Source organism: Cherax quadricarinatus, unplaced genomic scaffold, assembly GCF_038502225.1.
Source record: "Cherax quadricarinatus isolate ZL_2023a unplaced genomic scaffold, ASM3850222v1 Contig589, whole genome shotgun sequence".
NCBI lineage: Eukaryota > Metazoa > Arthropoda > Malacostraca > Decapoda > Parastacidae > Cherax > Cherax quadricarinatus.
Window position 1 is genome coordinate 47,291 of NW_027195615.1, and position 72,089 is coordinate 119,379.

A 72,089-nucleotide genomic window follows, 5' to 3' on the forward strand; every position below is an offset into this window, starting at 1 on the left:
TTACCTGGAGAGAGTTCCGGGGGTCAACGCCCCCGCGGCCCGGTCTGTGACCAGGCCTCCTGGTGGATCAGAGCCTGATCAACCAGGCTGTTGCTGCTGGCTGCACGCAAACCAACGTACGAGCCACAGCCCGGCTGATCCGGAACCGACTTTAGGTGCTTGTCCAGTGCCAGCTTGAAGACTGCCAGGGGTCTGTTGGTAATCCCCCTTATGTGTGCTGGGAGGCAGTTGAACAGTCTCGGGCCCCTGACACTTATTGTATGGTCTCTTAACGTGCTAGTGACACCCCTGCTTTTCATTGGGGGGATGGTGCTTCGTCTGCCAAGTCTTTTGCTTTCGTAGTGACTGATTCTCGTGTGCAAGTTCGGTACTAGTCCCTCTAGGATTTTCCAGGTGTATATAATCATGTATCTCTCCCTCCTGCGTTCCAGGGAATACAGGTTTAGGAACCTCAAGCGCTCCCAATAATTGAGGTGTTTTATCTCCGTTATACAACAATATTTGCTACATTCCTCCATTTTAGGTGCCTTACCTGGAGTTTACCTGGAGAGAGTTCCGGGGGTCAAAGCCCCCGCGGCCCGGTCTGTGACCAGGCCTCATGGTGGATCAGCGCCTGATCAACCAGGCTGTTACTGCTGGCTGCACGCAATCCAACGTACGAGCCACAGCCCGGCTGGTCAGGTACCGACTTTAGGTGCTTGTCCAGTGCCAGCTTGAAGACAGCCAGGGGTCTATTGGTAATCCCCCTTATGTATGCTGGGAGGCAGTTGAACAGTCTCGGGCCCCTGACACTTATTGCATTGTCTCTTAACGTGCTAGTGACACCCCTGCTTTTCATTTCGGGATGTTGCATCGTCTGCCGAGTCTTTTGCTTTCGTTGTGAGTGATTTTCGTGTGCAAGTTTGGTACTAGTCCCTCTAGGATTTTCCAAGTGTATATAATCTTGTATCTCTCCCGCCTGCGTTCCATGGAGTACAGGTTTAGGAACCTCAAGCGCTTCCAGTAATTGAGGTGTTTTATCTCAGTTATGCGTGCCATGAAGGTTCTCTGTACATTTTCTAGGTCAGAAATTTCACCTGCCTTGAAAGGTGCTGTTAGTGTGCAGCAATATTCCAGCCTAGATAGAACGAGTGACCTGAAGTGTCATCATAGGCTTGGCATCCCTAGTTTTGAAGGTTTTCATTATCCATCCTGTCATTTTTCAAGCAGATGCGATTGATACAATGTTAGGGTCCTTGAAGGTGAGATCCTCCGACATGATCACTCCCAGGTCTTTGACGTTGGTTTTTCGCTCTATTTTGTGGCCAGAATTTGTTTTGTACTCTGATGAAGTTTTAATTTCCTGATGTTTACCATATCGGAGTAATTGAAATTTCTCATCGTTGAACTTCATATTGTTTTCTGCAGCCCACTAAAAGATTTTGTTGATGTCCGCCTGGAGTCTTGCAGTGTCTGCAATGGAATACACTGTCATGCAGATTCGGGTGTCACCTGCAAAGGAAGACACGGTGCTGTGGCTGACATCCTTGTCTGTGTCAGAAATGAGGATGAGAAACAAAATGGGAGCGTGTACTGTGCCTCAGACTTTACTCCGTTGACTACTACACTTTGTGCTCTGTTTGTGAGGAAATTATTGATTCATCTACCAACTTTTCCTGTTATTCCTTTAGCACGCATTTTGTGCGCTATTACGCCATGGTCACACTTGTCGAAGTCTTTTGCAAAGTCTGTATATATTACATCTGCATTCTTTTTGTCTTCTAGTGCATCTAGGACCTTGTCGTAGTGAACCAGTAGTTGTGACAGACAGGAACGATCTGCTCTAAACCCATGTTGCCCTGTGTTGTGTAATTGACGGAGTTTCATGAGTCTGACCCTGGGGCAGAATGCAAGGGCATGTCATTTATCGCCAGTTCATCTGTCATCTGTGTAGAACCCATCTTGCTTAAGTAGGGGCCCAGTACTGGATGTTGTTCTCGACTTTCATTTGGCATAAGAAAAGAAATACTTTGGGTTTCTTTCGATTTCATTTATGGCTTTTAGTTCTTTCCTATAAGATTCCTTTAGCTTAAGTTCGATGTTTGCTATTTCTCTGACCGGTGTCACCCTACGCATTTCAGATATATTGGCCTCGTTTAGCCGTTCTGCTATTCTTTTCCGTCGCCAGTAAAGGGAGCCCCTGTCTCTTTCTCTTTTACATCTACTCCTCCTTTTTCTTCAAGGAATAAGCCTTGAGCATACTTCGAGTGCCACCGAGTTAATCTGTTCTAGGCATAAGTTTGAGTCTCTGTTGCTTAGTCTATCTTCCCAGCTTATATCGTTTGGTTTACTTGGTCCCACTTTGTTCTTGTTATTCAAGTTGAATTTGGTGAAGGCTCCCTTGTGACTAATATTTTGTCGGTCTGGGGCTCCGCGCATTCATGTCTGAACCTCGATTATGTTGTGATCTGAGTATATTGTTTTTGATATTGTGACATTTCGTATCAGATCATCATTGTTAGTGAAGATGAGGTCTAGTGTATTCTCCAGTCTAGTAGGCTCTATTATTTGCTGGTTTAAGATGAATTTTGTGCAGTGATTTAAAAGCTCGTGTGTGTGTGAGTTCTCGTCTGAGCTGCCTCCTGGTGTTATCACTGAAACAATATTATTTACTATATTCCTCCATTTTAGGTGCATCAAGTTGAAATCCCCCAGAAGCAAGATGTTGGGGGCAAGAGCTGGAAGATTTTCCAGACAGTGGTCAATTTTTAACAGCTGTTCCTGGAATTGCTGGGACGTTGCATCCGGAGGCTTGTAGACTACCACAATGGTTTTGGTTCTCGATCTTTACTGCTAAAACTTCCACTACATCATTTGAAGCATTAAGCAGTTCTGTGCAAATAAGTGACTCTGCGATATATAGGCCAACCCCCTCCTTTTGCCTGTTCACTCTGTCGCATCTGTATAGGTTGTAACCTGGGATCCATATTTCGTTGTCCAAGTGATCTTTTATGTGGGGTCTCTGTAAAAGCCGCGAGCATTGTGTTTGCCTCTGCAAGCAGTCCGTGGATGAAAGGTATTTTGTTGTTCGTTGCTGGCTTTAGACCCTGTATATTTGCAAAGAAGAATGTCATCGGACTGGTGGTATTGGTGGCACTGGGGGGGACTTTTTTCCGGCACTAGTATCTGTATCTGTTGGTTTGGAGTGGAGGCTATCGACTGTGGTTCCACTCAAGAAATGACTGGATTTGACGTACGATTTCTGCCATTTCTTACCAGTTTTTTTCTTCCTGACACTAAAAAACCTCTCCCTCTTGAGTGGCTGTGGCTACCCAGGTTTTTCCATGGCCTGGATGTTTTGTATCTTTTTGTCCCCTTTAGATGGTGTGCCTGGCAATTTAAGTTATAGCACAGTCTTTCCTGTACTGAAGAGGAACACATTTCAGGGTGAAAAAGCTTACAGGAAGGGAGTTTGCATTTTCCTGTTGTCATATGGGCACGACATTTTCTAGGGTGGTCACAGTTGCACGTCCTATCTGTTTTTCCAGATTTCCCATGCCTGCAGATACCAAGTGCATAGTATGTGCACAGGCTTGGTTTCCGTTTGCCTTGGGTTTTTGTGACAGTATTCCCTTATGTGCCTTAGGAGCAAGATGTTAAGGGAAAAGAGCTAGAAGCTTTTCCATACAGTGGTCAATTTTCAAAAGCTGTAAACCGATGTACAAACCACAGCCTGGCTGGTCAGGTACTGACTTTAGGTGCCTGTCCAGCACTTTCTTGAAGACAACCAGGGGTCTATTGGAATTCCCCCTTATGTATGCTGGGAGGCAGTTGAACAGTCTTTGGCCCCTAACATTTAATGTGTTGTCTCTTATCGATGCAAAGCCCATGATGACACTCTTCAGGTCACTTGTTCTATCTAGGCTGGAATTTTGCTGCACACTAACAGCACCTTTCAAGGCAGGTGAAAATGCTGACCTAGAAAATGTACAGAGAATCTTCACGGCGCGCACAACGGAGATAAAATACCTCAATTACTGGGAGCGCTTGAAGTTCCTGAACCTGTACTCCCTGGAACTCAGGCGGGAGAGATACATGATTATATACACATGGAAAATCCTAGAGGGACTAGTACCGAACTTGAACACGAAAATCACTCACTACGAAAGCAAAAGACTTGGCAGACGATGCAACATCCCCCCAATGAAAAGCAGGGGTGTCACTAGCACGTTAAGAGACCATACAATAAGTGTCAGGGGCCCGAGACTGTTCAACTGCCTCCCAGCATACATAAGGGGGGTTACCAACAGACCCCTGGCAGTCTTCAAGCTGGCACGTGTGTGTGTGTGTCAACGTGCCTCGTTGTGCTCCGGGTTTTCTCGTGTTTTCACGGTCGCTCTTACGTGCTAGAACTTTAATTTGTGTCATCAATCCTATACGATACATCCCTCTAGCGCCTGGAACCAATCTTGGGCGGAAAACATTATATACTGAGTAAAAGAAGGAGAATTAGTCTGCACTACCTAGCAGAGTTTACTACCAGAGGGGAATCATAGGCCTGGGTGCCGTGTGAAAAAAAAAATAATAATTGAACTTTTTTTGTCAGAGGAAAGAAAGTCTCCCTGATAGCATTGTGTATACATAGTGTTATAGTGTATACTACAGTGGCTCCCTAGTATATAGATGATAAAGGCTAAAGTATCATTTGAAAACAGGTGAATTTGTAAATGAAGTGATAAGCCTATAGAGGCAGGTGCCAGAAGTCGCCAGAAACTTACCACAGGTCAGCTGTTTTTAATAATCTTCCTGGCCTGCTAGTGTACTCGCATATAATCTAGTGATACCAGTGAATAGCAGAATACAGTGCTGTAGTAGCAACTAACCAGTATTATAATGGTACTTAGTGGAGTGGAGTGACTTTCATTAGTTTCTTTTTCTTGAAATACCAGACGTTACTGTGAATTTCATATAACCTGTAGTTACCAGCGGTCGCAATATACACAAGGAGAAGCAATTATTACTACAGAAAAAGCGTCCCTCCTCCAAAATTTCCACCAGTCAACTATAGTGATAATATAGCATTTATTGTGGTGGAGGCCAAAAAGAAAAACTAGAAAAGCTAGATACAGCGATTGATAAACAAGGGTTGAGGCTCGACCGTTCGTCACTGTAGGAGTTTCCAGCAGTCACCGGTTTCTTCAACACGCAAGTTATACTTTTGTATCAATCAAATAACATATTACTCGGGTAGAATTTTCCAGTAGATCCTTCATGTGTTAGCCCAAATCACCGACCAGTATGTTTTAAATAAGTGACCCACTGATCAGATCAGACTGGCTACGAACCCTCGACTGGTCGAACCCTTGGCCGGTTTCAAACGGATTCGTTGAACAATAAAGCAGACTGTAAACGGATGGGGTTGTAGGCGCCCTTATAAACACAAACAATAAATATAAAACAAACTCCAGGAGCGTACTCCGGTAAGCTGTCCTGATATAAAAGTACAGTTAGAAATAGAAATACAGATAGCTAGAGCTTTACTTAAAGAGGTTGTTAATAGAGTATTCAAGAGGTTGCTAGTAGAATTACAGTAAATCAACCATTCAAATCATTATGAAGCTGTGTGTAGTCTGCAATAAATCGAACAAACGGGCTTCCACATGGATAAATTGTCATTTTTTGTGGAAATTGGTGTCACGCCCCCTTGTGCAGATATCCAAGAACTAGCTACAAAGCAGTATTAAAACAGGGAAGTGTTTTTGGGTATGCCCAGAGGAGATAAATCTGTGGACTAAAATCACAAGGGTATTAAAAAGAGGATAACATCAAAGCTGCTTTCATAGACAACCTGGAAGCTTCCTACAACAGATGGGAACATAAAAAGTCTGGGCTGAATGGTACTGCCCTTGATACTGGCCATGTAGTCAGAAAACTTTAAGGCTGGAGGTGATGTCCTGGTAGTCAGTAAATGTGGGGCTGATAGCGCTGTCCTGGGAGACAGTAATGGTGAAGCTGGAGGGGATGTCCTGGGAGACAGTAATGGTGAAGCTGGAGGTGTTTTTGGTCCGGGGGAGACAGAAATGGTGAAGTTGGGGGTGGTCCTGGGAGAAGGTAATGGTGGGGGGATGCTGCCCTGGGAGACAGAAAGAAACGAGTGTCCTGGGAGACAGAAATTGGGGTTTGGAGGTGCTGCCCTTTGGGAGACAGTAAGGGGAAGGGAGATTTTGTCCGGGTTTGGGGGGAATTAAAAGCAGGAAGGAAGGGTATAAATGACCTAAGGGGACGGGACCCGAGGGGAAAAAAGTAAAAAAACAAGATAAAACCAATTTTGGGAAAAACAAGAAATAAAAAGGAAATAGCAAACAAGAGGCCCAAATTAGCAATAGGGGGATATTTTACCAAAAACAACTGGGGGGAGCTCCATTTTTGGGGTTGGGGAAGTTAGGAAAAAGCTTAAAAATGCAAAAAAACAGCCCAAAAAAAGGGAAAAAAACCAATTTTTGTTTATGAAATTTAAAATCTGCGGGAACGGGGAAATTGGAAAAGGGGGGATGAACCATCCCCCCCCCTTAAAAAATTCCCAAAAAATATGAAACGGGAAAATGAAAACCCTTCCTGTGCTTTTTTTACCCTGAAATGGAAATTCTTCAGTACAGGAAAGACGTTATAACTTAAATTCCCAGGACACCATCTAAAGGGGAAAAAAAGATACAAAAATCCAGGCCAGGGAAAAAACCGGGGAGCTACAGCCCCCCAAGAGGGAGAGGTTTTTAGTGCCGGGAAAGGGAAAAAAAAACTGGCAGGAAATGGCAGAAATTGTAAAACCAAATAAAATTATTCCGGAGGGGAAACCCCACAGTCGAGGCCTAACCCCAAACCAACAGATACAGATACTAATCCCAAAAAAAAAATCCCCTCAGTCCCCAACAATCCCCACCAGTCCGATGACATTCTTTTTTTGCAAATATACAGGCCCAAACCCAAAGCAAAAAAACCAAAAAAAAATACCTTTCACCCGGGTGGCCAGGCAGAGGCAAAGGCAATGTTCGGGGCTTTCACTGAGACCCACATAAAGGATCATTTGGGAAAAAACGAAATATGGACCCCCCAGGTTACAACCAACAGAGGTAACAGAGTGAACAGGAAAAGGGGGGGGGATGTTGGCCTGACATTGCGGGAGTCACTTGTTTCAGAACTGTTTAATGCCTCAAATGATGTAGTGGGTTTTAGCAGAAAAGGTCGAGAACCAAAACCTAGTCTTTGGGTGGTTTTCACAAGCCCCCGGGACAACATCCCAGCAATTCCGGGAAAACAGCTTTTAAAAAAATTGACCCCCGTCGGGAAAATCTTCCGCCCTGCACCCAACATCTTGCTCCTGGGATTTCAACCCAAAGGGGGAAATAAAAGGGAGGAATATAGCAACAATATTGTTGCAGTAAAACACCGGGAGGAAAGTTGATAAAAACTCAAACTCACAAGAGCTTTTAAATCTCTGCACAAAATTCAATTTAAACCAGCAAATAATAGGCCCCAGGGCTGGAGAATACACTAGGGCCCATCTTCACTAACAATGATGATCTGATAAGAAAAATCACCATATCAAAAAAAAATACTAGATCACAACATAATTGAGGTCTGTGACATGGGGCACAGAGCCCCGAACCGGGGCAAAATGTGATTAGTCACGAGGAGCATTCACCAAATTCAACTTCAATAAAAACATTTAAAATGGGACCAAGTAAACCAAGTCCCAACCGATAAAGGGTGGGGAAAATATTTTACAAAAAGGGCCCCAACTTATGCCTAGAACAGATTTAAATTGGGGGCACCCGATGTATGCACAAGACTTATTCTCTAAGAAAAAAGGGGGAGTAGATGTAAAATAGAAAGAGAAGGGTTCTTCTTTACAGGCGACAGAAAAAAACAGAGCGGGGTAAAAAGGGGGGCAATATATCTGAAATGCGTAGGGAGAAAACCCGGTGGGGGAAATACAAGCATCGAACTTGGGTAAAAAGCCTTTTTGAGTCAGGAATCTGGGAAGAACTAAAAGCCTAAATGAAATCGAAAGAAAACCCCAAAATATTTTTCTCCTATGCCAAATCAAAAAACGAGAACAACCCTTCCCGATTTCCCCTACTTTAAAAAAGATGGGTCCTAAAAGATGACAAAAAAGGAAATGAGTGAGCTTTTTAAGTCCCAATATGACTAAATTTTTGCAAGCCCCAACCAGACTGAGAGTCGAAGATCAAAATGAATTTTTTGGGAGAGGACTAAAAATTTGATTTTAAACAAGCCTATCCGATGTTATCCTGACGCCAAATGACTTTCGAACAAGGGGTAAATGACATGCCTAGCACTCCGCCCCGGCCCGACTCATGGAACCCAGGTTTATCAAGAACTGCAAGAAGCCCTATCACGAGCCTTTTCCATCCTAATGGAGGGGAGATGACACTGTCCCCCCAAAATTACTTTAAAAAAAGAAAGCCCCACCCCCACAAAAAAGGGGGTAAAAAAAACAACAAAAAAACCAGACCAAACACCAAATCCCATATCAAAAAATCTTTTAAAGGGGCCTAAGAAGCAAGATCACCACCCATCTAGAAACCCATCAGTTACATAAAACCCCGGGCAACATGGGTTTAGGGAAAAGGTGCTCCTGTTTGTCTCAACTATTGGGTCAAGGGCAAGGTCCTAAAAAGCACTAGAAGCCAAAAAAAATGCAGATGTAATATATACAGACTTTGCAAAAGCCTTTTGACAAGGTGACCATGGGTAATAGCGCACAAAAATTTCTTTAAAAGGAAAAAGGAAAAATCGGTCGAGGATCTATAATTTCCTTTACTAAAGAAACAGAGAGAATTCCCAAAAGAGAAAAATCCGAGGGAGTTTTGGTGAAAAATTTTCCCCCCAAAAGGGACAGTATCGTTTCCCCTCTTGTTCCTCATCCCAATATTTGGAAAATAGACAAAGGGGTGTCAAAACCAAGCACTGAAAAACCCTTTTTAGATGAACCGAACTGCCCTGACAGTGTCTTCCCTTGCAGAAAACTAAAGCTTCCCGGTGACATCAACCAAATTTTTAGGGGTTTTCAGAAAAAAATATAAAATTCAACGATGAGAAATTTCAATTACTTTAGATATTGGAAAAATGAGGGAAAATTTAAAACTTCATCGAACCCAAAAAAAACCCGGGCCCCAAAATAGAAGGGGAAACAACCCAAAAACAAAGACCTGGGAGTGATCATGTCGGAGGATCTCACCTTCAAGGACCAAAATTGGGGGAAAACCTTTAATTTTGCCCGAAAAGGGGGCAGGGTGGATAAAAGGAAAACCCCCCAAAAAAGGAGGCCAACCAAAGACACTTTTTAGGTCACTTGTTCTATTTAGGCAATATTACACACCAACAGCACCCTTTAAGGAGAAATTTCCACCCCGAAATGACAGAAAAACCGGGCGCAAACCCAGAAAAACACCCTTTTTCCGGGGGCGCTTGGGGGTTCCCAAACCGATTCCTGGGAAAGCAGGGGGGGGAAAAAACTTTTTTACATATACCCTGGGAAAAACCCAGAGGGGCTAGTACCGAACTCTAAGAAAAACAATCCCCTACGAAAGGAAAAAAATTTTTGGAGAGACAAAAAACCCCGAAGAAAAGCAGGGGGGCACAAGGGTTTAAAAGACCCAAAAAAGTGGGGGCCTGAGACTGTTCAACTGCCTCCCCGCAAAATTAGGGGATTACCAACAGGGCCCCCCGGAGCCTTTTGCTGGCACCGGACAAGCAATTTCCCAAAATCAGTTTTTTTGATCGCCGGCTGTGGTTCCCCCGTTTGGGTTTTCGTGCAGCCCAGTCGCCCCGGGTGATCCCGGCCTGATCCACCGGGAGGCCTGGTCACAGAAGGGGCCGGGGCGGGACCCCGAACCCTCCCCCAGGGAAACCCAGGCACCCAAAGTCGGGGACCCGACCTGTCCGTGGCCTTTGACGTTTTTGGCGCCCGCCCGTAACAGCCTGGTTGATCCCGGCCTGATTCCCCCAGGGGGCCTGGTCATAGATGGGCCGGCGGTTTCCCCGGGAACCCCTCCAGGGGAAACTCGGGGACCAGTGGCACCTTTCCTTTTTAGTGGGGGATGTTACATCCGGGGCTGAGCCTTTTTTCTTTCTAGGCAGAGATTTTCGGGCCAAATTTGGGAAAATCCCCCTTCCCGGGTTTTCCAAGGGATATAATCACATTCTCCTGGGCCCGCATTCTAGGGGGTAAAAAATGAGGAACTTCAAGCTTCCCGTAATTTTGGTGTTTTATTCCGGCGCGCCGTGAAGGTTCTTTACATTTTCTAGGTCAGCAGTTTTACCGTTTTGAAAGTTGCTTTAAAGGGAAAGCAAATTCCAGCTTTTTGAAAAAAAGTGACCTTTAAGAGGTCACCTGGGCTTTCATCCCTTTGGTTTTTGAAGGTTCAATTTCCCTCCTTTTTATTTTCAAGCAGATGGGTTCATACAATGTTGTGATTCTGCAAGTGGGTCCCGGGCATCACTCCCAGTTCCCTTCACATTAGTTTTTGGCTCTATTGTGTGGTTGAAATTTGTTTTATACTCCGATGTAGTTTCAATTTCTCACGTTTTCCATATTGGAGTACTGAATTTTTCACCATTGAAATTCGCATTTTCTGGGCCTATTTAAAGATTTGTTGATGTCCACCTGAGTCTTGCAGTGTCTTCAAATGCAAATTCTGGTGTCATCTGCAAGGAAGACGGTATTGTAGCTACATCCCTGTCTATATGTCAAGTATGAGGATGAGGAACAGGATGTGGAGAGAGCTGTGCCTGTGGAACAGAGCTTTTCACTGTAGCCAGCTCTGACTTTACTCTGTACTCACCAATTGTACTCACTTCATTGTAGGTTGCAGGTGCGAGATTCAGCCCTGGCCCTGCCTCTTCACTCGAACGCCACTAGGTCCTCTCTCTCCTGCTCCATGAGCTTTATCATACCTCGTCTTAAAGCTATGTATGGTTCCTGCCTCACTACATCACTCGCCAGACTGTTCCACTTCCTGACCACTCTATGACTAAAGAAATACTTCCTAACATCCCTGTGACTCATCTGAGTCTTCAACTTCCAATTGTGACCCCTTGTTTCTGTGTCCCATCTCTGGAACATCCTGTCTCTGTCCACCTTGTCTATTCCAAGCAGTATTTTGTACGTCGTTATCATGTCTCCCTGACCCTCCTCTTCTCCAGTGTCGTCAGGCTGATTTCCTTAACCTTTCTTCGTACGACTTTCCCCTTAGCTTGGGAACTAACCTTGTTTCAAACCTTGCTTTTTCTCTAATTTCTTAACGTGCTTGACCAGGTATGGGTTCCAAACTAGTGCTGCATACCCAGTATAGCCTGACGTACACGGTGAAAATATCTTAAAAGATTTCTTACTTAGGTATCGGAACGCTAATCTCAGGTTTGCCAGGCGCCCATTTGCCGCAGCAGTTATCTGGTTGATATGTGCTTCCGGAGACGTGCTCGGTGTTATACTCACCCCAAGATCTTTCTCCTGAGCGAGGTTTGCAGTCTTTGGCCACCTAGCCTATACTCTGTTTGCAGTCTGCTTTGCCCTTCTCCGATCTTTCATAACTTTGCATTTGGCGGGGTTAAACTCGAGAAGCCAGTTGCTGACCAAGTGTCCAGCCTGTCCAGGTCTCTTGAAGTCCTGCCTGATTCTCATCTGATTTAATTCTCCTCATTAACTTCATCATCTGCGAACAGGGACACTTCTGAGTCTAACCTTCCATCATGTCATTCACATATACCAAAAATAGCACTGGCCCCTAGGACTGACCCCTGGGGGATCCTGCTCGTCACAGGTGCCCAATGTGATACCTCATCACGGACCCTGACTCGTTGTTGCCCCCCTGTCAGGTATTCTCAATCCATTGCAGTGCCCTTTCCTGTTAAAGCACCTGATCCTCTAGCTCCTGCACTAATCTCTGTGAGGAACTGTGTCGAAGGCCTTCTTGCAGTCCAAGAAAATGCAACCAACCCACCACTCTCTCTCGTTTTTTATTTCTGTTGTTTTATCATAAAACTTATTGTCATTTATACTTTTTTCCGTCCAGGTGCCCACCACCCCCTCCTGAAACTTCTCAAGACTTTGCATACTTAAAGCAGGACAGGTCATAGTTTATGCCTCAGCCTTTTTTTAAAAATGGGAACTACATTTCAGTCTTCTGTGCTATACTCTTTTTTTTCTATTTGTTGGGGAAATTAGATCCATCTTCCAACTTCTTCAACATTTTGTGCGCAACACACTACACCATATTGTCGAAGCAAAATAGCACTGTATATACATCTGCATTTTTTTTTTCTTCGGGGCCCGGAGGGGTTTCCCGGGGGTCAACCCCCCCGCGCCCGGTTGGACCGGGCCCTTTGGGGACGACCCTGACAACCAGGTGTTCTCGGCTCACGCAACCAATTTAAAGAGCCACAGCCCGGCTGGTCAGGTACCGACTTTAGGTGTTTGCCCAGGCCAGCTTGAACACAGCCGGGGTTTTTTCCCCTTTATGTATGCTGGGGGGCGAAGGGCCCCCCTGACACTTAACGGCGGACACCCCGTTTTCATTGGGGGATGGCATCGCGCCAAGTCTTTTGTTTTCATTGTGAGTGATTATCGTGTAAGTTCGGATGTTCCACTAGGTTTTTCCCAGGTTATAATCTGTATTTTCCCGCCTGCGTTCCGGGGAGCAGGTTCGGGATCTTCAAGCGCTCCCATTTGAGGTGTTTTTTTCTGTTATGTGTGCAGTGGGTTCTTTACTTTTTCTAGGCAGTTTCATCCCTTGAAAGGTGCTGTTAGTGTGCAGCAATATTCCACCTAGATAGAACAAGCGGCCTGAAGAGGTTTTTGGGGCTTGGCACCCCTAGTTTTAAGGGTCCTAATTATCCATCCGTCTTTTTTCTATCAGAGCACCCTGCCCTTGTCATAGTGGCCCAATAGGGAAGGCAGGACACCTGCTCAAACCAATGTTGTTCTGGGTTGTGTAACTGATGGGTATCTAGGGGGTGAATATCTTCTTTTTAGAACCCTTTCAAACATTTATATGATAGGGATGTTAGTGCACCGGTATGTAGTTCTTTGCTATTGCTTTTTTCCCCCTTTGTGGGGGGTTATGTCTGTTGTTTTAGCACCTACTGTCAAGTGTTAAATCTTAAAAAAAAACTTTCTGAGTTACCAGAAAGGTTGAAGGGGATCTCATTCACCCGACATTTCCCCCATTAATTTAGGGACTCCCTGAGAACTCAAATGTCGCTGGGGAACCCATGGGAAAGAAAAGATTCAAAAAAGGCCTTCTACAGCCAACCAAAATGTATTATGTGAAACCAAGCATCGGCATATTTTTTTGAAAATGGTGTAAGCTTCCCGAGCAACGGGGAACAAATTTCAAGATCAAAAAACAGAATCAAAACCCTACCAAAAACCGGGGTTTCAGGTATCTTGGGTCCTTTTTTTGATGAAATTTAAGAACTTGTGCAACATCGGGTTTCCCTTTTTTATTGGAGTTTCGCCATCCAGTGGTTTTATAAACAGATTTTGGACATAAAAAAAAACAGAAGAACTATATACAAAAGATGAGGTAATCTGCCCCTCGCCTTGGAGGTGGTGTTTAGAGCATGGGTAGAGATTCTGAAGCAGGAGAGGATCGCTTTATTGGCTCAGTAAAAGGGGACGTGTAGCAGACGAGAGCCATGGGGGGTTTCCCCCAGAAAGGACCACCGTTTTCCCCTTTTGTTATTTTTTGGTTATGTGAACGACCTGGCTATCGGGAAAAAACAATTTTTACTGTACATAGATGATAATGTTTGTTAGTATGAAAAATGCCAGCTAACGTATTCCTAGAGCGAGTCCAGAAATAATAAAAAACATCAAACTATCACTACCCCCAAAACAAAAATAAATTGGGGAAAAAATTTCTTTCGTTGTAAGGGGAACCTATTTTAAAGTAAATTCAGTGAAATATCTCAGAATCCCTCCCCCCAGCATGTGGAGAACAATAGGGAACGGTAAAGAAAGCGAATGTTAGACTAAAGTTCCTCCAGATAGGCACAGTGTCCCACGAGGCTCGGGACCCTGCCTACTTCTCTATAATGATTATAGGGGTATACCCTTTTAGGACTCCCCCTTTAAAAAAAAACTGAAAGATAGGCTACAAATCACCCAGAACAAAGGGAGATTCATTCTGAACCTTGGTCCCAAAAGACCATGGAGGCCAGAAGAATTTTCCCAAATGGAATGCAAAATTGAAGACTGGGTAAATTAACAAACAAAAAATTTTTATAAAATTGCTCACAACCAAAGGGTCCCCCAAAATCTTAGTGCCAATTTTTTTGGGGGAGAACCAACGCAATTACAAACTAGGGGGAACAACTTTTCAGTACCTAGAGTCAGTGGGTTATATCATGAATTTTCTATTGAATAAAGCCTGTCATAGCCTGAACCAGTTCAAGGAGAGCCAAAAAAGCCTGTAAGGTACAGAAAGGGGGGAAGGATTTCGTTTAAAAAATTTTTTTCCTCTCCCCAGAATACCTTCTTTTTCTGTATGTGTTTTCAATTTAAGATACCTGTTTTAACTTTTAAATGTAAATAAAATTATCACAACGACCCCCCTGAAAATAAGTCACACTGGGTTACCGAGTTTCCAGAGGGGGGTCACGCCCCCGGGGCCCGGTCTGGGGCCAGGCCTTGGTTCAGAGCCTGATCAACCAGGCGTTGCGCTTGCACGCAAAAAAAACTACGAGCCACAGCCCGGCTGATCCCGGGAAATGACAGGTGCTTGTCCAGTGCCAGCTTAAAACTGCCAGGGGTCTGTGGTAATCCCCATTACGGGGGGCGGAACAGTCTCGGGCCCCGACACTTTTTGTATGGTCTCTTTGGGTAGTACACCCTGCTTTTCATTGGGGGATGTTGCACGTCTCCCAAACTTTTTCTTTCGAGTGAGGGTTTTCGTGTGCAAGTTCGGACAGTCCTCTAGGATTTTCCCGAAATTTGTATCTCCCTCCTGCGTTCCAGGGGAAAACAGGTTTAGGAACCTCAAGGCCCCAAAAATTTGGGGGGTTTTATCTCCGGGAAGGTTTTCTGACTTTTAGGTGGGAATTTACCCCGAAAGGTTAGGGCAAAAAATTCCCGTAGATAGAACAAGGACCGAAAAGTGTCATCTGTGTTGGCCTCCCAGTTTTAAGGGGGTTTTCATTATCCATCCTGTCATTTTTCTAGAGATGTTGATACAATTTTGGTCCTTGAAGGTGAGATCCTCCGACATGATCACCCCGGTCTTTGACGTTGGTGTTTCACTTTATTTTGTGGGGAATTTGTTTGTCTCTTTTAAATTTAATTTCTCACTTTAACCAAATTTTTTTCGCAGCCCACGAAAAAATTTTGGGGTGTCCGCTGAGCTTTTCAGTGTCGCAATGGGACATTTTATGGGTTCGGGGGTCACCTGCAAAGGAAAACACGGTGCTGTGGCTGACATCCTTGTCTATGTCGGATTGAGGATGAGGAAAAATGGGAGCATTGGCCCAAAGAGCTTTTTACCGAGCTGCCCCGGGCTTTACTCGTTTACGACACTCTCTGTGTTCTGTTAGTGAGGAAATTATAGATCCATCGACCGACTTTTCCTGTTATTCCTTTAGCACGCATTTTGTGCGCTATTACGCCATGGTCACACTTGTCGAAGGCTTTTGCAAAGTCTGTATATATTACATCTGCATTCTTTTGTCTTCTAGTGCATTTAGGACCTTGTCGTAGTGATCCAATAGTTGAGACAGACAGGAGCGACTTGTTCTAAAACCCATGTTGCCCTGGGTTGTGTAACTGATGGGTTTCTAGATGGGTGGTGATCTTGCTTCTTAGGACCCTTTCAAAGATTTTTATGATATGGGATGTTAGTGCTATTGGTCTGTAGTTCTTTGTTGTTGTTTACTGCCCCTTTGTGGAGTGGGGCTATGTCTGTGTTTTAGTAACTGTGGACGACCCCGTGTCCATGCTCCTCTCCATAGGATGGAAAAGGCTCGTGATAGGGGCTTCTTGCAGTTCTTGATGAACACAGAGTTCCATGAGTCTGGCCCTGGGGCAGAGTGCATGGGCATGTCATTTATCGCCTTTTCGAAGTCATTTGGCGTCAGGATAACATCGGATAGGCTTGTGTTAATCAAATTTGTGGCTCTCTCATAAAAAATTCTTTTTGATCTTCGACTCTCAGTCTGGTTAGCGGCTTGCTAAAAACTGAGTCATATTGGGACTTGAGTAGCTCACTCATTTCCTTGCTGTCATCTGTGTAGGACCCATCTTGTTTAAGTAGGGGCCCAATACTGACGTTGTTCTCGATTTTGATTTGCATGGGAGAAGAAATACTTTGGGTTTCTTTCGATTTCATTTATGGCTTTAGTTCTTCCCACGATTCCTGACTCCTAAAGGATTCTTTTAGCTTAAGTTCGATGCGCTATTTCTCTGACCAGTGTCTCCTACGCATTTCAGATATATTGCCCTCTTTTAGCCGCTCTGTTATTTTTTTCCGTCGCCTGTAAAGGAGCGCCTGTCTCTTTCTATTTACATCTACTCCTTCTTTTCTTAGAGGAATAAGCCTTGTGCATACATGAGTGCCACCGAGTTAATCTGTTCTAGGCATAAGTTGGGGTCTGTGTTGCTTAGTATATCTTCCCAGTTTATATCGGTTAGGACTTGGTTTATGGTCCCACTTTATGTTTTTGTTATTGAAGTTGAATTTGGTGAATGCTCCTCGTGACTAATCTCATTATGTCGGTATGGGGCTCTGTGCATACTGACTGAACCTCAATTATGTTGTGATCTGAGTATATTTTTTTTGATATGGTGACATTTCTTATCAGATCATCATTGTTAGTGAAGATGAGGTCTAGTGTATTCTCCAGTCTAGTAGGCTCTATTATTTGCTGGTTTAAATTGAATTTTGTGCAGAGATTTAAAAGCTCGTGAGTGTGAGTTCATCAGAGCGCTCCTGGTGTTATTTCTGCAACAATATTATTTGCTATATTCCTCCATTTTAGGTGCCTTAGTTGAAATCCCCAGGAGCAAGATGTTGGGTGCAGGAGCTGAAGATTTTCCAGACAGTGGCCAATTTTTAACAGCTGTTCCTGGAATTGCTGGGATGTTGCATCCAGAGGCTTGTAGACTACCACAATGACTAGGGTTTTGGTTCTCGACCTTTACTGCTAAAACTTCCACTACATCATTTGAGGCATTTAGCAGTTCTGTGCAAACAAGTGACTCTGCAATGTACAGGCCAACCACCCTTTTGCCTGTTCACTCTGTCACATCTGTATGGGTTATCCTAAGTTCCTACTCATATGCTGTCATGTATGATAGTCAATGTAATTGTATTGGGGTACCTGAATAAATGAGTGAGTTACTCAAGTCCCGGTATGACTTAGTTTTTAGCGAGCTGCTAACAGACTAAGATTCGAAAACTCAGAATTTGGTAGATTCAAACTTAACTGATATTATCCTAAGACCTGGGAGTGATCATGTCGGAGGATCTCACCTTCAAGGACCATAACATTGTATCAATCGCATCTGCTAGAAAAATAACAGGATGGATAATGAGAACCTTCAAAACTAGGGATGCCAAGCCCATGATGACACACTTCAGGTCACTTGTTCTATCTAGGCTGGAATATTGCTGCACACTAACAGCACCTTTCAAGGCAGGTGAAATTGCTGACCTAGAAAATGTACAGAGAACCTTCACGGCGCGCATAATGGAGATAAAACACCTCAATTACTGGGAGCGCTTGAGGTTCCTAAACCTGTGTTCCCTGGAACGCAGGCGGGAGAGATACATGATTATATACACCTGGAAAATCCTAGAGGGACTAGTACCGAACTTGCACACGAAAATCACTCACTACGAAAGCAAAAGACTTGGCAGACGATGCAACATCCCCCCAATGAAAAGCAGGGGTGTCACTAGCACGTTAAGAGACCATACAATAAGTGTCAGGGGGCCCAAGACTGTTCAACTGCCTCCCAGCATACATAAGGGGGATTACCAACAGACCCCTGGCAATCTTCAAGCTGGCACTGGACAAGCACCTAAAGTCGGTTCCTGACCAGCCGGGCTGTGGCTCGTACGTTGGTTTGCGTGCAGCCAGCAGTAACAGCCTAGTTGATCAGGCTCTGATCCACCAGGAGGCCTGGTCACAGACCGGGCCGCGGGGGCGTTCACCCCCGGAACTCTCTCCAGGTTAACTCCAGGTAAACACCACATGACTTCGAAAAGGCGATAAATGACATGCCCATGCACTCTGCCTCAGGCCCAGACTCGTGAAACTCCGTGTTCATCAAGAACTGCAGGAAGACCCTATCATGCACTTTTAACATTCTATGGACAGGGAGCATGGACACAGGGGGTCGTTGCACAGCTGCTAAAAGCAACAGATATAACCCCATTCCACGAAGGGGGCAGCAAAGCAATAGCAAAGAACTACAGACTGATAGCGCTAACATCCCGTATCTTAAAAATCTTTGAAAGGGTCCTAAGAAGCAAGATCGTCACTCATCTAGATATCAGTCATTTACACAACCCAGGGCAACACGGGTTTAGAGCAGGTCGCTCCTGTCTGTCTCAGCTACTGGACAACTATGACAAGATCCTGGATGCTCTAGAAGACAAACAAAACGCATATCTAGTATTCAGATTTTGCGAAAGCCTTTGTCAAGTGTGACCATGGTGTAATAGCGCACAAAATGCGTGATAAAGGAATAACAGGAAAAGTTGGTAGATGGATCTAGAATTTCCAAAGTAAACAAAGAGTAGTAGTAAACAAAGTAAAGTGAAAAGTGAAAAGTGAAAAGCTCTGTTCCACAAGACACAGTACTCGCCCCCTGTTCCTCATCCTCATATTTAATATAGACAAGGATGTAAGCCACAGCACCATGTCTTCCTCTGCAGATGACATCCGAATTTTCATGACAGTGTCCTCCACTGAAGACACTACAAGACTCCAGGCAGACATCAACCAAATCTTTAAACAGGCCGCAGAAAACAATATGAAGTTCAATGATGAGAATTTCAATTACTTCGATATGGAAAACGTAAGGAAATTAAAACTATACCGGAGTATAAAACAAATTTCAACCATGCAATAGAGCGAAAAGCTAATGTAAAAGACCTGGGAGTGAAAATGTCAAAGGATCTCACTCTCAGAGACCATAACATTGTATCTATCTCATCTACTAGGAAAATAACAGGATGGATAATGAGAACCTTCAAAATGCTAAACCCATGAAACTCTTCAAGTCACTTGTTCTGTCTAGGCTGGAATATTGCTGCACACTAACAGCACCTTTCAAGGCTCATGAAATTGCTGACCTGGAAAATGTGCTATCTTCACGCCACACATAAGCGTGATAAAACACCTGAATTACTGGGAACGTTTGAAGCTCTTCAACCTGTACTCCCTAGAACGCAGGCGGGAGAGATACATGATTATATACACTTGGAAAATCCTAGAGAGATTAATACCAAACTTACGCACGAAAATCACTCCCCGTGAAAGCAAAAGACTCGGCAGACGATGCAACATCCCCCAATGAAAAGCAAGGGTGTCACTAGCAGGATATGAGACAACTCAGTGAGTATCAATGGCCCAAGATTGCTCAGTTGCCTCCCAGCATACATAAGGGGGATTACCAATAGACCCCTGGCTGTCTTCAAGAAGGCTTTGGACAGGCACCTGCAGTCAGTACCTGACCAACCGGGCTGTGGTTCATACATCGGATTGCGTGCAGTGAACAGTAACAGCCTGGTTGATCAGGCCATGATCCACCACGAGGCCTGGTCTCAGACCGGTCAGCGGGGGCGTTGACCCCCGAAACCACGTATAGTTACTGACAGTGTAAAGGTTGAGACGGCCCCGAGGCCGGGTAGCCCTTCAACCCAACAATAACAACAACAACGCAAGCGTCATCAGTGGCAGCTGCCGCCATCACCAGCATATTTCTTATAAAAACTCTGGGTTAGTCCACCATTCACCCTCAAGAAGAGTATTTACACTATAAATAATACTTAGTCAATAAGATATTACAATACTTTCAAGTGTCATGGCCAGAATGTATGTTTTGGACTGCAGAAATGGTCTGTAGTGTTGGTTTTGGATGCATTTAAATGCCTGGAAATATATTTCCCTGTCTATTTCCATCTCTGTTACCATCTCTATTCCATCTATTATCTGTAAGTTATTCAGGATATCATCATGGCCAAGCCACGGGTCACACAACACACTTCTAATGCTGGAGTAAAAATGACCCATATGGGTTTAGCGATTAACATGTATCAAATAATGTATATAATGAAAGTAAATAGAATTTTGTAAGATACACCTGTTATCTTGTATGTTATACCTGTTATCTTGCATGTCTGTTATACCTGTTGTCTTGTATGTTATACCTGTTATCTTGCATGTCTGTTATACCTGTTGTCTTGCATGTCTGTTATACCTGTTGTCTTGTATGTTATACCTGTTATCTTGCATGTCTGTTATACCTGTTGTCTTGCATGTCTGTTATACCTGTTGTCTTGTATGTTATACCTGTTATCTTGCATGTCTGTTATACCTGTTGTCTTGCATGTTTGTTATACCTGTTGTCTTGTATGTTATACCTGTTATCTTGTTTGTTATACCTGTTATCTTGCATGTCTGTTATACCTGTTATCTCGTTTGTTATACCTGTTGTCTTGCATGTCTGTTATACCTGTTATCTTGTATGTCTGTTATACCTGTTATCTTGTTTGTTATACCTGTTATCTTGCATGTCTGTTATACCTGTTATATTGTATGTCTGTTATACCTATTATCTTGTTTGTTATACCTGTTATCTTGCATGTCTGTTATACCTGTTATCTTGTATGTCTGTTATACCTGTTATCTTGTTTGTTATACCTGTTGTCTTGCATGTCTGATATACCTGTTGTCTTGTATGTCTGTTATACCTGTTATCTTGTATGTCTGTTATACCTGTTATCTTGTTTGTTATACCTGTTGTCTTGCATGTCTGTTATACCTGTTGTCTTGTATGTTATACCTGTTATCTTGTATGTTATACCTGTTATCTTGCATGTCTGTTATACCTGTTATCTTGTATGTCTGTTATACCTGTTATCTTGTATGTTATACTTGTTATCTTGCATGTCTGTTATACCTGTTGTCTTGTATGTTATACCTGTTATCTTGTATGTCTGTTATACCTGTTATCTTGTTTGTTATACCTGTTATCTTGCATGTCTGTTATACCTGTTATCTTGTATGTTATACCTGTTATCTTGTATGTCTGTTATACCTGTTATCTTGTATGTTATACTTGTTATCTTGCATGTCTGTTATACCTGTTATCTTGCATGTCTTATACCTGTTATCTTGTATGTTATACCTGTTATCTTGTATGTCTGTTATACCTGTTATCTTGTATGTTAAACCTGTTATCTTGCATGTCTGTTATACCTGTTATCTTGTATGTTATACCTGTTATCTTGTATGTTATACCTATTATCTTGTATGTTATACCTGTTATCTTGTATGTTATACCTGTTATATTGCATATCTGTTATAATATACCTCTTATCATGTGTGCCTGTTATACCTGTTATCTTGCATGTCTGTTATAATATACCTCTTATCATGCGTGTCTATTATACCTGTTATCTTGCATGTCTGTTGTACCTGTTATCTTGCATGTCTGTTATGCCTGTTATCTTGCCTGTCTGTTATATCTGTTATCTTGCATGTCTGTTATACTTGTTATCTTGCATGTCTGTTATACCTGTTATCTTGCATGTCTGTTATACCTGTTATCTTGCATGTCCGTTATACCTGTTATCTTGCATGTCCATTATACTTGTTATCTTGCATGTCTGTTATACGTGTTATCTTGCATGTCTGTTATACCTGTTATCTTGCACGCCTGTTATACCTGTTATCTTGCATGTCCGTTATACCTGTTATCTTGCATGTCCATTATACCTGTTATCTTGCATGTCTGTTATACGTGTTATCTTGCATGTCTGTTATACCTGTTATCTTGCATGCCTGTTATAACTGTTATCTTGCATGCCTGTTATACCTGTTATCTTGCATGTCCGTTATACCTGTTATCTTGCATGTCCATTATACCTGTTATCTTGCATGTCTTATCATGCGTGTCTATTATACCTGTTATCTTGCATGTCTGTTATACCTGTTATCTTGCATGCCTGTTATACCTGTTATCTTGCATGTCCGTTATACCTGTTATCTTGCATGTCCATTATACCTGTTATCTTGCATGTCTGTTATACCTGTTATCTTGCATGCCTGTTATACCTGTTATCTTGCATGCCTGTTATACCTGTTATCTTGCATGTCCGTTATACCTGTTATCTTGCATGTCCATTATACCTGTTATCTTGCATGTCTGTTATACGTGTTATCTTGCCTGTCTGTTATATCTGTTACCTTGCATGTCTGTTATACCTGTTATCTTGCATGTCTGTTATACCTGTTATCTTGCATGTCTGTTATACCTGTTATCTTGCATGTCCGTTATACCTGTTATCTTGCATGTCCATTATACCTGTTATCTTGCATGTCTGTTATACGTGTTATCTTGCATGTCTGTTATACCTGTTATCTTGCATGTCTGTTATATACGTGTGATGGGTTTTGTGAGTTCTCTTACTCACGCAGGATTTTTAACCCTGGGGAGTGTTAGCCACCCAAGATAACCCTGGGGAGTGTTAGCCACCCAAGATAACCCTGGGGAGTGTTAGCCACCCAGGATAACCCTGGGAAGTGTTAGCCACCCAGGATAACCCTGGGAAGTGTTAGCCACCCAAGATAACCCTGGGGAGTGTTAGCCACCCAGGAAAACCCTAGGAAGTGTTAGCCACCCAAGATAACCCTGGGGAGTGTTAGCCACCCAGGATAACCCTGGGGAGTGTTAGCCACCCAGGATAACCCTGGGGAGTGTTAGCCACCCAGGATAACCCTGGGGAGTGTTAGCCACCCAGGATAACCCTGGGGAGTGTTAGCCACCCAGGATAACCCTGGGGAGTGTTAGCCACCCAAGATAACCCTGGGGAGTGTTATCCACCCAGGATAACCCTGGGGAGTGTTAGCCACCCAGGATAACCCTGTGGAGTTTTAGCCACCCAGGATAACCCTGGGGAGTGTTAGCCACCCAGGAATACCCTGGGGAGTGTTAGCCACCCAGGATAACCCTGGGGAGTGTTAGTCACCCAGGATAACCCTGGGGAGTGTTAGCCACCCAAGATAACCCTGGCGAGTGTTAGCCACCCAGGATAACCCTGGGGAGTGTTATCCACCCAGGGTAACCCTGGGGAGTGTTAGCCACCCAGGATAACCCTGGGGAGTGTTAGCCACCCAGGATAACCCTGGGGAGTGTTAGCCACCCAGGATAACCCTGGGGAGTGTTAGCCACCCAAGATAACCCTGGGGAGTGTTATCCACCCAGGATAACCCTGGGGAGTGTTAGCCACCCAGGATAACCCTGTGGAGTTTTAGCCACCCAGGATAACCCTGGGGAGTGTTAGCCACCCAGGAATACCCTGGGGAGTGTTAGCCACCCAGGATAACCCTGGGGAGTGTTAGCCACCCAAGATAACCCTGGCGAGTGTTAGCCACCCAGGATAACCCTGGGGAGTGTTAGCCACCCAGGATAACCCTGGGGAGTGTTAGCCACCCAGGATAACCCTGGGAGTGTTAGCCACCCAAGATAACCCTGGGGAGTGTTAGCCACCCAGGAATACCCTGGGGAGTGTTAGCCACCCAGGATAACCCTGGAGAGTGTTAGCCACCCAAGATAACCCTGGGAAGTGTTAGCCACCCAAGATAACCCTGGGGAGTGTTAGCCACCTAGGATAACCCAAGGGAATGTTAGCCACCTAGGGGAGCCCAGGGGAGTGTTAGCCACTTAGGAGAACCCTTGGGAGTGTTAACCACCTAGGAGAACCCAGGGGAGTGTTAGCACCTAGGAGAATCCAGGGGAGTGTTAGCCACCCAGGAGAACCCAGGGGAGTGTTAGCCACCCAGGAGAACCCAGGGGAGTGTTAGCCACCCAGGAGAACCCAGGGGAGTGTTAGCCACCCAGGAGAACCCTGTACTGTAAAAAAACCATGAGTTTACTGTTTTCCTGTTGATAATCATATGTACTTTAATGAGTTTCTTAATAATTTTTCCTGTAATAATGAAGAACATGTGATTGAGCACTTCAGTAGGCCTATTGGCCCACGCTCGGAAGGTTCAACTCATACCGAATTATATGCTCATCCAACTTGTATTGAAAGGTACCCAAAATTCTCACTTCAGTGACTATCTTGGAGTTTGTTTCATTTATTTGCAACTCTCTTGCCATACCACTACTTTACTGTATTTTTTGAAATCTAAATTTTTCCAACTTGAACCCATTGCTCTGAGTCTTGTCTTGCTTAGGGACATTTAGCATGTTATCTATAGCCATTTTATTTATTCATGTTTTGCATTTATACACTGTTATACTCCCCTACCCTTGTTTCCAAAATTTTTTGAAAAACTAATACACAAGAGATTGTAGTCCTTTATAACATCACAAAATACCCTCATCCTCTGCCACTTGGTTTCAGGCTAAACAAAAGCACAAATGATGCAGTCATAAAAATGCTAGACTTCTTTTTCCCAGCTCTTAAAAATAATGAATATCCATTAGGCCTCTTTGTTGACATTAGAAAAACTTTCACTACCACAGCATTCTACACCTCAGGCTAGATCTGTACAGTATCAGAGGTCATGCACTTGCACATATAAAGTCTTACTAACATCTTGATCCAGGGTACAACTTCTACAGCAAGTACCATGGACATTGGCATTCCACACGGGACTGTCCTTGGCCCTCTGCTTTTTCTCTTATACATCAACAATCTTCTAAATGTATCACAGCAACTTAGACCTGCTTTCTTTGCTGATGACACTTCCTTTAACAACATAGTTAATGAAGAGCTTTTAAAAATATCATCCTGAATGACTACCAATAAATGCACAGTTAACATTGACAAGACCTTCTACATAATGTTTGGAAGCAGAGCAGGTAATGTCCAACTAAACATTTTGATTAACAATATTCCTATTGCTTAACCCTTAAACTGTCGAAACATAGATCTACGTTCATGTGCGTAGCGCTCCGACCTTGATTTTCCCCATTTGAAAGCATGTAAAAAAACATAGATTTACGTTCATGTGCATAGCACTCCGACCTTGATTTTCCCCATTTGAAAGCATGCAAAAAAAGTAGATATATGTTCGGAGCCCCCCGCACATGGACGTAGATCTACGTTTGGACAGTTTAAGGGTTAACATAATGAAGGAAAATTTCTGGGTCTGTTCATTGACAGCAACTTAAAATTCAACACCCACATCCAACACTTTATATAAAAAAGTGTCCAAAACAGTTGGCATCTCTTCAAGATACATTATGTATCTTAAACAGCACCTCTTACAGTATACACACTGATCTACCCATACCTCACCTATGCTATTTGTGCCTGGGTATCCACAACAGCAAATCACCTCAAGCCAGAAATACCTCAGAAAGTTACAGTATGAATAATCCTTCAGTCTACTGCCAGACAACACACACCCACACTTTTCAGAGACCTAAATCTACTTTCTATACAAAACACATAACCCGCACATAGAAGAAAGGAGCTTACTATGACATTTCGGGCCGACTTGGACCATTTACTAAGTCACACTAACAGAAAGGAGAGGAGGAGGGAGTATATATAGGCCAGCAGACATTAACAGAAGCAAGAGAGGTAGTAGTGGAGGCAGTAGTAGTAGTAGTAATGGAGTCGGTCAAATACTACTACTACCCACAGAGGGTAGGAGTAAGAACACAGAGGGGGAAAAAATAATATAATAGTAAAACAACAAATACCCAAGGCAGAAGAAAGAAAACCCAAAGGAAAAAGAGGAAAAGGGAAGAGGGAGAAGGGGAAAAAAGAATCAGGTTAAGTCACGGGTGTTCTGAAGTTTGGTGCATTTTACAATGAAATGGGAAAGGAATTCATCTACAGAGACAAAGCCACGACTAAGATTCATACAAGGAAAGTTGTGTATGAGGGAGGATTCAACCAAATGGTGACTGAAAGTTAGAAGTAGGGTAGACAATTTTAGCAAAAGACCAGTCATTAGGATGATTGTGATCTCTGACATGACAGAAAAGAGCGTTGTTGGTGTCGACAAGCCTAACACTACCTCCATTACTACCTTTCTTGCTCGCATCAGTGTCTGCTGGCCTATATATACTCCCTCCTCCTCTCCTTTCTGTTAGTGTGACTTTGATAAATATGATAAATGTGTTAATATGTTAAAGAGTTCTCCCAACCACAAACATGTGAAAAATCATATGTTCATATTCTCATTGCCTGTAATCCTAACAGCAATTAAATATGATAAATGTGTTAAAAAAGTGTTAATATGCTAAATAATTCTCTCAGCCACAAACTTGTTAAAAACCATATATTCTTATTCAAATTACCTGAAAACATAATCCAACCTTAAGTTATACTTGTCTGCCTGTTTGTTCTCCTTATAATTCTTTAATTTATTGTTTATGTACTCTTAATGTTCTTATATACAGGTTAAACCTCACTCCCCTGGCATTCTCTGATCTGGCAGCTTCGATGGTTTGGGAAGTGATTTGAATCTTATGGTGACTAGTTTGTATGACCTCCGCTTGGGCAGCTGCCACCCCATATTGTTTATGTCTGCCACAGCTGACTTACAGTGGTTGATGCTGCTATACTACCTTGGATAACTGAAATTTTACCCTTAATTGCAGAGCTTCAGCAAAGAAATTGTATATCTGAGCAACAATTGATAAGTTTGTATAAGATAAGAGACACTCTTGTCAAAGAAAAACCTAATTATGTGAAGCAACTAACACTACAAGACATGTTTCAGAGGATTACCTACAAGAATGCCCAGCAGCACTGTAGTACCATCCAGAATCCTCTTTCCAGCACCTCCTCAGCTCCAGACATCACAGTTGATGATCCAAATGTCCCACAAGATAGCTCCAGATAGTCTTTAAAGTTCTTCAAGATGGCGTGCCATTTTCACAAGTTGATTGTGTTGGGCGAGAATAAGACATCCTTCATATGTCGAAGATCAAGCTTAACAACATCGAAAATTGCATATAGAAACATGAATACATTTTGCAAGTGGATTTGCAGTAATACAGTACAGTATACAAATTATTTTGCCTTTTTTTACTGTAAACTTAACTGGTTCAGAAACTCCGCTGCTCCAGCACCTGTCTGGTCCCAGGCTTGCTGGACTAGTGAGATTCAACCTGTATCAGCAGTTGATCAGTTATTGCCATTGTAGTCTTAAGTTAGGCATAAGTTTGCCCAAAATGCTCTGTATAACTATGGGCTTTCTACATACACAACTAAATGTTACCCATCTCTGTACAATATACGTACAGCCCCTCCTCACTTAGCGGCGAACTTGTTTACCGACCACTCAGACTTACAACCAACTATCTAACCAGTATGCAAACCTAAGTAATGTATATTAGTGCTGATTTCCTCTATTCTGTTTATTACACTATAAAGTACACTACTGGATAAACATTTAAAAATACAGTGGACCCCCGCATAACGATTACCTCCGAATGCGACCAATTATGTAAGTGCGTTTGTACGTGTATGTTTGGGGGTCTGAAATGGACTAATCTACTTCACAATATTTCTTATGGGAACAAATTCAGTCAGTACTGGCACCTGAACATACTTCTGGAGTGAAAAAATATCGTTAACCGGGGGTCCACTGTATACTAAAAAAGTTATAAATGGTGCAAAGGTGAAATTAAAAAAATATCTAAAGATGGCATGCATGAGCGTGTTAGATAGGAGTGAATGGAGACGAATGGTACTTGGGACCTGACGATCTGTTGGAGTGTGAGCAGGGTAATATTTAGTGAAGGGATTCAGGGAAACCGGTTATTTTCATATAGTCGGACTTGAGTCCTGGAAATGGGAAGTACAATGCCTGCACTTTAAAGCAGGGGTTTGGGATATTGGCAGTTTGGAGGGATATGTTGTGTATCTTTATATGTGTATGCTTCTAAACTGGTGTATTCTGAGCACCTCTGCAAAACCAGTGATAATGTGTGAGTGTGGTGAAAGTGTTGAATGATGATGAAAGTATTTTCTTTTTGGGGATTTTCTTTCTTTTTTGGGTCACCCTGCCTCGGTGGGAGACGGCCGACTTGTTGAAAAAAAAAAAAAAAAATCTAAGGATGGTTGACACAAACCCACTACCATTATAGTATGCTCCTCACTTAATGATCAGTTCATTTACTGACCTACTCTTAGGAACGGAACCCTGTCATTAACCCTTTCAGGGTCCGTCCCGTAGATCTACGGCTTTACGTTCAGGGTCCAAACCGTAGATCTACGTCATGAGCTCAGCTCACTCTGATAAACTGTGAGTGGTACATTTGGGCCTAGATATGAGAGAATTCATCTATATGGTATGTGTGCACCACATAAAACAGATCCTGCAGCACACTGTGTATAATAAGAGAAAAAAAACTGAAATCATGATTTTCCGATTAAAACAGCGACTTTGCAGTGTTTTTTCGTATGTTTTTTATAGTTGTATTTGTGATTTCTTGGTCTCATTTGATAGAATGGAAGACATATTACAGAAATAGAGATGATTTTGATTGGTTTTAGCACTGGAAATGGTTTGAAACTGAGCTCAAAGTAGCAGAAATGTTAAATTTTTGCCGATATTCAAGAGTAAACAAACGACCTCACACGTCTAATACACACCAGCTGGTGGGTCTAATATGCATTCACAAATATGGTGATGATATTTATACAATTATTACAGTATTGCATAACAGTAAATCTTCTATTTTTTGGTGTGAATAAAAATTCATTATGTGAATAAAAAATCAAAATGAAATTTATTTGTAAAGCCTCAAAACGTAACTAATGAGCAGAGGAAATGTTAGTTTAGTTCCAGGAATACCTACATTGTTTATTCTGGACCCTATTTTGAAATTGGAATATTTTGAACTTTGTGTTAAATTGGCCAAATTAACAATTTCCGATCACTTTAATTTGTAGTTGAAACAGTTGACTTGGCGAATTTTTGTGCTCAATCGATAGAATAGAAGTAATACTAGTGAAATAGCTAAGAATTTGGTCGACTGGAATAATATAATTGGCCTAAAATGGGAGTCAAAGTCGGCAAAATAGCTGATTTGTAAATATCACTGACACATCAAAATTCGCGAGAGCATAATTTCGTCAATTTTCCATCAAATTTTGTACTTTTTGTTTTATTACCTTCACAAAAAGATTCTCTACCATTTCATAAGAAAAAATAAAAAATTTTTTTTTTGAAAATTCTTGGACACTTCAGATTTGGGCCTTGGACCCTGAAAGGGTTAAGGATCAGTTCACTTACTGACCTACTCTTAGGAACGGAACCCTGTCATTAAGTGAGGAGAGGTTGTAGTGTAAATCAGTAAAGTATGCTAATGCAGTGCTTCCCTAATCACCAATGGGTTATCATTTCAGTGAAATATTATATTTAAATCTGGAGACCATTCGTGACTGCCTTAAAATTTGTCCAGAAAATTTACAGTTCAGTTGCTCATGTATAGATATGCCTTAAACTCATTCTGAAACACACACATTGTAATTTTGTCATTCCATTTAAATTTTTTATGATTTTTGCAGTGAACATTTGTTAAGGTGAACTTTCTATGCACTTTGTCTTAAGGAAGTTTTTCACTACCATCCTGTATTATATATTTGTATATAGTAACTTTAAAGTGCATTGGAAAATAAAAATGCCCTTTCAGTTAGTTTGAACAATGATTCAAAGATATTTTAACCCTTTGACTGTTTTGGTCGTATATATATGTCTTACGACCCAGTGTTTCAAACGTATTAATACGCATAAATTCTAGTGGCTTCAAATCAAGAAGGAGAAAGCTGGTAGGCCCACATGTGAGAGAATGGGTCTGTGTGGTCAGTGTGCACCACATAAAAAAATCCTGCAGCATGCAGTGCATAATGAGAAAAAAAAACTAACCGCTTTTTTGGATTAAAACGTCGACTTTGAGGTGTATTTTCGTATAGTATTTATCATTGTATTCTCGTTTTCATGGTCTCACATGATAAAATGGGATTAGTTTCACGACGAAAACGGTCTTGAAATTGAGCTCAAAGTGTGTTGTTAGGTAAGACACATATGCAACAGTTAGGTATCTTTATTATGAAACGTTTCGCCTACACAGTAGGCTTCTTCAGTCGAGTACAGAAAAGTTGATAGAAGCAGAAGATACTTGAAGACGATGTAATCAGTCCATCACCCTTAAAGTTTTGAGGTGGTCAGTCCCTCAGTCTGGAGAAGAGCATTGTTCCATAGTATGAAACAATATGGAGATGAAGTGACAGGATGGAGCTTATATAGCGCCAAGAGGTGAGACGTAGGCCACTAGGAGAGGTAAGAACTCAGATGTTGAGAGGTCAGGTCCCTCTCAAATCCAGCCGCTCTCACTAGTGGAAGTTGTCGAAGTTGATTACAGGTCTGTACCAAGATACCCTTGTGTTGCAGTGTCTGACAGATTGAACATTAAAATGGTATAAAATACCGACAGGTTGTTAGGTAAGACACATATGCAACAGTTAGGTATCTTTATTATGAAACGTTTCGCCTACACAGTAGGCTTCTTCAGTCGAGTACAGAAAAGTTGATAGAAGCAGAAGATACTTGAAGACGATGTAATCAGTCCATCACCCTTAAAGTTTTGAGGTGGTCAGTCCCTCAGTCTGGAGAAGAGCATTGTTCCATAGTATGAAACAATATGGAGATGAAGTGACAGGATGGAGCTTATATAGCGCCAAGAGGTGAGACGTAGGCCACTAGGAGAGGTAAGAACTCAGATGTTGAGAGGTCAGGTCCCTCTCAAATCCAGCCGCTCTCACTAGTGGAAGTTGTCGAAGTTGATTACAGGTCTGTACCAAGATACCCTTGTGTTGCAGTGTCTGACAGATTGAACATTAAAATGGTATAAAATACCGACAGGTTGTTAGGTAAGACACATATGCAACAGTTAGGTATCTTTATTATGAAACGTTTCGCCTACACAGTAGGCTTCTTCAGTCGAGTACAGAAAAGTTGATAGAAGCAGAAGATACTTGAAGACGATGTAATCAGTCCATCACCCTTAAAGTTTTGAGGTGGTCAGTCCCTCAGTCTGGAGAAGAGCATTGTTCCATAGTATGAAACAATATGGAGATGAAGTGACAGGATGGAGCTTATATAGCGCCAAGAGGTGAGACGTAGGCCACTAGGAGAGGTAAGAACTCAGATGTTGAGAGGTCAGGTCCCTCTCAAATCCAGCCGCTCTCACTAGTGGAAATTGTCGAAGTTGTTGCAGTGTCTGACAGATTGAACATTAAAATGGTATAAAATACCGACAGGTTCTTAGGTAAGACACATATGCAACAGTTAGGTATCTTTATTATGAAATGTTTCGCCTACACAGTAGGCTTCTTCAGTCGAGTACAGAAAAGTTGATAGAAGCTTTGATATAGCGCAGTCAAGAGGCATTGATAGTACAATATGGAGATAGTGACAGGATGGAGCTTACTAGGTAGAGGAGAGGTAAGAACTCAGATGTTGAGAGGTCAGGTCCCTCTCAAATCCAGCCGCTCTCACTAGTGGAAGTTGTCGAAGTTGATTACAGGTCTGTACCAAGATACCCTTGTGTTGCAGTGTCTGACAGATTGAACATTAAAATGGTATAAAATACCGACAGGTTGTTAGGTAAGACACATATGCAACAGTTAGGTATCTTTATTATGAAACGTTTCGCCTACACAGTAGGCTTCTTCAGTCGAGTACAGAAAAGTTGATAGAAGCAGAAGATACTTGAAGACGATGTAATCAGTCCATCACCCTTAAAGTTTTGAGGTGGTCAGTCCCTCAGTCTGGAGAAGAGCATTGTTCCATAGTATGAAACAATATGGAGATGAAGTGACAGGATGGAGCTTATATACCGCCGCCTACTAGGGGGTGCGTGGGTTGATTAAGTCAAATACTTTGTGTTGAGTTTTCGACAGATTGAAATTAAAGGGAAAAAATATTAGGTTAAAAATCAATAAAGTTGTATTTTAAAAAATTTTCCCAAAGGGGTTTTTCTTTTGAGACAGAAAGTGATAGCAGAAGATACGAAACCAAAATTCACCTTTGGGGTGTTGGGGGTCCAGCCTGTTGTTCGAAACAAAGTTAAGGAAGAAGGGCCTTAAAACCGGAGGGACGGGTAGGGAGGGCGGCCTTTCACCCGCCGTCATGGGTTGCAAGATGGTCGTACACAACCGGTAAAACCGAAAAAATTTGGAAAAACCGAAAAAGGGAAAAACATGCAAAGGGATCTTTTTTGAACGCGGCCACACGGCTCAGCCAAAAAAGGATAAAGCAGAAATATAATTTCCATTTCACACTCAAAAAGTTGAGGGGTGCCCTCATTGGAGAAGAAATGTCTCGAAACTGAAAGTGAATGTGTCTTACCTAACAATCTGTCGGTATTTTATACCATTTTAATGTTCATTCTGTCAGACACTGCAACACAAGGGTATCTTGGTACAGACCATCTACTTCGACAACCTCTACTAGTGAGAACGGCTGGGTTTGAGAAGGACCTGCCCTCCCAAATCAACCTACGTCTCACCTCCTGGCACTATATAAGGCCCGATTCTGTCACTTCAACTTCATATTGTTTCAGACAACGGAACAATGCTCTTCTCCAGACTGAGGGACTGACCACCTCAAAACTTTAAGGGTGATGGACTGATTACATCGTCTCCAAGTATCTTCTGCTTCTATCAACTTTTCTGTACTCGACTGAAGAAGCCTACTGTGTAGGCGAAACGTTTCAAAATAAAGATACCTAACTGTTGCATATGTGTCTTACCTAACAATCTGTCGGTATTTTATACCATTTTAATGTTCATTCTGTCAGACACTGCAACACAAGGGTATCTTGGTACAGACCATCTACTTCGACAACCTCTACTAGTGAGAACGGCTGGGTTTGAGAAGGACCTGCCCTCCCAAATCAACCTACGTCTCACCTCCTGGCACTATATAAGGCCCGATTCTGTCACTTCAACTTCATATTGTTTCAGACAACGGAACAATGCTCTTCTCCAGACTGAGGGACTGACCACCTCAAAACTTTAAGGGTGATGGACTGATTACATCGTCTTCAAGTATCTTCTGCTTCTATCAACTTTTCTGTACTCGACTGAAGAAGCCTACTGTGTAGGCGAAACGTTTCATAATAAAGATACCTAACTGTTGCATATGTGTCTTACCTAACAACCTGTCGGTATTTTATACCATTTTATTGTTGAGCTCAAAGTATCGGAAATATTCGATTTTTACCAATGTTCAGGAGTAAGCAAATCACACCACACGCCCAATACATGTCAACTGGGGAGTCTAATATTTTTTCACTAGTGCACTGATATTATTTATACCATTTTTACAATAATGCAGTAGTCTGCATAACAGGAAATTTTGTATTTTTTGTATGAATAAAAATTCAAAATAGAAAGCAATAGTTATATAAGAGAGGCCTAGAGATGTGACTAATGAACAGAGGATATGTCATTTTAGTGCCAAGAATGTCTATATTGTTTATTCTGGACCCCATTTTGAAATTGGCATCTTTTTTAATTTTCGTGAAATTGGCCAAATTGCCAATTTCTGACCACTTTATTGGGTAGTTGAAATCAGTAAATGGGCAGTTTCTTGTATTCAACTGATAGAAAAAATGGAGTTCTAAAGAAATAGCTATGAGTTTGGTCAACTGGAACAACGGAATTGGCCAAAAACAGGGCTCAAAGTCGGCGAAATCGCTGATGCATGTATGTTGCCGAGACCGCTAACTTCACAGGAGCATAATTCCATGAGTTTTCAACCAAATTTTGTACTTTTGGTGTCATTACCATAGGGAAAAGATTCTCTATCATTTCATAAGTTTTTTTTTTTTTTTTTTTTTTTTTTTTTTTTTTTTTTTTTTTTTTTTTTTTTTTTCAAAAATTTGGTGACATAGAATAACAGTTTCAGAAAGGGGCTTGCGACAGTCCAAGGGTTAAGATAGTGCCCTTCATTGTAGATATATTGACTACAAAGATTATTAGGGCCAAAATCTCCCATGTTTCTATCTTTGTGTATCTTTATTCTTGACTGATAAGTACTCTACTATGTATATACTCTTACCATGTTAGTTTAATTCAAGTAATTTGTTTTGTCATTCTTTTACAGTTCCTCCAAATATAGAAATATACCTGCATTATCAATACTCAATGCAATTAAGCTCATGGAGGTGGAAGAAATGCTGCATATATACACACAGATATATAGTGTCAGCAGATAGTGCCATGAAACACACCAGTGTCACAAATACTACACGACGAGTAGCACTACTCGGATTCTTGTGGTTACTTCAGCATCCTGGCATCTACATGCAAACACTCAAGTCTGTGAATAAAATGCATAGTGTGTAAGTATGTATTAACAAGTTTTGTATTTTAAGTCATGAGAAAGGTAAAACCCATATGGGTCACTCAGTGCAAAGAGTGGTGTTGAGCACAAAACAGACTTGTTACCATTCATTACACACACTGTGGGGATTGGCAAGTGAACATTAGCACATTTGGAAAGGCAGTACAGTGAACCCCCGCATAACGATCACCTCCGAATGCGACCAATTATGTAAGTGCGTTTGTACGTGTATGTTTGGGGGTCTGAAATGGACTAATCTACTTCACAATATTCCTTATGGGAACAAATTCGGTCAGTACTGGCACCTGAACATACTTCTGGAGTGAAAAAATATCGTTAACCGGGGGTCCACTGTATTGTGTGTACAGTTATACCGTCTATGGATGTACATAGTACAGTGGACCCCCACATAACGATTACCTCCGAATGTGACCAATTATGTAAGTGTATTTATGTAAGTGCGTTTGTACGTGTATGTTTGGGGGTCTGAAATGGACTAATCTACTTCACAATATTTCTTATGGGAACAAATTCGGTCAGTACTGGCACCTGAACATACTTCTGGAGTGAAAAATTATCGTTAACCGGGGATCCACTGTATTTTCCTTTATACATTGTGTTTATGTAGGTAGTAGGTTGGTAGACAGCAACCGTCCAGGGAGGTACTACCGTCCTGCCAAGTGAGTGTAAAACGAAAGCCTGAAATTGTTTTACATGATGGTAGGATTGCTGGTGTCTTTTGTCTGTCTCATAAATCTGCAAGATTACAGGTAAGTCTTGCTACTTCTACTTACACTTAGGTCACACTACACATACATGTACAAGCATATACAGTGGACCCCCGCATAACGATGGCATCACATAGCGATTTTTCCGCATACCGATTACTTTTATCGCAAAATTTTTGCCGCGCATACCGATTAAAAACCCGCTTACCGATTTTCGTCCGAGACGCGTCCAATGTGCCCTCAGCCAGCCTCACATGTGCCAGCCGTCCCATTGTTTACCAGCCAGCCTCCGCGGTAACATCCAAGCATACACTCGGAATATTTCGTATTATTACAGTATTTTCGGTGCTGTTTCTGGAAAATAAGTGACCATGGGCCCCAAGAAAGCTTCTAGTGCCAACCCTACACCTCAAAGGGTAAGAATTACTATAGAAATGAAGAAAGAGATAATTGATAAGTATGAAAGTGGAGTGCGTATAGCCGACCTAGTCAAGCTGTACAAGAAACCCCAATCAACCATCGCTACTATTGTGGGCACCAGAAAGACAATCAAGGAAGCTGTTCTTGCCAAAGGTTCAACTGTGTTTTCGAAACAAAGATCGCAAGTGATGGAAGATGTTGAGAGACTCTTATTGGTGTGGATAAATGAAAAACAGATAGCAGGAGATAGCGTCTCTCAAGCGATCATATGTGAAAAGGCTAGGAAGTTGCATGAGGATTTAATTAAAAAAATGCCTGCAACTAGTGATGATGTGAGTGAATTTAAGGCCAGCAAAGGTTGGTTTGAGAGATTTAAGAAGCGTAGTGGCATCCATAGTGTGATAAGGCATGGTGAGGCTGCCAGTTCAGACCACAAAGCGGCTGAAAAATATGTGCAGGAATTCAAGGAGTACATAGAAACTGAAGGACTGAAACCTGAACAAGTGTTTAATTGTGATGAAACAGGCCTGTTCTGGAAGAAAATGCCAAGCAGGACCTACATTACTCAGGAGGAAAAGGCACTCCCAGGACATAAGCCTATGAAAGACAGGCTTACTTTGTTGATGTGTGCCAATGCTACTGGTGATTGCAAAGTGAAGCCTTTATTAGTGTATCACTCTGAAACTCCCAGAGCGTTCAGGCAAAAGAATGTGTGTGCTGTGGAGGGCAAACAGTAAGGCATGGGTCACTAGGGAATTTTTCTATAACTGGTTACACCATGCATTTGCCCCCAATGTGAAAGATTACCTAACTGAAAAGAAATTAGAACTTAAGTGCCTCCTGGTGTTAGACAATGCCCCTGGTCATCCTACAGACGTGGCAGAGCGACTTTATGGGGACATGAGCTTCATTAAGGTGAAGTTTTTGCCTCCTAATACCACTCCTCTCCTGCAGCCCATGGACCAGCAGGTTATTTCCAACTTCAAGAAACTGTACACAAAAGCTCTGTTTGAAAGGTGCTTTGTAATGACCTCAGAAGCTCAACTGACTCTAAGAGAGTTTTGGAGAGATCACTTTAATATCCTCAATTGTGTAAACCTTATAGGTAAGGCTTGGGAGGAAGTGACTAAGAGGACCTTGAACTCTGCTTGGAAGAAACTGTGGCCAGAATGTGTAGACAAAAGGGATTTTGAAGGGTTTGAGGCTAACCCTGAGAATCCTGTGCCAGTTGAGGAATCCATTGTGGCATTGGGAAAGTCCTTGGGGTTGGAGGTTAGTGGGGAGGATGTGGAAGAGTTGGTGGAGGAGGACAATGAAGAACTAACCACTGATGAGCTAATAGATCAACTTCAAGAGCAAGAGGCCAGACCTGGGGAAACTGGTTCAGAGGAGGGGAGAGAGAAATTGAAGAAGTTGCCTACTACAAAGATAAAGGAAATCTGTGCTAAGTGGCTTGAAGTGCAAACCTTCATGGATGAAAATCACCCTCACACAGCTATTGCAAGCCGTGCTGGTGATTATTACACTGACAATGTTGTGAAACACTTTAGGCAAGTCATAAAGGAACGAGAGGTACAGGCCACTATGGACAGATATCTTGTGCGAAAGAAGTCCAGTGACTCTGAAGCTGGCCCTAGTGGCATTAAAAAAAGAAGGGAAGTAACCCCAGAAAAGGACTTACTACCTCAAGTCCTAATGGAAGGGGATTCCCCTTCTAAACAGTAAGAAGATAATGCTCTCCCCTCCTCCCATCCCATCAATCATCACCAGATCTTCAATAAAAGTAAGTGTCATTTAATTGTGCATGCCTTTTTCAGTTTGTGTGTATTAAAATTAACATTTCATGTGGTAAAAAAAAAATTTTTTCATACTTTTGGGCGTCTTGCACGGATTAATTTTATTTCCATTATTTCTTATGGGGAAAATTCATTCGCATAACGATTATTTCGCATAACGATGAGCCCTCTTGCACGGATTAAAATCGTTAACCGGGGGTCCACTGTATATACACACCCCTCTGGGTTTTCTTCTATTTTCTTTCTAATTCTTGTTCTTGTTTATTTCCTCTTATCTCCATGGAGAAGTGGAGCAGAATTCTTCCTCTGTAAGCTATGCGTGTCGTACGAGGCGACTAAAATGCCGGGAGCAAGGGGCTAGTAACCCCTTCTCCTGTATATATTACTAAATTTAAAAGGAGAAACTTTAGTTTTTTCTTTTGGGCCACCACACCTCGGTGGGATACGGCCGGTATGTTGAAAAAAGAAGACATTATGTTTATACTGTACCTAATTTTTCAAAATCTAATTCTGACCATCACACAGGAATTTTGTTTTAACAGTTAAAGTCAGGCAGACCCCACTTTACAGTTCTTTATTTTACAACATTTCACTAATGCAGCTGTTTTCAGTTATACCCATTCTTCATTTATTCAGACTTTCTACAATATATTCACCACTCACTGTAAGCTAAGGATGAAAATATTTTAAGGTCAATAATGTGTAAATAATGTCACCCTGCCTTGGTGGGAGACGGCCGACTTGTTAAAAAAAAAAATATGTGTACTGTATAAGCATTTGTTAGGCCTAGCTCTGTTGCTCACTTAATATATGATAGTGTAAACATGTTATCAGGCTTTCTTATTCATTTGAAAGTGAAAAAATAGCTGTGTTTCACTTTACAGCAATTTTTGCTTTACAGTGGTAGCCTGGGACATAACCTGCTGTATAAGTGGGGCCCCACCTGTATATCTTTCTTTCCTAGTTAAAATATTTGTTCTTTAAAATATATGTTCTTTGTAGGTAGTAGGTTGATAGACAGCAACCACCCAGGTAGGTACTACCGTCCTGCCAGATGACTGTGAAGCGGAAACTTGTAACTGTTTTGCATGATGGTAGGATTGCTGGTCTCCTTTTCTGTCTCAAAAACACGCTAGATAACAGGGATATCTTGCTACTCCTACTTAAACTTTGGTCACACTTCACAGACACGCACATGCATATATATATACATACATCTAGGTTTTTCTCCTTTTTCTAAATTGGTCTTGTTCTTCTTTATTTCTTCTGTTGTCTATGGGGAAGTGGAAAAGAATCTTTCCTCCGTAAGCCATGCGTGTCGTATGAGGCGACTAAAATGCCGGGAGCGATGGGCTAGTAACCCCTTCTCCTGTAGACATTTACTAAAAAAGAGAAGAAGAAAAACTTTATGAAACTGGGATGCTTGAATGTGCGTGGATGTACTGCGGATGACAAGAAACAGATGATTGCTGATGTTATGAATGAAAAGAAGTTGGATGTCCTGGCCCAAAGTGAAACAAAGCTGAAGGGGGTAGGGGAGTTTCGGTGGGGGGAAATAAATGGGATTAAATCTGGAGTATCTGAGAGAGTTAGAGCAAAGGAAGGGGTAGCAGTAATGTTGAAGGATCAGTTATGGAAGGAGAAAAGAGAATATGAATGTGTAAATTCAAGAATTATGTGGATTAAAGTAAAGGTTGGATGAGAAAAGTGGGTCATAATAAGCGTGTATGCACCTGGAGAAGAGAGGAATGTAGAGGAGAGAGAGAGATTTTGGGAGATGTTAAGTGAATGTATAGGAGCCTTTAAACCAAGTGAGAGAGTAATTGTGGTAGGGGAGAAACTTTTAGAGAGGGTGTGGTAGGTAAGTTTGGGGTGCCAGGTGTAAATGATAATGGGAGCCCTTTGATTGAACTTTGTATAGAAAGGGGTTTAGTTATAGGTAATACATATTTTAAGAAAAAGAGGATAAATAAGTATACAAGATATGAAGTAGGGCAAAATGACAGTAGTTTGTTGGATTATGTATTGGTAGATAAAAGACTGTTGAGTAGACTTCAGGATGTACATGTTTATAGAGGGGCCACAGATATATCAGATCACTTTTTAGTTGTAGCTACACTGAGAATAAAAGGTAGATGGGATACAAGGAGAATAGAAGCATCACGGAAGAGAGAGGTGAATATTTATAAACTAAAAGAGGAGGTACCTAGGGATTGGCAGAGAGCATGCATAGTTCCTTTGTATAAAGGCAAAGGGGATAAAAGAGAGTGCAAAAATTATAGGGGGATAAGTCTGTTGAGTGTACCTGGTAAAGTGTATGGTAGAGTTATAATTGAAAGAATTAAGAGTAAGACGGAGAATAGGATAGCAGATGAACAAGGAGGCTTTAGGAAAGGTAGGGGGTGTGTGGACCAGGTGTTTACAGTGAAACATATAAGTGAACAGTATTTAGATAAGGCTAAAGAGGTCTTTGTGGCATTTATGGATTTGGAAAAGGCGTATGACAGGGTGGATAGGGGGGCAATGTGGCAGATGTTGCAAGTGTATGGTGTAGGAGGTAGGTTACTGAAAGCAGTGAAGAGTTTTTACGAGGATAGTGAGGCTCAAGTTAGAGTATGTAGGAAAGAGGGAAATTTTTTCCCAGTAAAAGTAGGCCTTAGACAAGGATGTGTGATGTCACCGTGGTTGTTTAATATATTTATAGATGGGGTTGTAAGAGAAGTAAATGCGAGGGTCTTGGCAAGAGGCGTGGAGTTAAAAGATAAAGAATCACACACAAAGTGGGAGTTGTCACAGCTGCTCTTTGCCGATGACACTGTGCTCTTGGGGGATTCTGAAGAGAAGTTGCAGAGATTGGTGGATGAATTTGGTAGGGTGTGCAAAAGAAGAAAATTAAAGGTGAATACAGGAAAGAGTAAGGTTATGAGGATAACAAAAAGATTAGGTGATGAAAGATTGAATATCAGATTGGAGGGAGAGAGTATGGAGGAGGTGAACGTATTCAGATATTTGGGAGTGGACGTGTCAGCGGATGGGTCTATGAAAGATGAGGTGAATCATAGAATTGATGAGGGAAAAAGAGTGAGTGGTGCACTTAGGAGTCTGTGGAGACAAAGAACTTTGTCCTTGGAGGCAAAGAGGGGAATGTATGAGAGTATAGTTTTACCAACGCTCTTATATGGGTGTGAAGCGTGGGTGATGAATGTTGCAGCGAGGAGAAGGCTGGAGGCAGTGGAGATGTCATGTCTGAGGGCAATGTGTGGTGTGAATATAATGCAGAGAATTCGTAGTTTGGAAGTTAGGAGGAGGTGCGGGATTACCAAAACTGTTGTCCAGAGGGCTGAGGAAGGGTTGTTGAGGTGGTTCGGACATGTAGAGAGAATGGAGCGAAACAGAATGACTTCAAGAGTGTATCAGTCTGTAGTGGAAGGAAGGCGGGGTAGGGGTCGGCCTAGGAAGGGTTGGAGGGAGGGGGTAAAGGAGGTTTTGTGTGCGAGGGGCTTGGACTTCCAGCAGGCATGCGTGAGCGTGTTTGATAGGAGTGAATGGAGACAAATGGTTTTTAATACTTGACGTGCTGTTGGAGTGTGAGCAAAGTAACATTTATGAAGGGATTCAGGGAAACCGGCAGGCCGGACTTGAGTCCTGGAGATGGGAAGTACAGTGCCTGCACTCTGAAGGAGGGGTGTTAATGTTGCAGTTTAAAAACTGTAGTGTAAAGCACCCTTCTGGCAAGACAGTGATGGAGTGAATGATGGTGAAAGTTTTTCTTTTTCGGGCCACCCTGCCTTGGTGGGAATCGGCCGGTGTGATAATAAAAAAAAAAAAAAAAAAAAAAAAAAATAATAAAAGAGGAGGCAGTTAGGGTAAGATATAAACAGCTATTGGAGGATAGATGGGCTAATGAGAGCATAGGCAATGGGGTCGAAGAGGAATGGGGTAGGTTTAAAAATATAGTGTTGGAGTGTTCAGCAGAAATTTGTGGTTACAGGAAGGTGGGTGCAGGAGGGAAGAGGAGCGATTGGTGGAATGATGATGTAAAGAGAGTAGTAAGGGAGAAAAAGTTAGCTTATGAGAAGTTTTTACAAAGTAGAAGTGATGCAAGGAGGGAAGAGTATATGGAGAAAAAGAGAGAGGTTACGAGAGTGGTGAAGCAATGTAAAAAGAGAGCAAGTGAGAGAGTGGGTGAGATGTTATCAACAAATTTTGTTGAAAATAAGAAAAAGTTTTGGAGTGAGATTAACAAGTTATGGAAGCCTAGAGAACAAATGGATTTGTCAGTTAAAAAGAGGAGAGGAGAGTTATTAAATGGAGAGTTAGAGGTATTGGGAAGATGGAGGGAATATTTTGAGGAATTGTTAAATGTTGATGAAGATAGGGAAGCTGTGATTTCGTGTATAGGGCAAGGAGGAATAACATCTTGTAGGAGTGAGGAAGAGCCAGTTGTGAGTGTGGGGGAAGTTCGTGATGCAGTAGGTAAAATGAAAGGGGGTAAGGCAGCCGGGATTGATGGGATAAAGATAGAAATGTTAAAAGCAGGTGGGGATATAGTTTTGGAGTGGTTGGTGCAATTATTTAATAAATATATGGAAGAGGGTAAGGTACCTAGGGATTGGCAGAGAGCATGCATATTTCCTTTGTATAAAGGCAAAGGGGACAAAAGAGAGTGCAAAAATTATAAGGGGATAAGTTTGTTGAGTATACCTGGTAAAGTGTATGGTAGAGTTATTATTGAAAGAATTAAGAGTAAGACAGAGAATAGGATAGCAGGTGAACAAGGAGTATTTAGGAAAGGTGTAGGATGTGTGGACCAGGTGTTTACAGTGAAACACATAAGTGAACAGTATTTAGATAAGGCTAAAGAGGTCTTTGTGGCATTTATGGATTTGGAAAAGGCGTATGACAGGGTGGATAGGGGGGCAATGTGGCAGATGTTGCAGGTTTATGGTGTAGGAAGTAGGTTACTGAAAGCAGTGAAGAGTTTTTACGAAGATAGTGAGGCTCAAGTTAGAGTATGTAGGAAAGAGGGAAATTATTTCCCAGTAAAAGTAGGCCTTAGACAAGGATGTGTGATGTCACCGTGGTTGTTTAATATATTTATAGATGGGGTAGTAAGAGAAGTAAATGCGAGGGTCTTGGCAAGAGGTGTGGAGTTAAAAGATAAAGAATCACACATAAAGTGGGAGTTGTCACAGTTGCTTTTTGCTGATGACACTGTGCTCTTGGGAGATTCTGAAGAGAAGTTGCAGAGATTGGTGGATGAATTTGGTAGGGTATGCAAAAGAAGAAAATTAAAAGTGAATACAGGAAAGAGTAAGGTTATGAGGATAACAAAAAATTAGGTGATGAAAGATTGGATATCAGATTGGAGGGAGAGAATATGGAGGAGGTGAATGTATTCAGCTATTTGGGAGTGGACATGTCAGCGGATGGGTCTATGAAAGATGAGGTGAATCATAGAATTGATGAGGGGAAAAGGGTGAGTGGTGCACTTAGGAGTCTGTGGAGACAAAGAACTTTGTCCTTGGAGGCAAAGAGGGGAATGTATGAGAGTATAGTTTTACCAATGCTCTTATATGGGTGTGAAGCATGGGTGATGAATGTTGCAGCGAGGAGAAGGCTGGAGGCAGTGGAGATGTCATGTCTTATCGCAATGTGTGGTATGAACATAATGCAGAGAATTCGTAGTTTGGAAGTTAGGAGGAGGTGCGGAATTACCAAAACTGTTGTCCGGAGGGCTGAGGAAGGGTTGTTGAGGTGGTTCGGACATGTAGAGAGAATGGAGCGAAACAGAGTGACTTCAAGAGTGTATCAGTCTGTAGTGGAAGGAAGGCGGGGTAGGGGTCGGCCTAGGAAAGGTTGGAGGGAGGGGGTAAAGGAGGTTTTGTGTGCGAGGGGCTTGGACTTCCAGCAGGCATGCATGAGCGTGTTTGATAGGAGTGAATGGAGACAAATGGTTTTTAATATTTGACGTGCTGTTGGAGTGTGAGCAAAGTAACATTTATGAAGGGGTTCAGGGAAACCGGCAGGCTGAACTTGAGTCCTGGAGATGGGAAGTACAGTGCCTGCACTCTGAAGGAGGGGTGTTAATGTTGCAATTTAAAAACTGTAGTGTAAAGCAGCCTTCTGGCAAGACAGTGATGGAGTGAATGATGGTGAAAGTTTTTCTTTTTCGGGCCAGCCACCCTGCCTTGGTGGGAATAGGCCAGTGTGATAATAAAAAAAAATAAAATATAGCTGCTGTTCTTCCATCTCACTCTTAGTTTAATTCCCATATCAACAAATTCAGGTTAAATTTATTAATAAGCCTGAAAGAATCAGACTTCATGCAGGGTATTTCTTAACTCATATGCAAATCAGATTTTATATCATAATGTGAACTTACAAAACTTTTCAAATTACTTTTTTAAAGTATTACTACTTTTACCACCACTGTGCTGCTGTTTATCGTACACTTGTAATCTGTTGGTTATTTGTGTAAAAAAATAATCAACAGTTGGAATGTTTCATGTTATTATAATGAGCTCTTGTCTAAAAAAAAATATTCAAAAGACTTTTCTCTTGCAGATACAAGTTAATACACAAGAAACTATATCAATGCTCAGGAAGTTTATTGTGCTTCCAATTAATCTGCTGTCCTTATTTTTTTGAGAGTTAATGCTAGAGAGAGAGAGAGAAATCCTTTCCAGATTTAATTGTCTGGAACACTTCTGATATACAGTATCATATTAAGTAAAAACCTTTGAGTTTGTAAACTAGTGAAAGCATATCCGTATTCGATTGTGTTAGAACGAGCCAGTCATGAGTGCCCATCCGAAAAGGAAATCATACCAGTGTTCAGTGTGTTTCAAAGCCTTTACGACCAACTCTTATTTGAATACACACTTGAAAGTTCATACGGGAGAAAAACCATATCTGTGCTCGTTCTGTCAGACAGGTTTTAAACAAAGAGCTCATCTTGTAAATCACATAAGAATTCATACTGGAGAGAAACCATTTAAATGCTCGCTATGCATAAAAGATTTCAAAAGAAATGAAAGTCTAGTGAATCATATGAAAGTTCACACAGGTGAGAAGCCATATTATGCAGGTGCTCTAGGGGATTTTAAGGATAGATCAGATCTAATCACACACATGAGACTTTTTAGAAGAAAAAAAAAATATAAGTGTACTGTGTGTCAAAAAGAGTTTGCTAACAAACCATATTTGTCAATACATATGAGGCTTCATACAAGAGAGAAACCCTATCAGTGTACAGTGTGTTTTAAAGACTTTGCTCGAAAGCATCATCTAATGCTGCATGAGCGAGTTCATACAGGAGAGAAACCATTTCAGTGTACAGTGTGTTTAAAAGATTTTACTCAAAAACCACACCTAGTACTGCACATGAGACTTCATAGAAAAGAAAAACCATATCGGTGTACCGAGTGTCTGAAAGACTTCACTCAAAAACCTCATCTAGTACTGCATATGAGAGTTCATACTGGAGAGAAACCATTTCAGTGTTTAGTGTGTCTGAAAGCATTCTCGGATAAATCTGCTTTAGTAAGCCACGGGAAGCTTCATACAGGAGAGAAACCATATGATTGCCCAGACTGTTCGAAAAGTTTTATACGAAGTTCGCATCTAGTACACCACATGAGAAGTCATACAGGAAAGAAACCATACCACTGTTCAGACTGTGGGAAAGACTTCCAAGAAAAATCAAATCTTATCTCACATATGAGAGTTCACACTGAAGATAAACCACATCATTGTTCAGTGTGTGAAAAAGGATTTAAGTATAAATCAGCCCTAGTTAGCCATATGAGAGTTCACACAGGAGAAAAACCATATCATTGTTCACTCTGTCTAAAAGATTTCTCTTGTAAATCAACTTTAGTGAGTCATACAAGACTTCATACAGGAGAGAAACCATATGTCTGTTGTAAATGTCAAAAAAGTTTTTCAAGCAGTTCAGGTTTAGTATACCATATGAAAGTTCATGCCCGTAATCCCACCTAAGAATACTAACTTGACCATGTATTTTTTGTCATATGAGATGCACTAGCTTACTAGATGCACCTTGATTTTTTATAAATTATTTGAGGGGAGGATGAAAATAATATTCTGATGCATATTTTATAGTATTTTCTATTTGCTGTTATACCATTATAAGATAAAAAATATATAATTTAACATATATTTAGACTCTTTAACTGCATGCAGGTTTTAACAAAATGAAGGTAAAAAATTTTCCTACAGAAATGTGAGGCATAATATGAAAAGAAATCTGGGATACATTGATTACTTATGGTTTTAAGGTATGCAGATTTCTTATCAATTTAAGCAAAGTCTTCACTGGCAGTGACATTACATATTGCATATTTACATTACACAAGCTTTCTGTGTATGTATTTGAAGGTGTGGTAATCCTTGAAACATACGTTCCTTATACAAGGACAGTGTGTTTGTCTACTGCCTTGCCATAACTTTTGTGTGACTGCACATAAAACGCTTTTTCGAGGTACTCCATTTCTTATTTCCTGTGTCAGGATTGGAGCCAGGGAAGTGTTTATACCATTCCTGTGTCAAAAATAGTCCATTGGATCACAGTCACAAGAATTATCACTTTCTAGCATTTAGTTATATTCTTCGCTTCCTTCCTTGTGTAATGACATTTTTCTGTGGAGAAATGGATTGAAGAATATTCAGAGTTTATGATAGAGCTGTATCTTGTATTTTTACTTATAGTACAGCCCTGACTATAATCCCTTTGCTCTCAGGATCCCTGAAATTGAAAGTGCTGACAATGTTGGCAATTTTAGAAATAATTTTTTTTTATTCTGAAATAGAAGAATATATTTTCCTGAAGTTAATAACATGATTGATACAAAATTTGATGGAAAATTACAGAATTATGCAGGTGTAAAGTTGGCAGTCTGTGTGCAATTTATGCATGGGGTCCCCTCTTTAACCCTTAAATGGTCCAAACGTATATATACGTTTTTTCAACATTTGAAAGTATATAAAAAAATGTAGATCATCTTTTTTCTTTTTCATTTGAAAATGTGTAAAAAAACTTTTATCTACATTTGTTTTTTTTGTTATGTTCGAAAATATGTAAAAAAAACGTAGATCTACGTTTGGAGCACTACGGATTTGAATGTTGATCTGTTTGGACCGTTTAAGGGTTAAAACATATTTGTAGTCAGTTCCATTGCTCGGTTCGACTAAATTCTTAACTATTTTGCTAGTATGCCTTCCATTCTATGAAGTACAAGAGCTACCCCACAGAGTAACCAGAGGTTCATAATTTGCCCAATTAATCACAAAATAAAAAAAGATCCCAATTTAAAAACTGAGTCCAAAATAAGCACTGTAGACATTTCATTCATTAACCCTTAAACGGCCCAAACAGATCAGCGTTCAAATTCGTAGTGCTACAAAAGTAGATCTACTTTTTTTTACATATTTTCAAATATAACAAAAAAAAATGTAGATAAAAGTTTTTTACACGTTTTCACATGTAAAACAAAAAAAAAAACCTACATTTTTTACATACTTTCAGATGTTGAAAAAACGTATATGTACGTTTGGACCATTTAAGGGTTAATGCAATTTTTCTTTAGTTCATTAAGAATGTCCTCAGGCCTCCATTTGAATTCATCGTCACACAAGAAATCAAAGTTTTACCCTATTTCTCATATAGAAAAATATAACTAGGAATGATTGATCGTGGTTTAGGGCATCCCAATAATTGAAGCAGACCTGAAAAAAACCCATATAACAAATCTGGGGGTGGAGGGGGACACCTTCCCCATTCTCAGGAAATTATTATTATTATTAACACGCTGGCCTATTCCCACCAAGGCTGGGTGGCCCGAAAAAGAAAAACTTTCACCATCATTCACTCCATCACTGTATATAAAAAAAGAAAGAGGAAATTAAGAAAATCCCAAAAACCCGGCATTTCTATCGATCCCCCCATCCACCCTTAAAGTCCCCGGGCCTAGTTGAATTCCTCTCTAATACACCAACCCTTTCAAAGGAATCTTAGCCCTGGTTTTCATCTCTTAGATGCCTTCCTCCCCCACTACATTGAAAAATGCCCCAAAATTTCCCAGAACACCCGGATTTAAACCTGACCCCTCTTTTTTTCTTTTTCTTTTCTTTTTTTTCCTTCCCTCTTTAACCCTTTTCCTTTTTTCCCCTTTTTCCTCGGGGTTTCCCTTTCCCTCTGTCCTGTTTCTTTTCCCCTTCCCTTCCCATTTATTTCCCCCATTTCCCCTTCATGCACCTCTGTGCGTTTTGTTCTCCCCTGTGGGCACCTAGCCCCTTGCAGTGCCCCCCTTCCTTTTGTGATTTGACAGGGTCCCCTCCTTTTTCCCCACTTCACCACTACCCCCACTACCCTCTACTACTACCCCTTCAATATTTACTCCCTTTTTCTACTACTACTAATTCTCCCCACTACTACAAATTTTCTCCACTACTACCTTTTTCAAATTACCCCCACTTTTATTTACTACAAACACTACCACTACTCCCACTACAAATCCCACTACTACAAATTATTCCCGATGAAACTAAACACGTGCAGCATCGGGGTTTTGTTAGACGCTTCCCATCCAGTGGCTGGTTTGGATGGCTAAACCCCTATTTATAGAGATGCCCGGTGTTATGAAATGTGTTTTAAAAATTTCTTTCTTCCTGTATTGTAATACCATTCTTTCAACTTTACAACAAAAATACCACCACCTTTCCCCCCCTTTACCCATCCTCCCTTTTTTCCCTTTAGTGTGGTTGAAATGGTCCGGTCGGGAAACCCGCCGCCGTAATTTCTTTAAAAAGGTTATTTGTGCTCTTTTCATGCCCGGGGAACCACCTCAAAACCTTTCCCACCCCCTCGGGACAACAGTTTGGTAATCCCGCCCCTTCCTCCTAACCCCAAACTAAAAAATTTCTGCATTATATTCAAAACCACACATTACCCTCAGACATGACATTCCACTGCCCCACCCTTTCCCCCAAAACATTTTATCCCCCATACTTCAAAACCCATTTAAGAGCTTTTAAAAAAACCTATACCTCTACTTTCCCCCCTTTTTGGGCCCCCAAGGACAAAGTTCTTTTTTCCCCAAAGACTTGGCACCGCCACCCTTTTCCCCTCATCAATTTGATTCACCTCATTTTTCATGGGATCCATCTCAAACATCCACTCCCAAATATCTGAACACATTACCCCCCCCATTTTCCCTCTCCCCAAAAACTGATACCCCAATCTTTCACACCTAATCTTTTTTTTTCCCCTAAAACCCTTACTTTTCCCTGATTATTTTTAATTTTTTCTTTTCTTTTACTAAATTCATCCACCAACTCTCGAACTTTTTTTCAGAATCTCCCAAGAGCACGGGTGTCACAAAAGACCCACTGTGAAAACCCCCACTTTATGTGTTTTTATCTTTTAACCCACGCCCGGTTAAGCCCCTCATTTACTTCTCTTTACAACCCCATTTTAAAATATATTAAAAAACCCAAAGTAATCACACTTTTTGTCTAAGGCCTACTTTTACGGGGAAATAATCTCCCTTTCCTACATACTCTAACTTGGTTTCACTATTCCTCGAAACCCCCTTCACTGCTTTCAGAAACCCTCCCTCCTAAAACCCCAAAATTTCTGAAAATCGGGCCCACATTGCCCCATCCACCCTGTCATATGTTTTTCCAAATCCATAAATGCCAAAAAAAACCTTTTTACCCTTATCTAAATACTGTTCCCCTTGGGAAAATTTTAAAAAAAAATTAATATTTCCACTTTGAGCATTTTTTTAAGAGGTCCGGGTGTGTGTCTGCATTTCATCAAATGATCCCGAAATAGCCAAAAAAAATTATAGGAACCTTTCTGAAAAAACACCATGGGTCACTTTTTTAAAAACCAAAAAACAATGCGGCCCTTCATGCACTGTATGGGGCAAGTTTTTTTATTGCTGTGTACACTCTAAACCAGACCCTTTTCTCTAAAGTTTGGGGCCAAAAATTTACCACGGGATTTGAGCTAAATTAAAATGGAGATCTATGTAAGAAGGGTTTTAAAGCAGGTCTACGTGCCCCGGGAAGTGGCAGGAAAATTCCCAAATTTATGATGTTTAATACTTGAACCAGTTATTATTTTGAACCAAAACCACCCCCTTTCTGTAGGAAATAAAAAGAGAAGGAAAAAATTTTATAAAATTGGGATGCAAAATGATGGATGTGGGCAGATGATAAAGAAAAGGGGAATCCTCGAAGCAACCCCCATAGAAAAATTTCCCCAAGCAAACCCCCATCAAAAAAATTTTGCCCCGTATAGTAGAAAAAACCCGCCAGCGAACCCTCGCCCGAGAGGCCCCCAAATGGGGCTCCTCAGCCAGCCTCACAGGGCCGCCCCGCCCCATTGTTTACCGGGCCGGGCCTCCCGCAACATTCAAGAAACACGGGAATTTTTGGGGGTTTTATTACAGTGTTTTGGCCCTGTTTGTTAAAATATGACCAGGGGCCCCAAGAAAGCTTCTAGTGCCAACCCTGTGGAAAAAGGGGGTGAGAATTAGTAGGGAAATTAAGAAAGATTTTGGGGTTTGGGGCCCCAACCCGAGAAGCCTATGCCATTTTGGGAACCTTTTGGCCTACTTAAAAAATTTAAAGGGAAATTTTAAAAAGGGGGTTAACTGAAAACCCTTATGGATGAAAATCACCCTGACACAGCGGGGCAAGGCGAAAGGGTATTTTTCCAATGAAAAATGTTATGGCCCTTTTTAGACAAATCAAAGGAATGGAGGTACAGAGCCCTATGGAAAAAAAAGAAGTCCAGTGATTTAAGCTGGTCCTAGTTTTAAAAGGGAAGAAGGGAAAACCCCAAAAAGGGACTTGCCTCCTAAATGTTAATGGAAGGGGTTTCCCTTTCTAAACACTAACACTCTTCCCCCCTCCCATCCCATCAATCATCACCAGACCAATAAAAGTAAGTGTCTTTAAAAAAAGGCCTTTTCAGTTTGTGTACAAAAATTAAAATTTTTTTTGTGGAAAAAAAATTTTTTTTCATATTTTGGGTGTTTTTCCCCGGATTAATTTTATTTATTATTTTTTTAGGGGGAAAATTAATTCGCATAGCAACATTTCATAACCACGCCCTCTTGCACGGATTGTTCCCCAAAAGGGGGGCCCACTGAAATTTAAGAAAGTTTTGCATGAAAAGAAGTTGATGTCCGGGCCTTAATGAAACAAATAAAGGGGAAGTTTGAGTTTCAGTGGTGAAAAAAAAATTGGGTTTTCGGGAGTATTTGAGGGGAATGCAAGGAAGGATAGAAATTTAATTTTGGGAAATGACGTTATGGAAGGAGAAGAGGGAATAAAATGTATAAATTCAAGGATTGGGGTTTTAAAAAAAGGGGTTTTGGATAAAAATTTAAAAGGTGTATGTACGGGAGAAGAGAGGGGGGAGGGAGAGAGAGAGTTTTTGGGAGATGTTAAGGAGTTTTAGGAACTTTAACCTAGTGAGAGATTTTTAGGGGCCCCAAATGCTAAAGTAGGAGAAACATTTAAAGAGGGGGGTAGGTAAATTTGGGGTCCCAGGTGAAAATGATAAGGGGACCCTTTGAATTTTGCATAGAGGGGTTTTGGGTTATAGGTAATAATATTTAAAAAAAATGAAGATAAATTAGTATACAAGATAAAATGAAGTGAATTGACAGTGGGTTTGTTGAACTACATATTGATAGATAAGACTGTTGGTAGACTTCAAGATGTACATGTTTGTAGGGGGGCCCAGAATACGATCATTTTTTAGTTGAAATACAGTGAGAGAAAAATGGTAGATGGAAAATAAGGAAAATGAAGCAGCAGTTAAGAGGAGGGGGAAGATTTATAATCTAGAGGAGGAGGCAGTTAGGTAAGATATAAACAATTACTGGAGGATGGATAGGCAGTGAGAGTATAAGAAAAAGGGAAGATGAATAAAGGGGGTTTAAGAATGTAGGTTGGGAGTGTTCAAGAGGTTTGTGGTTACAGGAAAGGGGGGCAGGGGGGAAAAAAGAGTGTTTGGGGTGGAATGATATAAAGAGATTAGTAAGAGAAAAGTTAGAGATTTTTACAAAGCGAAAGGAAAAAGGAGAGAAAAATTTTAGAAAAAAAGAGAGAGGGTTAAGAGGGGGGAAGCCAAAAAGAAAGAAAAATGAGAGAGGGGTGAGATGACAACAAATTTTTTTGGGTAAAAAGGTTTTTGGAGTGTAAAAAAGGTTGAGAAAACCTGGGGAATGAATGGATTTGATTTTAAAAAAATGGGAGGGGAGAGTTTTTAACCCCTTTCAGGGTTCTTTCCGTAGATCTACGGCCCACGCTCAGGGTCCAAACTGTGAACCCCTTTTGAGCTCACCCTACTTGATAAACTGTGAGTGGTACATTTGGGCCTAGATAAGAGAATACATCTATGTGGTATAGGGCACCACATAAAACAGATCCTGCAGCACACTGTGTATAATGAGAAAAAAAATGAAGTCATGTTTTTCGATTAAAACAGCAATTTTTTGCATTTTTTTTCATTTTTTTTTATAGTTGTTTTTTGGGATTTTTTGGGTCTCATTTGATGGGAATGGAAGAAATTACAGAAATAGAGATGATTTTGATTGGTTTTAGCACTGGAAATGGCTTGAAACTGACCCTAAAGTAGGGAAAATTTTAAAAATTTTTGCCGATATTAAAGAGGAAAAAAACGACCTCCCCGTCTAAATAAAACATCAGCTGGTGGGTCTAATATACATTCACAAATATGGTGATGATTTTTTTTATACAATTATTACAGTATTGCATAACAGTAAATTTCCTTTTTTTTGGGGTGTGAATAAAAATTAATTATGGAATAAAAATAAAAATGGAATTTATTTTTTGGTTTCAAACATAACTAATGAACAGAAAATGTTAGTTTAGTGCCGGGGAATGCCTACATTTTCATTCTGGCCCCTTATTTTAAAATTTGGGAATTTTTTGAATTTTTGTGTTAAATTGGCCAAATTAACAAATTCCATCACTTTATTTTGTAGTTAAAACAGGGGACATGTCGATTTCGGCTCAATCGATAGAATAGTAGTAATACTAGTGAAATAGCTAAAAATTTTGGGTTGTTTGGGAAATAATGTAATTGGCCAAAAATGGGGGGCCCAAAAGCCGGCAAAACACGTTCGAATATCGCTGACATTTGTACCCCGCGAGAGCACAATTTCGTAATTTTCCACTAAATTTCGTACTTTTGTTTTATTACCTTCAAAAAAAGATTTTTTATGATTTCATAAGAAAAATAAAAAATTTTTTTTTTTAAATTCCCGGGCCCTGGTGGTGACCCCAGTTTTTGGGTTTTGGCCCCGGGAAATTAAATGGAGAGTTGGGAGGTATGGGGAAGATGGGGGGAATATTTTGGGGAAATTTGGGAAAGGGCTGATGAGGATAGGGAAGCTGTGATTTCGTTTATAGGCAAGGGGGAAAAACATCTTATAGGAGTGGGGAAGAGAAAAGGGGAGTGGGGGGAAGTTTTTTAGGAGGGGTAGAATAAAGGGGGGTTTGGGGGAGCTGGGATTGATGTGATTAAGATAGAAATGTTAAAAAAACAGGTGGGGGAAAGTTTTGGGGGGGGGGCTTTTTTTTAATAAATGTATGGGAAAAGGGAATAAAAGGAATTGGCAGAGAACATGCATAGTTCCTTTTTATCAAGGCAAAAGGGACAAAAGAGAGTGCAAAATTATAGGGGAATAAGTTTGTTGGGGTATACCTGGTAAAGGGGTATGGTAGGGGTTATTATTGAAAAAAAATGGGAAAAGAAACGGAGGGGGGGATAGCAGATGAACAAGGAGGCTTTAGGAAAGGTAGAGGTGTGTAGACCAAGTGTTTACAGTGAAACATGGGTGGGAAAAGATTTAGATAAGGGGAAATAGGTTTTTTTGGCATTTATGGATTTGGGAAAAGGTGTATGAAAAAGGTGGATAGGGGGGAATGGCAGATGTTGCAAAAAAGGAGGTAGGTTACTGAAAGCAGTGAAGAGTTCTTTCAAGGATAGTAAGGTTTTAGGTTAGAGGATGTAGGAGAGGGGGGAGATTTTTTTCCAATAAAAGAAATTTTGACAAGGATGTGATGTCACTTAGGTTGTTCAGTTTTTTATAGATGAAGTTTAAAAAGAAGTGAATGCTTTGGGGTTTGGGAAGAGGTGTGGGGTTTAAAAAATAAAGAATCTAACACGAAGTGGGAGTTGTCACAGTTGTTTTCCTGATGACACTGTGCTTTTTGGGGGATTTTAAGAGAAGCTGCAGAGGTTGGTTGATGAGTTTTTTGAGATGTAAAAGAAGAAAAATTTAAAGTGAAATAGGAAAAGAAGTTGATGAGGATAACAAAAATGGGTTTAGGGTATTGAGGGGTCTGTGGGACAAAGAACTTTGTCCTGGAAGCAGAGGGGAATATAAGAACATAAATAAAAAATGTAGGAACACTGCAGAAGGCCTATTTTGGGCCCCTGCGAGGCCCGGTCCCCATCAAAAAGACCCATGAGAGATACATCCTCTTCTCACTTTAAAGATGGGGGTTCCATTCCCGAGCCCCGCTGTTTAAAAAAATTTGTCGCTAATGAGGAGCATACTATAAAGGTAATGAGTTTGTGTCACCCACCCTTTTATGTTATAATGTCACCTTTGCACCATTCATAACATTTCGGGATATTTTTTTAAAGTTTATACAGTAGATTGATACTGAAAAAAAATGAATAAGATGAAATCATCTAATGCATTATTTATTTTGGATAATGATCAAAAGTCTGCCCCCAAATCCGAGGCATTGATGAACGAGTACGGCCTAAGTGAGGGGGAAACGTATTTATACCAACGCTTTTTTAAGGATGTGAAGCATGGGGGGTGAATGGTGCAACAAGGAAGGCTGGAGGGGGTGGCAATGCCGCCCGAGGGCAATGTGGGTAAATATAATGCAGAGAGTTTTTTAGTTTGGAAATTAAGAGAAGGTAAAAGGATTACCCAAACTATTATCCAGGGGGGCTGAGGAGGGGGTTTTTGAGGGGGATGGAATGTAGAGAAGGGGGTGGCAAAAAAAAAATGACTTGGGGTGGGAAAACTGTCGGGAGGGGAAAGGGGGGGTAGAGGTCATGTTGGGGGGGAGGGGGTAAAGGAGGTTTTGGTGGAGGGGCTTGGGGTTCCGTTGGGAAAATAATAAGGTTTTTAAAAAAGGAGGAATGGGGGACAAATGGTTTTAGGTTTTTGGGGCATGCTGTTGGAGGTGAGCAAAAATTTAAGAAGGATTCAGGGAAATCGCAGGCCGGACTTGAGTCCTGGGGATGGGAAAAGTGCCTGCACCTGAAGGAGGGTTTTTAAACCTTTTAGGGTTGGGGTTTCTAGACGGCTTGACAAAGGGGTTTGGGGCCGCATCAGCATAAAAATTCCCCCCGCCTTCCCGATCTAAAGGGAAGAGAAAGCTGGGGGGCCCACATGAAAGAATGGGTCTAGGGTCAGTGTGCGCAGTATAAAAATCCTGCAGCACACAGTGCATAAAAGAGAAAAAACCCCAAAGTGTTTTTTGGTTTTTAAAAAAGCGATTTGGGTACATTTTGATGTTATTTTGGTTTTTCCCCAATTTTCCCGGTTTCCCTTTTTAGAATGGAAAATATTTCAGAAATTGAGATGATTTTGATTGGTTTCACAATGAAAAATACCTTTAAATTGAGCTCAAAGTAGCAGGGAAAAAAGTTTTATTTTTTTTCTGAAGTTTTGGGGAAACAAATCATGCCACGTGTCCAATACACATCAACTGGGGGAGTCTAACATTCTTTCCCAAATGCCTTTATATTATTTATACCAATTCTACACTAAAGCAGTAGTTTTAAACAGTAAATTTTATTTTTTTGGGTTAAAAAATTTACAGTGGGAAAACAAAAAAAAATGTAAGAGAGGCCCCGGGGCATGAATTTAAAGAACAGAGGAGATGTTATTTTTGGGGCCAGGAATGTCTGTCTTGTTTATTCTGGACCCTGGGGTTTGGGAAAATTTGGGATCTTTTGGTTTTGGGGAAATTGGCAAAATTGCCAATTTCTGGGCCACTTTATCTTTTATAGTTGAAATCGGTAAAAGGGCGGTTTTTGACTTCCCTTCGATAGGAAAAAAAGGAGTTTAGTGAAAAAGTTATGATTTTTTTTCGACTGGACATTGGGAAATTTGCTGGAAAAAAGTGCCCCGGGGGGAAAATCGCCGGGCGTAAAAAATCAACCTCAACTTCGGGGGAGCATAATTCCGAAATTTTTCCCTCAAATACTTTTTATGTTTATTTTGATTTTTGAAAACATTTCTATCATTTAAAGATTTTTTTTTTTTTTTTTTTTTTTTTTTTTTACCCTGAGAACAAGTTTAGAGAGGGCCTGCCAACCCCGAAAAAGGGGTTTAAACCCCCGACTGTTTCAGCATATATATACACTTTTCGAGCCAATGTGTTTAGAAATGTATACTCAAAAATTCTAGTGGCCCCCAAATCAATGGAAAGTTTTTTTTAAACCTGGGGCCCTGTAGAGAATGGGGCTGTGGGGGTGTGTGCAGTATAAAAATCGTAGCATGCAGTATAATGAGAAAAAAAAAACTGACTGTGTTTTTCGGTTAAAAAACCAACCTTTTAGGGTATTTAAGATAGTATTTATGGTTATATTCTGTTTTTTTGGTCTCATGTGGGGGAATGGGGAATATATTATAGAAAAAGGGGGGTGATTTTGATTGGTTTTAAATGTTCAAGAGTAAACAAATGACATCATTATCCAAAAATGTCTAACTAACCAAACCTAATACGAAAAAATGAAGGGGTTCAAACTGGTTGGACTTGAATCTGGAGGTGGAAAGTATATCCGCACCCGAAGGAGCGTGAGGCTGCTGCAGTTTTGGGGGCTTATTTGAATTGGGACACCAACCCTCCGGCCCCCACGACCCGCCCGACTTTTCAACCGTGTTTTTTGGGCCCAAATTTTTGAGAAATAAACAAATTTTTTGTGTTGTAAAAGTGTTTATCCTAAACCTTTTCAGTATAAAAAAACAGTACTAACAAAATAAAAAGTAAAGTAAAACATGAAATACCAAAATAAAAAATAAAAAAAGTCATTACAAAAATGTTTTTGGGGATATTCAGTAGTAAAGTTTGACTTTATGATTATTTTTTTAATACCGTTTCTTGGGAAAAAACTTCCTAAACGGGTGGTAGGGGTACTTTAGAAGACGAAGCTGAATGAATGACGTTTAGTCACCCACCCCATTGTGAGGATTTGTTGTGTTTAAAAATTTAATAGTGTTTATTACTATTTTAAAAGAAGAGAACATTCCCAAAAAAATATTTTTTGGTAAAAAATCCTTGGAAAAAGTAATGGAAAAATTTAAAAACAGAATATTATGGCTTGGCAATCTTTTCTCAGATTATAACACTGGTGTCAGTGGGGAAATAGGTTCCATGTTCCAAAACTAACTTTCAAAAAAAGTTTTCAGAACCACTGTAAATTTTAAGTTTAGGGCCCTACTTTGTGTCAAATTTCCCTCAATTGTGTTCATCAAACTTGTGTCATTACTATTGATGTGACTATATCATAGAGCCCCTTTTTTTAAAAAGAATGAAGGAGTTTTCTGCAAGCTTACTGGCCCCTGACCCATGCTAAGCTGGTCCAGTTGACACCCACACCTTTCCCCTGTTTTGTACTTGTTTTAACCTATTTTTTAAAAATACGCAAGGTTTTATCTTCAGTGACACTGTGGAAATAAATGGATAAAAAAACTGAACAATGGAAATATAAAAAACAAAGCAGTTTAATTTATCCTTTATTGATTGGGGCCCACACAGTTGGCTTTTTTAAGTCACAAAAAGATCTACCTTTTGGGGGGGCGCAGCATTTATAGTCAGGTTCAGAATGTTGAGGCGGTGGAGAATGCCTGATCTATGATCTAAGAGGGGAAAAGAGTCTAAAATCTTGGGGAGTTGGGAAGGGATTGGGTAAGGGAGCAGACCCTTTTCCCGTGTTCTTCCATTCCTTTTTCTTTTTGGGGTAGTGATGAAGAAGTTTCTTGGCAAGTGGTTCAGCTTAATTTAAAGCCATTGTTCTGGTTGAAAAATTTTTGGTTAAGAGATAAAAAATGATTCCAGGATTTCCTTTCGTATTGAGTGTTTGTCTTCTGGCGATAAAATCTTTAGTTTCTGTAAATTAACTGGTTGTGTGAATTGCGGGGTTTTACATCAGATGGGATTCTCCCCCTGACCTTTTAAATTCTTTAACCCGACTATAAATACTGCACTTTTTCCCCCCCAGGTAGATCTGTTTTTGGGTTTGAAAGCCCACTGGGGCAAAACGTTGTCAATAAAAGGGTCACATTAAAATGCATATGTGTTTATTTTTCCTTCCCGGACACTACTTGGGGGTTTTCTCCACCATCCACAACTATTACCAAACCAGTGTTTTCCTATATACTTTGAAAATTTTAAATTTTTCCAATTTTAAAAAATTTCTGTGAGTCCTGTCTTGCTATTTTTTCCTTTTTTTACTTTTCACTCAGATTATCTTGTCACCTTTCCATGGTGCCTGCTGATATGTTTTTTCCCCCTAATGGACTGCAAAGGTTTATGAATTTTTTAAACATTTTTCAGTTGTTGGAAGACTTAAATGGCAGATCATTGGAAATGTGCACTGTGATTTTTTTTTGCATGTTGTATATTTTCACTACCAGTGTTAAATTTTTCAGGTAATTGTTTTTAAAAAACATTCCATATATTGAGCCCAAAATTAGTAAATATTATATTATTACACTTTTTTGATATATTATAGGAAATAAAGTTGTACAGACTATTCAGTTGTGTAGAAAGATGTAAGAGTTGTGAGATGTTATTTTTTGGGTTTTGAGGGGGAAAAGAAGTTTTAGACTGACAGAGCAAAAAGGGGTTATCCTCCCTTCCCAAAAAATAATTTTCCCATCCCTCTTTTTAAAAACCAAGATTTCAAAAACCCGATATGTGGAGGATGATGAAATTTTGGGAAAGTGTTATATTAGTGGGAGGGGGGAAGAAATTTTTTTTTTTTGGTACAGCGGGGGGGTGGCAGGAAAGGGACCCTCCTTTACCTTTATGTCAGTAACTTATCAAGGTAGTTGAAGAAAAACCCAAAAAAATGGGAATTAATATTTTAAGTGAGGGGGGGGAATAGTTTATGTAAGTTTGGATTGGGCAGCTGGCAGCCAAGGGAAACCCTCAGGCAACACACCTGGTTATTTGATTTTAAAAAAAATTTGCTTGGGAAATTTTAGGAAATTTAAATTTTGAATTTTTGGGTTTTTATGTAAATTATTAAAATGAGTTATAGTACAACAGTGTATATGATAGTCTTTTTTGCAGGTATGGGGTAATGTACAAAATCCCAAAATAGGAGAAGGGGAATTTTGACAAAAGTTTTTGGGTTGATATGTACCGTTAACTAGTCGGACCGATGAAACATCGTAAATTTTGTTCTTCATCGTAGGGGTTTTTCATGGGGTTGTTCCAGTCACGGATTGTGCATAGGGGAAAAATAAATGTGTGTTTATAAGCAGAACTGTGGGGAAAAATTGATCAGTCCCCCTTTTGACCATATTTTTTGTCATTTGAATTTCATTGGGCCCTTTATTGTTTTAAAGACTTCTTTTTCCCTTCATAATATTTTTTGTTTTTCACACTTTGATGTAATAATTTTCTGACTACAGATTGTACTTTTTTTTTTTAAATTGTCTTTATGAGAGAACATGCAGCATACTATGCTACCAGGCTTGGGTGATTATTCTTTGATCTTTCCAGCACTACATCTGCCTTGGCCACATCAACAGTGTCAGGGAAAATTTTAAACCCCTTAACTGTCCTACCATAGATCTATGTTTTCTCGCCCAGCACTAATTTTTGATTTTTTTTTTTTAAATTAAAGAGGGCAATTTTCGGGGCAATAAGACAAAAAAAAAAATTTTTGGCCCGTACATACCAAGATATAAGACCGCAAAATTGGCACTGGATGCTCACCTGACAGCAACATGGGGGTCCTGCAGCTTGCAGAAGTGTTTCCAATATTCCCTTTTTTCCCCTTTTTTTTTTTTTTATATATTGTTTATGTCCTGATAATTACAATTTGTAAAATTCTTTTGATTTAAGCCAATATTTGTTCTGGGCACTAAATTTGGGACTGGGAAAAAGTACTAAAAAAGTCACAACACACTGGCAGGTGAATATTTTTACCCGCCTTGGTCGTACTAGAAATATATACAAAGTATTTTAGGTCCCAACAAGTTTTAGACATCCTGGAGTATATAAAAACCCTTAACAAAGATAAAGGGCCCTTCCCCCTGATGACAGTGCAGCAGTGGAATGACACTGAGGCCAGGGGGGTTTTGGGAGACATGACAAAATATAAAAAAGGGCAATAGACAGGGGGGAAAAGAGGGGGATGTTCCAAAATGGAAAGACACAAGAGGCACAAAAGTTGAAGACTCAGATGAATCGGGTTTTGGGGGAAGTATTTCTTCAAAAGAGTAGCTGCGTAAAGCCTAGAAAGAAAGGGGAGGGGGAAACCAAAATAGTTTTAAGGGAGGAGGTAAAGTCAGGGAGGGGGAGAGAGAGCCCAGTAGAATCAGTGAAGAGGGGGGGCCGGGAGCTTGACTGACCTGCAGCCAAAAAGATGAGACAAAAGGTGAGTATTTGATGATTGTGACTCCCTTTGGCTTTGTTTGTTTTCACTGGCTTAAACATGTTTATCTGTTTGTCTGTCTATCTGTCATCTGTCTAGTTCTGCCTTTTTTCCCCGCCTTTCTGTCTACCTGTGTGTCTGTATCACCACCAATTGTGGTTTGGGTTGAGACTAGCTCCTGGCCCTGTTTCTTCACTGACTGCACGGGGTCCTCCTCTCCCTGCTATGAGCTTTATCATACCTCATCTAAAACTTGTAGGGTTCCTGCCCACTACATCGCTAGTCGGACTATTCTACTTCCAAAAACCTGTGACTGAAGAAATTTCCCTAACATTCCCTGACCACTGAGTCTTCAGCTTCCAATTGTGACCCTTTTTGTTTCTGTGCCCCATCCTGAACATCCTGTTCTGTCCACCTTGTCTATTCCATGCAGTATTTTTTATGTTGTTGTTGGTCTTCCTGAACCCCCTTTCCTCCAGTGTTGTGAACGATTTTAACCTCTTTCAGGAATTACCCTTAGCTCGGGAACCACCCTTGTTGCAAACCTTGCACTTTCTCTAATTTCCGACATGTTTGACCAGGTGTAGGTTCCAACTGGGCCCGACCCGTATGGGCCTGATGTAAAAGTGAAAAGTCTTAAAACCTCATGAGGTACTGGAACGTTTTTTCCCCCGGTTTAGGTGCTAAATGCTGCAGCAGTTATCTGGTTAATGGGGCTTTGGTGATGTACTGATTATACTTGCTCCTAGATCTTTCTCCTGAGGGGGTTTAGTCTTTTGGGCTCCCAGCCTATACTCTGTCATGTCTTTTTACCCCCCCATCCTCATGACTTTTTCATTTAGCGGGGGGTTTAAAATTTAGAGCCAGTTGTGGGCCCTGATCCAGCCTATCCAGGCACGAGACCTGTCTGGTCTGCATCTGATTTAGTTCTTTCCCCCTAACTTCACATCATCTGTAAACAGGAAATTGCATCCTTCCATCCGCCTCACATCCAAAACAGCATTGGTCCAGGATGACTTCTTGGAGCTGTTGTCAGAGGCGCCACTGTGATACCTCACACGGACCATGACTCGTTTCCTCCTTGTTAGGTATTCTAATCCATTGCAGTGCCCTTCCTGTTATATGTGCCTGATCCTCAAGCTTCACAACTTGTGAGGAACTGTCAAGGCCTCTTGCAGTCCAAGAAAAAGGTCAGCCCACCCCCCCCTCATTTCTTACATCAGATTTATCATAAAACTTGGTAGGTTTTGACACAAGATTTTCCTTCCATGAATCTTTCCAGCTGTCGCTTTTAATCTTTCGTCTAGGGCACCACCACCCCCCTGATAATTTCTCCATGACTTTATACTTTCATTTTAGGACACTGGTCTGTGTTTAGTCTTCATTTCTGTCTCCTTTCATTGATGGGGGCACATTTGCCTTCTTCCATACTTCGGTGTTGCCCAGTTTCAAGGGAAGTGTTGAAGATTTTGGGTTTGTGGACACACAGTGTCTGCCCCCTCTCTAAGGACCCACAGAGAGTGTTATCCGTCCCACCACCTTTGAGGTATCAAGGTCACTTAGGAGCTTCTTCACCTCCTCCTCAGTCGTGTAATTCATCCAACACTTTTGATATCTCTTGTTGGTGTACCCCACTGTTTTGTCTTCCCAGTGTCCCTTCAGCTTCCACTGTAAATACTTCCTGAAATCTCATGTTGAGCTCCTCTACATACTTCTTGGTCATTTCTGTGAGCTCCCACCTTTCCTCAGCCTGATTACCTGGTCCTTGACTGTTGTCTTCTCCTGATGTGGCAGTAAGGCGTTTTGGGTCAGACTTGACTTTCGATGCTATGTCGTTGCACAGCTGCTGGGCCTCCTTCCTTATCTGTGCATACTGCTTCTGGCCTGCCTACTAATCTATTTTCCTGAGTCCTTTGCCTTCAGTACTTAGCTTTTGTCTCCCTACACCTTCGGTAAACCAAGGGCTCATTCTGTTCTTCCCATTATTTCTGTTACCCTTTGGGAACAAACCTTCCTCTGCCTCCTTAGTTTGTTATTGTTACAAAGTCCATTATTTCTGTTTACTGACTTTCCTACCAACTCTGTTCCCACTGAACCTCCTGTAGGAAGGTTCTCATTCCTGTGTAGTCCCCCTTTATACTTTGGCTTTTCCCTTCCATCTGTTACCTCTCCACTTTTAGCTCCATCGATGTATTCAGAGCTCAGAAGCACGTGGTCACTAGCTCCAAGAGGCCTTTCATATGTGATGTGCTCAGTGTCTGAGCTACTCAGGGTGAACACAAGGTCCAGTCTTGCTGGTTCATCCTCCTCTCTCTCTGATAGTGTCCCTAGCATGTTGGTGCATGAGGTTTGCCAACACCACATCCATTATCTTGGCTCTCTATGTTTTGGGACCCCATGTGGCTCCAGGTTTTCCCAATCAATCTCCCTGTGGTTGAAGTCACCCATGACCAGTAAATTCACTCTGCTTGTGTGAGCCCTTCTGCCACCCTCAGCTAGTGTGTCCACCATTGCTCTGTTGCACTCATCATATTCCTCTCTTGGCCTCCTGAGTTCTGTGGTGGGTTATACATCACTGCAATGACTGCCTTGTTTTCCTCTGACTGAACTGTACCTACTATGTAATCCCTTCTCCAGTGTCATCCATTCCTTCCATTTCTTGATAACTCCACCGGTTTTAGTTAGCAGTGCAACCTGTCTTCCTGTTCTCTGTCTGCTTGTCTCTCTTTGTCTCAGAGACCAGCTCACTAACTAACAGGTATTACAATGCAGTTGCTATGTCTGATTCCTGAACAAGTGAAAATATGTATTACTTGCCAGTCATTCTATATATCTTATATCTACAAGCACAGTATAGCACTTTGTCTGATTTTTTTGGGTTATCCTAGGTAATTTATACTATCTGTCTTTGAGGTAGAGATAGAGACAGAGAGACAAGCTGGGACAGATACAAAACGGACAGACAGAGATAGAGACAGACAAAGTCAATCAGCCACCGCCACCCAGCCTGCCAAACACGTATTACACGCTTTCACAATTGTTTCTCTTTACTTAGGCATAGGTTATAGGACATTCTGGCTGATAAGATAAGATAAGATTTCGTTTGGATTTTTAACCCGGAGGGTTAGCCACCCAGGATAACCCAAGAAAGTCAGTGCTATCGAGACTGTCTAACTTATTTCCATTGGGGTCCTTAATCTTGTCCCCAGGATGCGCACCCACACCAGTTGACTAACACCCAGGTACCTATTTCCTGCTAGGTGAACAGGACAAGAGGTGTAAGGAAACGTGTCAAATGTTTCCACCGCCAGGAATCGAACCCGGCCCTCCGTGTGAAGTGGAAGCTTTAGCCACCAGGCCACCGGGCCACCACTACCAGATGACACTACCAGTAGTACCAAAATTGAAAAGATGTTGCAAATGTTGCACATGGGTTATTATCAAGGTTTCTGTATTTCTCGACCACTTGTGACACATCCATCTCAAAGCCACTAAACTCAGGATAAACATCACTTCTCTTAAATGGGGAGTGTTAATAGGACATGACATCAATGAATCCCTGGTGTTTCCAGGCTCTTTGCTCTAGCTGGCACTCAATTGAACTGGTACTCCAACAAGGTACTAATTTTTATTATTATTTTTTTATTATCACACTGGCCGATTCCCACCAAGGCAGGGTGGCCCAAAAAGAAAAACTTTCACCATCATTCACTCCATCACTGTCTTGCCAGAAGGGTGCTTTACACTACAGTTTTTAAACTGCAACATTAACACTCCTCCTTCAGAGTGCAGGCACTGTACTTCCCATCTCCAGGACTCAAGTCCGCCTGCCGGTTTCCCTGAATCCCTTCATAAATGTTACTTTGCTCACACTCCAACAGCATGTCAAGTATTAAAACCATTTGTCTCCATTCACCCTTATCAAACACGCCACGCATGCCTGCTGGAAGTCCAAGCCCTCGCACAAAAACCTCCTTTACCCCCTCCTCCAACCTTTCCTAGGCCGAATTTCTACCCTCCTTCCTTCCACTACAGACTGATACACTCTTGAAGTCATTCTGTTTCGCTCCATTCTCTCTACATGTCCGAATCCACCCAACAACCCTTCTCAGCCCTCTGGACAACAGTTTTGGTAATCCCACACCTCCTCCTAACTTCCAAACTACGAATTCCTCTGCATTATATTCACACCACACACTGCCCTCAGACATGACATCTCCACTGCCTCCAGCCTTCTCTTCCTGCAACATTCATCACCCATGCTTCACACCCATATAAGAGCGTTGGTAAAACTATACTCTCATACATTCCCCTCTTTGCCTCCAAGGACAAAGTTCTTTGTCTCCACAGACTCCTAAGTGCACCACTCACTCTTTTTCCTCATCAATTCTAAGGATTCACCTCATCTTCATAGACCCATCTGCTGACACGCTCCACTCCCAAATATCTGAATACGCTCACCTCTCCATACTCTCTCCTCCAATCTGATATCCAATCTTTCATCACCTAATCTTTTTGTTATCCTCATAACCTTACTCTTTCCTGTATTCACCTTTAATTTTCTTCTTTTGCACACCCTACCAAATTCATCCACCAATCTCTGCAACTTCTCTTCAGAATCTCCCAAGAGCACGGTGCTAAGTGGTCTCAAATTTTTAATAATGTGCACACTGAGAAGTTAAGACCCATTCTGTACTGCCCAGGCATCTCAGGCCAATTGTCCCAAATTTGGAGGCACGAAAATAAAACTTTCATGTATGTTTGGAGCGTAAGGCAAGAACATAGCTCTGTGTTTGGACAGTTAAGGTTAACAGTGACAGACATAATCTACTGGAAAACTTAATGCTGCAGGCAAACCCTTGATCAGAAAATTCTTCATTGCATTACAGTTGTCCCTTCAAATTTCAAGGCATATGTTCCTAGTGGTCTCATGAAACTAGAAAGTACGAGTAATACAAAGGTAAGTCTAGAATGAATTTGCTTCATATTTGGATTCATTTTGTGTTTCAGAAACCATTACTAATATATCATTCTAGTCTGTTTGACCCTTTCTGTCATGACCCCAAAATTAATAGTTTTAATAGTTTCATGGTTTTTTCAAAAAACCAATGTTTATCTTTTGAAATGGTAGAGAATCTTGTCTGAAGGTGATGACCAAAAGTGCAAAATTTGATGGAAAATTTAATTATGCAGGCACAAAATTGGTATTGTAGGTGAATTTACACAACGGCAGTTTCTCCTATTCTGAGCCCTGTTTTAACCCCTGCCTTTCCATTTCACGAGTATGCTTTCCATTCTATCAATTGAATGCAAGAAGCTTCCTATTAAGTTATCAGAACATCCTAATCAAGTGAACAGAAATTGGTAATTTGAGAAACTTAATAGACCGACATGTCATGCACTCCCTTTCCATGCTCAGCTTCGAATGCACATGGACTAAATTTTTACTTTATGACCGACTTCCTCTGTTGCCTATCATTCCGAAAATAGTATTGGCAAGGTGCTCCTGCCATGTTGGTAGAAATATTTCCTTCACGCCTCAAAAGCAGTACATGCATCATCACTGTCCAGAATGCTACCCAAGCTCATGATCTTTCTTTCTTCATGTCAGTACTATTGCTGTCACTATCAAAACATCTTCCCTCAATCTTGTAGTGGTACTGTCATTCTGCCCCATACCATAGTCCAACAGAATTTCAGACGTGGCGCTGACATTCTCAACAGCTGGAACTCCAAGATCTCCCAATCCTCAAAGTAGACATTTATGTCCTTTCTTCCGCGGCGGAGACGACCTTGCAATGTGGCTCGACTAGCTTTCACAGCCGTGAGCTCCCATCCTCTGTTTATGTAGCAGGACATTGTTTACAAGTTTGAAAATGATTCCACACCGCAACAGTGTAGAAATTGCTGCGATTTGGTCACTCAGTGAAATATTGCAGATCTATAGCCGAATGCCCAGTCTGCGATGCTGATGACCATTCTAATATGTCTTGTAGTCGACCTCCCCCCTTGCCTTAATTGTCATAAGGCTCACCCTTCTTACTCTCACTGTTGCCAGGTCCACTTAAATGAGCAAGAAATCTGTTGCCTCAAAGAGGCAGAAGGTCTCCCATGCCATGGCAGTTTCTCATCTACGCTCCACAGGAGACTACCCCATATTTCTTGTTCTCATGTTTCTAAACATGCCCCACCTTTGGGGTCCCATCTTCTGCAGCCTCCTGTGGTTACCCCCATAGTCACTCCTGTCTCTAATTCTTTGCTGTCCTGGGCTCAGAAGTCCCTACTTCAACACCTCAGTCTGTTCTCACTTCTCTGTTCTCCTCACAAGCCCCATCACCAAAGATTACGCTTTATGCCTTGGTGCTTTTCACTCTTTCCTGTTGAGAGCCTCTATGCAGCTTAATATTCCATCCTTGTCTGATTGCCATGTTGCCCATTGCCTTCGCTATTATGTTCACTCTCATGAACTCCACAATCCTTCCACTTATAGAATAGTCACCGATGTTAGTAGACATTATTTTTCGTCGCCTCCCGTTTGCTCCGTCTCTTTCTCTTTCACCTACATTCGCTCTGTCTTCCCTTCAGTTACCACCTTTTTATGTTCATGTAGCATCTCACTTTTCCCTACCCCTGGGAAGTTCCAGCTGTTCAAGTCTGTTCTTTTCACTCCTCTGAAAGCCCAACTACCACGGTAGCTTCCGCTCTCTTTTCTTGATCACTTCCACCTCATTCTCATGCCATTGCAGTGTGCACAGATGGTCTAAGTCTAATGACGGGCGGATTCGCTAGCATTTTTACAGCTGAATTGTATGCCATTCTTGCAGCACTTATCTGTATTGCATCTATGCTTGTGTCATCATTTGTGGTTGTTTATGACTTCCTTAGTGCTTTACAGGCTATACAAAAATTTGATACACCTCGCCCACTAGTTCTCCTTTATCCAACTTTGGTTACACTGTATCTCTACCAAGCATAAATATATTGTTTTTGTTGGTTCCTGGTCATGTTGACAGGGGCAATGAACAGGCAGACACTGCTGCGTGGCCAGCAGTACATGACCTTCCAGTTTCATATAGAGGTGTTCCATTCACAGACTGTTTTGCTGTAATAGCTACCCACCTTCACGCCCATTGGCAAAGTTGGTCTGATTTGCTCAATAACAAACTTCATTCTGTTAAATCAGTATAGTTACTGGCCGTTTTTGTCATCGGTGTCGAGGTTGGGAGACTACTCTCTTCCGCTCTTCGCATTGGCCACACCTCGCCTTACTCATGGGTATCTCGTGCAGAGGCACCCTGTTCTCTCTAAGAATTGTCAGGTTCCGTATTGGTTAGCCACATTCTGTTAGACTGCCCACTTATCAACGAACATGCAGAATTTACCTCCGACGTTGTCTCTGCTCTGCTGCTCACTCTTTACCTTCCTCTTGCTGATGGACCTCCTTTAATCTGGTCTCTCTCATTGACTTTTTGACAACACTGATTTACTCCACAAACTCTTATGTTACCTTTACCACTCCCCTCAGCCCTTTCTACCCCCTATTTCTACCCCACTATCCACTGCCTCGCTGTTCTCTGTAACCTACTAATCATCCCTCTCCCTTTTGCCACCCGATACCTTCACTTCCTACCCTTCCCTGCAGAGCTGTATAGCCCTTGTGGTTTAGTGCTTCTTTTTTATTATAATAATTTGTAGTCCTGCCTGGTCCTCATCTGATTTAATTCTCCTCATTAACTTCACATCATCTACACAGAGACACTTCTGAGTCTATCCCTTCTGTCATGTCATTCACATATACAACAAATAGCACTGGTCCTTGAACTGACCCCTGTGGAACCCCGCTCGTCACAGTCACCCACTTTGATACCTTGTCACGTATCATGACTCGCTGTTGCCTCCCTGTCAGGTATTCTCTGATCCATTGCAGTGCCCTTCCTGTTATTGGTGCCTGATCCTCTAGCTTTTGCACTAATCTCTTGTGAGGAACTGTGTCAAAGGCCGTGTAATCCAAGAGAATGCAATCTACCCACCTCTTTCGTGTCTTACTTCTGTTACCTTGTCATAAGACTTAAGGTGTGTGACACAGGATTTACCTTCCATGAATCATAAGGTGTGTGACACAGGATTTACCTTCCATGAATCCATGCTGGTTGTCATTTATAAGCTTGTTCCATTCTAGGTGCTCCACCACTCTCTTCCTGATAATCTTCATGATTTTGTATAATATACATGTCAATGACACTGGTCTATAGCTTAGTGCCTCGTTTCTGTCTCCTTTCTTTAAAATGGGGATTAAATTTGTCGTCTTCCACACCTTGGGTAGTTTCCCAGTTTCATTGGATATGTTGAACATTGTGGTTAGTGGCACACACACAGCATCTCTGCTCCATCTCTAAGGACCCATTGAGTGATGTCCAGTCCCACAGCCTTTGAGGTATCAAGGTCACTTAATTTCTTTACCTCTTTCTCGGTTGTGTGTAGTTCATCCAGCACTTGTTGGTGCACCCTTCTGTTCTGACTTCCCAGAGTCCTTTCTGTCTCCACTGTCAATACTTCCTTAAATCTCATGTTGAGCTCCTCACATACTTCTTGGTTGTTTCTTGGGAGTGCTCCGCCTTCCTTCTTCAACATGATTACCTGGTCCTTGACTGCTGTTTTCCTCCTTTTGTGTATCCACATGCTCTTGCGCTACCGTCCACAGGATGGATATAGGGTGCACAATAAACTAGCCACTTCGGTGGCAAAATCTAATCCTCTTTTTTTAAATTTGCACTATATTTTCTGTCTTCTATAACTCAGGTAGTCGCCCTGTTTGGAAATATGTGTTGAAGATTGTTGTTAGTGGTACACATAGCACCTCTGCTCCCTCTCTTAGGACCCATAGAGATATGTTATCTGGCCCCATTGCCTTTGAGGTATCTAGCTCGCTTAGCAACCTCTACACTTGTGTGTGTGTACTCACCTAGTTGTACTCACCTAGTAGTGGTTGTAGGGGTTGATCCACAACTCCTGGCCCTGCCTCTTCACTGGCTGCTACTGGGTCACTCTTCCTGATCCATGAGCTTTATCATGCCTCTTAAAGCTATGTATGGGTCCTGCCACTTATTGACAATTTTGTGACTGAAGAAATACTTCCTAACATCCCTGTGATGCATCTGAATCTTCAACTTCCAACTGTGACCCCTTGTTGCTGTGTCCCATCTCTGGAACATTCTGTCTGTTTGCCGTGTCGATTCCTCTCACAATTTTATATGTCGTTATTATATCCCCCTTATCTCTCCCGTCTTCCAGTGTCGTCAGGTCGATGTCCCTTAACTTCTCTCCATAGGACATACCCCTTTCCTCTGGGACTAGTCTTGTTACAAACCTTTGCACTTTCTCTAGTTTCCTTACGTGCTTGGCTAGGTGTGGGTTTCAAACTGGTGTTGCATACTCCAATATTGGCCTAATGTACACAGTGCACAGGGTCCTGAACGATTCCTTAAGATGCCAGAATGCTGTTCATAGGTTTGCTAGGCACCCATATGCTGCAGCAGTTATTTGGTTGATGTGCACCTCAGGAGATGTACCCGGTGTTATACTCACCCCAAGATCTTTTTCCTTGAGTGAGGTTTGTAGTCTCTCGCCCCCTAGACTGTACTCCATCTGCGGTCTTCTTTGCCCTTCCCCAATCTTCATGTCTTTGCACTTAGTGGGGTTGAACTCCAGGAGCAAGTTGCTGGACCAGACCTGCAGCCTGTCCAGATACCTTTGTAGTTCTGCATGGTCCTCGTCCGATTGGATTCTTCTCATCAATTTCACATCATTTGGAAACAGGGACACTTGGAAGTCTATCCCTTCTGTCATGTCATTCATAAATATCAGAAATAGCACCGGTCCTAGGACTGACCCCTGTGGAACCCCGCTTATCAGAGGTCCCCACTCTGATATTTTGCCATGTACCATGACTCTGTTGTCTTCCTGACAGGTATTCCCTGATCCATTGTAGTGCCTTCCCTCTTATCCCTGCCGGGTCCTCCAGCTTTTGCACTAATCTCTTGTGTGGAACTGTGTCAAATGCCTTCTTGCAATCTAAGAAAATGCATTATTCCCACTCCTATCTCTTTCATCTTACTGCTGTCACCCTGTTACAAACCTCCAGTAGGTTTGTGACACAGGATTTCCCATCCCTGGAACAGTGCTGGCTGTCATTGATTAGTTCATTCCTTTCTAGGTGTTCCACCACTCCTCTCCTAATAATCTTCTCCATGACTTTGCATACTATACATGTCAATGACACTGGTCTGTAGTTTAATGCTTCATGTCTCTCTCCTTTTCTAAAAACTGGGACTACATTTGCTGTCTTCCATACCTCATGTAGTCACTCTGTTTCAATAGATGTGTTGAATATTGTTGTTAGGGGTACACAAAGTGCCTCTGCTCCTTCTCTCAGGACCCATAGAGAGATGTTATCCGGCACCATCGCCTTTGATGTATCTAGCTCACTTAGCAGCCTCTTCACTTCTTCCTCTGTCTCCTCTGAGCACTTCTTTGAATCTCATGTTGAGTTCCTCACATACTTTGCAGTGGTTTCTTGTGATCTCTCCTCCTTCCTTCCTCAGCCTGATCACTTGGTCCTTGACTGATGTTTTCCTCCTGATGTGGCTGTACAACAGCTTCAGGTCAGATTTAGATTTCACTACTATGTCATTTTCATATTGTTGTTGGGCCTCCCTTCTTTCCTGTGCATATTCATTTCTGGCTCTAGGACTTCTCTCCTTGTTCTCCTGGGTCTTTTGCCTTCTATACTTCTTTCATTCTCTAGTACACTTGATTTTGGCATCTCTACACCTTTGGGTGAACCAAGGGCTCATCCTGGCTTTCTCGTTATTTCTGTTACCCTTGGGTTCAAACCTCTCCTCAGCTTCCTTGCATATTGTTATTACATATCCCATCATGATGTTCTGGAGATGGGACACAGCAACAAAGGGTCATAGTTGGAAGTTGAAGACTCAAATGAATCACAGGGATGTTAGGAACCATTTCTTCAGTCACTGAGTTGTCTGGAAGTGGAATATTCTGAGACGCGTGCGATCTCTTGCTGTGTCATCCATGACGCTAAATGCACTTGCTGGCGAGATTGTTTCCACCATCACCTCTCCTTCCTCTATGAGTGAAGTCTGGAAAAAGTGAGGAAATTGAGTGGTAAATACTCTCCTGACCCGGCTCCTGTTCTATGGGTCACCGGTGTTGATATAGCAAACCCTCTTGATGTTGCCATTGAAGTTGGCACTCATCTGATCCGTATTTCCCGGGGGCTCCATCTATGCCCCTCGTTTCTTTCCTCAAAATCTGCCAGAGAGTTAGTACCCTTGGACATCTCTCAGAGAAGAACAGTATAATGTGCCTTTTACACATCTGGAACTGGAGGCAACACACTCAGCTTGCCGATCATCGGCAGCTGGGCCTGACGACATTCATATTTGGATGTTACAACATTTACATCAGTCAGTCATTGTAGTCCTCTTACACCTCTTCAGTCTTATTTGGTCACAAGGAGTTCTTCCCCAGCTGTGGAAATCTGCCATTGTTCTCCCTTTTCGCAAGCCGGGTACTACGGGACATGATGCCTCCCACTATCGTCCCATTGCTCTTACTAGTGCAGTTTGCAAAGTGATGGAACGTCTTGTAAATTGACATGTAATGTGGTATTTAGAGACACACAACAGTCTTTCCACTAGTCAATATGGCTTTTGTAAGGGCCGATCTACCATAGACCCCTTGCTACGCTTGGATACATATGTTCGTAATGCCTTTGTGAATAACCACTCGGTT

At 41.5% G+C, this 72,089-nt stretch overlaps 1 protein-coding gene across 3 annotated transcripts; it reads left to right on the top strand.

Annotated features, from left to right (window-relative positions):
* The first annotated feature begins 19,905 nt into the window (after positions 1-19,905).
* Positions 19,906-47,459, top strand: LOC138851428 (zinc finger protein 271-like). Of its 3 annotated transcripts, none has more exons than XM_070080547.1 (4): positions 19,906-20,001; positions 27,036-27,255; positions 34,378-34,615; positions 44,129-47,459. In XM_070080547.1, exon 4 carries the CDS (start codon positions 44,363-44,365, stop codon positions 45,563-45,565), a length of 1,203 nt encoding a protein of 400 aa, XP_069936648.1. In that variant the 5' UTR covers positions 19,906-20,001; positions 27,036-27,255; positions 34,378-34,615; positions 44,129-44,362; the 3' UTR covers positions 45,566-47,459. The 3 variants fall into 3 exon arrangements, with proteins under 3 accessions (XP_069936648.1, XP_069936647.1, XP_069936649.1); XM_070080546.1 differs by having other exon boundaries at positions 19,910-20,001; positions 26,977-27,255; XM_070080548.1 differs by lacking the exon at positions 27,036-27,255 and having other exon boundaries at positions 19,924-20,001.
* The last annotated feature ends 24,630 nt before the right edge of the window (positions 47,460-72,089 follow it).

Bases quoted from the DNA above. Each gene is read 5' to 3' on its own strand.
- LOC138851428 (XM_070080547.1), top strand. From the start codon at position 44,363: ATGAGTGCCCATCCGAAAAGGAAATCATACCAGTGTTCAGTGTGTTTC.